This window comes from Lotus japonicus, chromosome 2, assembly GCF_012489685.1.
Source record: "Lotus japonicus ecotype B-129 chromosome 2, LjGifu_v1.2".
NCBI classification, from domain to species: Eukaryota; Viridiplantae; Streptophyta; class Magnoliopsida; order Fabales; family Fabaceae; genus Lotus; species Lotus japonicus.
This window is the reverse complement of record NC_080042.1, coordinates 1,306,932-1,379,020: the sequence shown is the minus strand read 5'-3', so window position 1 is coordinate 1,379,020 and position 72,089 is coordinate 1,306,932. Positions and strand designations below refer to the sequence as shown.

Genomic DNA, 72,089 nt, shown 5'->3' with positions numbered 1-72,089 from the left:
CATTTTTAAATTTTAGATTTGATTAGGATTTATGTTGTTTATTTCTTGATTTTATCTGTGGGGCTTTTATTTTATTTTAGATTTATTTTTAGAGTATTAATTAATTTTTATGATATTTTTATTGAATTTTCGGATTTTTATTTAATTCAGTATTTTATGAGTTTTTAGTGAGATTTGCTAGATTTTGGTAGTTTTTATCTATCTTTAATTAGTACCTTTTAAATTTTATATTTGATTAGATTTAGGTTGGTTATTTCTTGATTTTATCTTGGGTCTTTTTTATTTATTTATTTTGAGAGTATTAATTAATTTTTATGGTATTTTTATTGAATTTTCAGATTTTTATTTAATTCATGATTTTATGAGTTTTTATTGTGATTTGCTATAGTTTTATCTATCTTTAGATAGTACCTTTTAAATTTTAGATTTGATTAGGATTTAGGTTATCTATTTCTTAATTTTTTCTTAATTTTTCTTATTTTTATTTATTGTTAATTCCAGGAAAAGGGAGTTGATATGATGTTGAGGGTCCACAGAGCTACCATGGACACGCAGAGATTTGATGGTTGCTAGGTGAATTTGGCAGAGTTTCTCATTAGCTGCGGACAGTGGTTGTTTCTATATTTTTTCCATTTATCACCTAAGAGAAGTGTGTTTACTTAAATTTTTAAACTCATGATGTAACAGAAGGGGAAATTAATCAGGGACTGCAAGGTTAGTTACATGTTATTATAGTAGTTACTTAGTACTAGGACGAGATGAGCTATAAATATAGGGAAATCAAATTAGAGGGACGCATTATGTAGCATTATATATCTCTCATTAAGTATGTCCTTTAGTATTTGAAAATTTTGCTATAGTATGGTATTGATCATGTCTTAAGCACAAGAGAAAGTTCTTCGTGCAACGCACGGATAAAAAGTGATTGTTTGAACTCATAGGTCGAAATCTAATTCCTATGAGTTGTAAATAAAAAATCAATATAATGTCATTACTTTTTTCATAACTTTTTGAAAGTCTTAAAAGGAAATAAATATAAAGGCATGATAATTTGATGATTAAAATGTAGCGTGCGGAGATTAGAAAAAATTAATACATATATAGTGTATTTTGGTTTAAGTTAAACTATAGGGTTAAGAGTTCCCACGGGGATGGACATTTTACATGAAAATTCATGTAAAACTAACAGAAAAATAAATTTTAATAAGATGTCACTATTTTACAATGTAACTTCATATTAAACATGTTCTACATAATAATATAGTCTATTTTTATTTTATTTTGTTCAATTTATAGGGCAAAAAACTCCTACGGGAAAGAACATTTTTTGGAAATGCTTTAATGTCAAACATAATAAGAAAATAACATTTCATATATGATTTAAGTAAATTGTTCATAGTTTTTCTAAGGATTTTAGGAGTAAATATACATAAAAATTATGTGAGATTTCAAAAGGTATGTGGTATTTTCGTTTGTGTTGTGGAGTTGTTTTATTAAATGGTTATCTTTGTTAGTTTCTTAATTCCATCAGGTAAGAATCTCAACAAATAGTGTTTTTAGCATGTCAAATTTGTATAAACCAATGTATTGCTCCATGCCTCAAACACATGAGCAAATTTGACCGTAAAAACACTAGAAAGATAGTAAGAAAAGTACGAGGAATAAAAAATATTAATACATATGTACTATAAAATTATGACCTAAATTTATTAGTGCTAACAAATTAGAGTTACGAGATCTCACGGGAGGAACATTTGACATTAAAATTTGTACGAGTTAACAAAAATAATAATTCATTTTTCTATAACTTAAGTGTATTTTTAATAATTTAAGCAATAATTAAATATTTATGTATTGTTACATATCTAAAACACAAAAGCATTACCCTTTATGCAACATGAGTATACATCTTCACAAACAAAATTCACTTATGCCTCACATATGCAAAACTTAAAGCTTTTGGCTTATTAACTTCTGTCTTTTTCAAAATCTTTATATTAGTTAATTCAATGTATGCTTACAAAACACTAAAATTGAGTGTCTGAATTTGTGCTTTTTAAATATCTACATCTTTATTATGATTGTTCTTACATTCTTAGCATCTTAAATATTTTATAATTTAAAATATTAATCGGTGTATTAAATACAATAGATAAATTCTCCGTGCAACGCGCGGGTAAAAAACACTAGTTCTTTTCTAATATAAATTGATATATAGATGAGGAGATGGCTGATGTAGTATCTTAGATAATTAGGGAAAATCTTTTAAAATTTTAATGAATTATAATCTCAGCACTACATATTTTATTTTTATATTGTGAATTATGAGAAAGAATAAAAGGAGAAATCACGGGATTCATGTAAATATAGTAAATTAGGTTTGAGACTTTTCCTAATTTAAAAAGACAATGAAAACGGTTTCAAGATTTGTTTTGGAAATAAATTTAGTAAGGAGTAATCTAGGTAAATCTTAGATAATTATGGCAAATCTTTTAAACTTCGGTTTCTAGATAAAATAACACAACATAAGTGAAACTGTCTAATGGAATGACACGTAGAATTTCTTAAAATTTTTGGATGATTTGATTTTAAATCAAAATAGGTCAAGATTAATTTCATTTTGAAATAAAATATGTCAAGATTTTATTTAGTAATTAAGGTGTGACACGCAGAAGAGAAGCTCAAATAAGAATTAATTTGGGAGTGACACCTCATCAAATTGGCCTGAGAAATAATCTGGGAGTGACACCTCATCAAATTGGTCTGAAAATTAATCTGGGAGTAACACTTCATTAAATTGGCCGGATGAAATTAAGGGACCAAGATGAAGCTTTATCAAAGAGTTGTAAGAAGATAGTGTTTATCATTCCTGCAAATCCGTAAAGGTTGCTAGCTTGATTAGATATGTAAGAATATTCATTTGTTGAGGACATGAGTAGCTCAATGAATGCTTCGCAATGTGAGGGAGATGGAGCTTTGAAAATCTGAACAGAGAAATGGAATAAGGGACCAAGATGAAGCTTTGTCAAAGAGTTGTAAGAAGATAGTGTTTATCATTCCTGCAAATCCGTAAAGGTTGCTAGCTTGATTAGAAATGTAAGAATATTCATTTGTTGAGGACATGAGCTCACTGAATGCTTCGCAATGTGAGGGAGATGGAGCTTTGAAAATCTGAACAGAGAAATGGAATAAGGGACCAAGATGAAGCTTTGTCAAAGAGTTGTAAAGTCATAAAGTTATTCTTTATGGGTAAAGCTCTGAAAAGTGTGAGAAGAGACAGAAATTGGTAGAATATAATATTTATGAATGATAGGGAAAAATTTAAGAGGCATATATAAACGAATTTATATAAATCATCTATAACTTTCTCTTTCATTTCACTTCGACCAACTTTTTCTTCTCATCTTTCACTTTATTTTAGGCTTAAATACTCTTTTGGTCCTTGAAATTGTAAAGGGAATCAAATCTGATCCCTATAAAAATTTCGCATCAAATTGGGTCCCTAAAATTGTTTTTTTAATCTAATTAAGTATTTTTGCTCAATTTTGACTAGTCAACGTTCCAGTGCCAAGCCTAGTCAGCTAAGCATGGCCACATGGACTTTTTTCACATCAATTTTAGTCCCTTGAAAAATATTTTAATCAATTCTAGTCCTTGTTCTTTCACCTTCCTCTTCCACCTTCTTCCTCTTCCTCCATAACTCAAATCCTTAAATCCAGAAATTCAAAACCCTAAAAAAACTATATGTTCATCATATTCACCTTGTTCTTACTTTTGAATTTATGGGATTTGAGTTATGGAGGAAGAGGAAGAAGGTGGAAGAGGAAGAAGATGAAGGTGGAAGAATAAGGACTAAAATTGATTAAAATACTTTTCAAGGGACTAAAACTCATGTGAAAAAGTCCACGTGGTCGTCTTTAGCTGACTAGGCTTGCCACTGGACCGTTGACCGCTCAAAATTGAGCAAAAGGAGTTAATTAGATTAAAAAAACAATTTTAGGGACCCAATTTGATGCGAAAATTTTACAAGGACCAGATTTGATTCCCTTTACAGTTTGAAGGACCAAAAGGTTATTTAAGCCTTTATTTTATTAGCTCATTTCATTTCTCTCACACTTATATATTTTCTATTTTTACTACTCTTTCTATGCATTCTGAAAGGTCAACTTGTTCTTCAATTTGTGGTGTGGGAGGGTAATGGGACTTGAAAGAATTTTTTTCCTATGTGCAAAGATTCTGTGAGACATCGAGAGGACTCAAACTTTAGTCTAAAATTTAGGTAGCATAAGGAAATCTGATTTTGTAATTTATGTAACATGTCACAACTTGATTGGTTGAAAAGAGTTGAAGGCGTTACTTTTTTAGTCTTACTAAAGCATATACTCTGATAAATGCTTGTCATGGGATGATTTCAGAGTTTTGTGGAGTTTAAGGATCTATGATAAGCCTTAGAATGAACTAGACAAGGAAACCTCAAAGAGGGGTTTAATTTAGTTATCTTCTTTACTTTATAAACATCATGAATCTACATCATGTAGTTCTGTATTCTATTTTTGTGATGTAACCAATTACTGGTTGGGGAATATACGATGGAACTCGTTACTTTGTATAATTTGTCCACGTCTATGGTATGAGTATGGTCTTTATTTGATGGCTAATTGGCTTACAACTAAAGTAATTAATAATCGTGACATAGATCAGGACATAGAAAGTCTTTCTGCCAAACAAAAATAATCTGTTAACCAACATTGGGAATCAGTTACTTTAAGTGACACTGTGTGATTGATTACCCTTTCAATTGAACGTAAAATGAAGTTGTATATTCTTCTAAAATTGAATTAATGAAACAAGTTACTTTAAGTGACACTTGTTAAATGTCTGAAAAATCATTTTTCTCGTATCTTCTTGCTTCTCTCTTTAACGAAACAATATCATAAACTCATATTCCATTCTAATTTTCATCTATTTCTTTATTATTTCTTTAATTTCAAATTATTTCGAATTAAAACCAGTTGATTTTAATGACTCTTCCTAAGATGTTATTAGTGAGTTGATATCCTGATAGTGTGGTCTCCTTTAAATTGTAGATGGTCCAAGATTTGCTTTATCAATCAAAAAGTGACCACATTTCCTATGAACCAGAACGAAGCCAAATGAATAGATCACTCTAGTATAAATAGAATTGATAACAACACCAAATTGTATAGACGAGTGTCCATTATATCAACAAGTCATGCCAATGAGTAGTAGAGACCTTCTTGTCATTGGGCGTGTTATTGGAGATGTATTAGACCCTTTTGAAAGATCTATTGCCATGAGTGTCACGTTCAATAATAGAGAAGTTACCAATGGCTCTGAGTTCAGGCCTTCCCAAGTTGTCAATCAACCAAGAGTGAGCATTGGTGGAGATGACCTCAGGAACTTTTACACTCTGGTAATTATATCCCATAGCTCATTTTGTTAATTGTACACACCAAGTTATCAACCATGATAGGATAACTTAGCCTGAGAGAGGAGTTATAGAACTTGGGCCATGTATCCCGTACGTAGGAAACACATAACCGAGTTACGTGAACAGAAGTCCATAGGCCAAGAAATCTATAACCTCCCATATAAATTAGTTGTCTCTAACGTCCAAATAAGTTAATTAATCACTATGCCACTTAAGAGTGTAAATCATGTGAAACAACCAATAATTTAACAGATAGCCTTAAGTCTATTAGTGACTAAAAGAAGCATTAGCTAGATTTGACTCTAACAACCCGGCCAATATCTGATAACTAGGCTAGGACCGGCCAAGGCCTTTGTGGTTCAAGCAATGGCTTTAAAAAAATATTAAATAAAAAAGATTTCTCATTTTATGTGATAAGTTAAATACTCTTTTTGTAAATAAGGTCTCAAATAAAAATCAAGGTCTCATTTCAAAAAACCAAGCCCAATAGTTTTTATTAAAAGAAAAAAAAAATTAATCTCATGTTTAACTAGTCTGACAAACTTTTGGTTTCCTCAATTCTGTGATTAATTGAGCAAAACTATGAAATTCTGAACAAACGACAACAACAAAAAAAATCTCACTTTATAATTTATTTTAGACTTCATTTAGTGTTTGACCGGGCTTAAATTAGGCTTGGTGTCTTAATCGCTTGGTTTGAAAGAACAAATATATTTGTAGATGTTACAATATAGCTAATGGTTTCTAGTTGTATCCTTCTATTTTTTGAGTGTATATAAGATTTGAATTTATTATATTTCTTCATTACAGATCATGGTGGACCCAGATGCACCAAGCCCAAGTGATCCCAATTTGAGAGAATACCTCCATTGGTAAGTGATAAATTGTGGTTCAAGCATGCGCTTAATTACGAATTATATATATATATATATATATATATATATATATATATATATATATATATATATATATTAATTATGAAAATAATCATTTTTTATGAGAACATATGAATAAATAATTATAGCTAGATAGATATAATTTTAAATGGTTAAAATAAATAAATAAAATCATGTGATTTTTTTTTATATTTTTAAGTGATCGCGTAACTATTACATTATTATTCAATAGTTTTATCTTGATCATTCATGATTAATTGTAATGATCACTATTTATTCTTATGTTCTATATAAATTAATTATGATTCTCATATATATTTTGTTTATCGTGGGAAAAAATATAAAATTGGTTGATAAGTTAAATCACTCTGTAAATTAATTTTAGCACATAAAAACATATATATTATATATAACTGCCATGTATATATATGAACTAACCTTGCTTTATGAAAGTTTCTTAGCTTCCATTAATTTAGTCTCCAGTTTCTTAACATTATACACCTTCTCTCTCAGGTTGGTCACTGATATTCCAGCAACAACTGGGCCTGCATTCGGTATGTATGATGTCAATTTCGTTTTATTTAACATTAATTTTTAAACCAATTAACTTTCTGTGATTATTGCTAAAATAAAAAAGGAACTTGTTTTTGGTCAATAAGGATTTCAGTTTATACTTTATGTTCCCAACAAAAGTTGTTAGACTTGAAGCTTAAGCAGACTCCAGTATGGGGCTGATGAAGGTAAAAACAAGTGGTGTGTGATTAATTATGGTCCAATTCTTCATGGCAATTTGACTATCAAATTCTCACACTTATAAACTAGTGTGTTTCCAGCTTATACTCAAGCACAATCTTTGAAATCTTGTATTGTGGCATTGTATTCCTTTTGTGTGAAGTCGAGACCGTTGGGCTAAGTGGAGTCCAAATTAAAAGCCATAACACAATTAGACTTATTCTCAATTATATAAACTATTATTTTCATCTTCATGTCACTCTCATGTGAGCATATTGCTTAATTATGAATTGAAATCTACCGAAGTAATTCCAACTCGATCATTTTAGTGGCCGCCACACCATTTAAAAAACCAATATCATTTTGTAACTTTCTGTCATCTTGAAGCAGTCGTATCAATACAAAATTAAACTATTGTAGAAGATTTCATACTGCCCTATGTATGCAAGAAGTACAAAAGTATAGGAATCCTTGAATGGGGACCATAACTAACTCAAAGATATTACATCTGGTGTTTACACATAAACATACACAGATGACTTCAAATCATATTGTGATCAATCGTTTTAATTTACATTAGGATTACAATTACAATTTGTTATTCATTTTGGTTTTTGTCAGATGACGTCCCATCTTTTCGGAATTTGTTATTATTTCTTTTCAATAAATATTTTTAATTTACTTATCTCTAGACTAATAATACGTAGTTGGTATGACTTGTTATCCATTAAGCAACACATGCATGCTTCAAAATTTTGTTCTCATCCTACATAGATCATCCACCAACCATCACGCCTATCATTTAATTATATTTTTCTTTGGTTTATATATTCAATTTACAATTTTGAATATTTGAGAAGTATTCGAGCAAATTTAAGATTTTAATATATTAACTATTAAACTTTAGGTCATTTATGACTGAATTTCATCAACTCAAACCTTATTAACCAAATGTTTATGGCTAATGTAAAAAATATATTTTGTTGAACATAAAAAAAATAAAAAATAAAAATAATAAATTATGGCTAAAATAAAAAATTATAAAATTACCCTTTTTTAATCTACTTTTATATCTTACCAAATCTTTCAAAATACATAAAAAAAGAGCTTCTAAACCTTAAAAATAATTTCATATCACAAATTAATCATAAACCCTAGATGACATATATATATATATAATATAGTTTACAACATTAATCTTACTTGTTTTAAAAGATAATACTTAGTATGTATATGTTATTTACAGTATATTTAATTTGCTAAATAAATTTTCTTGATTTGCACAGGAAATGTGGTGGTACCATATGAAAATCCGATACCCATGATGGGGATTCATCGTATCATCTTTGTTTTATTTCGTCAACTTGGTAGAGAGACAGTATATGCTCCAGGATGGCGCCAGAATTTCAACACTAGAGGATTTGCTGAACTTTACAATCTTGGATTGCCTGTCACTGCTATACATTTCAACATTCAAAGGGAAAATGGTACCGGTGGTAGAAGGTTATATTAGAAAGTTTTATGAAGTATATAAGAAAAATTATATAATTGAAGAAATAAAGTCGTAAAATTAATTAACTAAGGGTTGTGGTCTTGTGGATTGGCAATATCTGCTCAATAGTAAACTAGAATATCACTCGTGATGCTCAATATTAGTATATTGTAATTGTGGTCATAATAAATGAGATGATCTATGATTTATAATTTTTAATAAAAATTTAAAGTTACTATACTTTTCATTTGTCTTTAAATCTAAAGTTACTATACTTTTCATATATGCATGTACGATAGTGATAGATGAAAATTCCTCTAACCCTCTTGACTTCTTCTAGCTAGTCCAAAGGGTCCTTGCATTGTGTCATCTACCTATATACACTTATGATCATTTTATGATCTCTTTGGAGTTGCTTCCCAACAGGCCTCACAGTTCTTGTTGCTTCTTAGGCTTGCCATGGACTAGGTTAATCTTATGACCAGGTCAATTTTTGCCTGTCAAAACTTGCTTACTGGTCCAAGAGGCATTGAGGATTAAGGAGTTGAAAGCTAGGCTGGATGATTTGTTGGTATGGGCACAGGGGTCGTACGTTGGTTTGATATGATTAAAGATGATACTGCTATTATCTTTGATAAGGATGAGAATATTGCTCGGGCTATGAGGAATAATTTTATTAATATTTGGGTTAATGGTTATATTAGTCTCTGTGATTTTACATCTTATATTGCATATCATCTAGGATATTATATTTTCTGAAAATTATTTTAAATTATGAATTAAATTTTTCTTGAGAAAAAAAACAACCTTTGAGAATCATTAACGATAAAGAACAATGTCTAAGTTTTTGAATATAAAAAAGCGTTGTGTTTTCTTTGGGAATATCTTCAAACTTCTACACATAGCTAGCTTTTAACGTATATTGAACATGGATCATGGGTTTCAAATTCTTTCTAGATTGGTGGAGATATATAGAAAATGATTATAAATTGACAGAGATACTATCAAACGTGGTCCAAATAAATGAACGAACTAACTATAACCTCAAAAGCATCTCTGTCAAAAAAAAAAAACCTCAAAAGCATCGAGTTTTGGGTACGAGAATAAAAATACTTTTCAGATACTGACTTAAATAGTTATTTCTTTTTTATTTTCTATTTCTTCTTTTAACTTTATTTTCAATCAAGTTTTAAGTCTTGTAATTAAACAGCATCGCTTATATTCCACCTCTAAATCAAATTATGCATTGTTAATGTAAATATACTAGTATGTTCACTCGTGCGTTGCACATCGAGTTTTTATTTCCGAATTTTACACATGGTGATTGATATAGAAGAATTAGTAGTTGCACGAAAAGGAAAATAAAACATTTGTGATTGTAATATAGCAATGACAAAAAAAATGTAAATTGAAGATTTCAATACAGATAAACAAACAACAATTAATAAATAATAAAGTATTAAAATCAGCTACCCTATATTAACTCCCTTTGTCCCTAATTATAAGCTAACATTGAGACCTATGTGGTGTCACTAAATATAAGCTAACTTTGTAAAAAATATTATTTTTTCCATATTTGTCCTTCCATTTATTGCTTTTTCAATTCCAAAATTTAGAAATTGAAACTCAATTTTACTCTCTTTCATCCTAGTACTACCCACTTAAATAGGGGTAAATATAGAAGATTGTATCATGTTTTTTGAAAATTAATGCATCAATTAAGGCTTTCTTAATAAGTACAATTTTTACAACTTTATCTTATAATATGGGACGGAGGGAGTATATGATTAGTCTTATGAGTAGATGAGTGCGTTTATAGAAACCTTCTATCATCTAGGGAATCCAAGTTTTGTGCTAAAGAAGCAGCAAATACATCGATTTGTATAGATTAGATTTGCTTTATATGATAATAAATAAAATGAGTTTTAATGGGCCATAAAATAAAATAATTTCATATAGTTATAACATTGGCTACTTTGCATACAAATTTTGTAGTTCACTTATATTGAATCTTGGTTCTACTATATAAAAGGATGAACGTGTAAAGATTAATTTTTCACCATTCTGTTACAAAATAACTACTAAATTTGAGATCAAATTCAGAATGAGATAAGGATTGACCTTGACTCTTATTTATAGTCATTGCAAAGCATAAAGTGATAGAAAATTGTGGTCTTGAGAATTTGAATGGTAATCCAGGGTCTGATGATATTAAGTTTATTCCAGGGATAAAAACCTTTTCTCCCATTTTTTTCATGTTAGAATTGATGTTGCAATGACATTTTTGGTCAAATATATTATTATCAAGTGAGTTATGTTGCATAAACCAACATATGTGTCTATATTCCGAAGAAGCATAATTGGAACGCTAACCTTCAAAATGATTTTGTGGTTTGTAATTCTGAACATTTGACATCGTTGAAGAACTCATATGTGAACCTTCTACCTCTGTGTCCTCATCAGACTTGCATGTAGTGTCAAAGCTCAAATATTCCTTCTCATCACCAGGAACCATGGATGACATGAAATTATTGACATGCTCAACTCTCTCAAGGGTTGGTGCCGATATTGCTCTTTCTTCAAAGAATGAATGATTTTTCATGTTTGCAATCATTTTAGGATAAGCAAAATTCACCAAGCTAAGTATATGATCGTGTAATTTTTCTATCAACAAATCTGAGGTATTTCTATCATGATTTGAGCGTCACCAATTGTGTTGAATGTACCATCTCCAGCCTGTAGAACCTATTTTGCAAACTCCCTAGTTTCTTCATTGGTTGATGATGATGAATAATTTTGTAATCTCATGTTATTGGACAATTTCAACACTTTGCTTGAGTTCCATAAGTATGAAGAATTAATTGAAGATTCAATGATATCTTCTCTGCTACATTTTCGAACAACATGAAGAATTTGCCTAAAATCCCCAGGACCACAACTTTACCACAAATGGTTTATCATAACCAAAATTCAAACGGGTTTTCATCATGTCATTCAAAGTTCTATCTAATGCTTCAAAATGATGTTTCTTCAACATTGGTGCTTCATCCTAAATGATCAAACTTGCCTTTTTAAGCAATTCAACCTTTTGAGGTCCTTGTTTGATATTACATGTTGATGCATCATTAATTGATATAGAAATAGAAAATCTTGAATGAGCAGTCCTCTCTTAAAGTAACAACAAAGAAGAAATACCACTTGATGCCACGTTCAAGAACAATGAGTCATTGTGATCTTAAATCTGAAGACAATGTATTCCGCATAAATGTTTTCGTCGAACCTTCAAATCCATATAGAAAATAAAACCGTCAATGATTGGACAAAACTGAACTCATTATTTGTTTATACACTTCGGATTACTCAGCAGTCAAAGACATTAATAGGGTTTCATGTGTATCACACATTTCTTGTTTACTGTAATTCAATTCATCGGCAAGGGAAAATAGGTTGTTGCTGTTTTGAGCCTTTTAGGAGTTTTGTTTAGGAGGGTATTTTGTTGTACAGGGAGCTTGGGCTTTTGATGCGGGTGGTGTATAGCGATTTTTTTATGAGGGCGAGCAATCATTCTCTTTCTTGAGATGGTTGCTCTTTTGTTGTTCCTTTCTATATTATCAATATATCTTTTGCTTTCGAAAAAAAAAACTTGTTTTTAAATTGTAGTAGAGAACTTTCTCAATTTCAATTAAGAAGAGGTTTATGAGAGCATCATCCTCTATTAGAAATCCCTGATATGCATGTTATTAGTAATGAAACATTTACTCTCTTATGAGATCGGTAAATGAAGGACTGTAAAAAGAGAATATCAAAAGCAACATAGAAAATACGTTAAAAAATTTAGAAAACAAAGTAAAATTGTGCAGTTATACAAAGTTGTAACTATTGAAAATGTGTGTTGTCGGAGAGTGCCGTGATTAAAAAAAATGAGGAATCATATTTGTTTTATTAAATAATATTAATTTTTTATTCAAAAAAGTTCAGATAGAATGAGGTTGTGGGATTAGTGGGGTGGTGGTTATTTGGTTGAAATGTGTTTTGTGGGTTTGTGAGGTTGGTTATTTTAACAAAATTAAGATATAATATTTATTTTTCTAAAAGAAATTCATTTTTATTAAAAAGAAGAAATCATATTGAATATTAAGTTGTGGGGTTAGTGGGGCGGTGGTTATTTGGTCGAAAATGTGTGTTGTGGGTTAGTGGATGGTTATTTTACTAAAATTAAGATATAATATTTATTTTGATAAAAAAAAATCATTTTTATTAAAAAATAAAATAGAATTCACATAGATATTAAGTTGTGGGGTTAGTGGGTGGTAGTTATTTGGTTTGAAATGTGTGTTGTGGGTTAGTGGGGTGGTTACTATTATCCAAATTAAGATATAATATTTATTTTGATAAAAAAGAATAATTATTTATTAAACATTAAAAATAATAGAATATTAAAATGTAGGGTTAGGGGGTGGTAGTTATTTGGTCGAAAGTGTGTAACCGTGCATTGCACGGAGGGTTCAAGTTGTGTTTTAGAAACGTATCAATAGTTTAATACATAGATTTATAAAAAAGTGAGATAATGATACTATGTTTTTGTGAAAGTTAAAAGTTTGATAGAAATAAAATGCTCATATTACAATATTTCACACAAATTTATATATACTTATTCATAAAATTTTAACAATGTACTTAAATTATACATAAAATTATTTTTCGATTAGGATTATCGTTACAGTATTTTCATACTAAAATATTTTTTCCTATTATTTTTTTTTACATTGTAATTTTTGAAAAAAAAAAAGTAAGACCATATTGTTATGTAACACACTTTTAACGTGAAATTATAGTGTAAAGTACTGAAATTTGATAAAAAATTATTTTATTAATTTTTTTATAAGATATTTTCGTGTGAAATATTTTCCCCCGTGGAAACTCTTTACCATCTAGTTTAAACATTAATAAATGTAAATCTTACACATATTATTCTATTATAATCTTCACACGTGATATTATATCATACTAGTACGATCATGTAATTTTATGTTGAAATTTTGTAATAAATAAATTGGTTTTCATATATATATAGTTTTTAAATTATAAATAAGTCGATCATGTATAAGTTAACTGTGTAAGAATATATGAAGAAAAAAATGGAATAAATAAATGAAATTGTGTTGTATACATCATACATTACAAAAAAAATTCTTAAACACTGGATTTACAGCACTGGTTTGTTGTTTGCCCGACTCATCCAGTATACAAAGTTTAAGATCTTTTTTTATTGTACTCTAGATAGAGATACATATAACTGACCATGAGTGAAGACGGATCTCAAAAAAAAGAGCTCAACCTGAAATAGTGTTTGTCCTCGAATTCAAATATAGTGATTTTGTCAATTGTTTATTGTCCAACTACATTTGTTTTTAATCAAAACCCACTTCTAAGTATTTTTTGGAAATTTTAGTGATGACGTTATATTAAAGTGCACATTGCAACTATATTGTTAAGATTTTGTTTTCTCTATCTCTTTTGTTAATATTTGTTTCATTTCTATTTAAGAAGTATATGATACTCAACAAAATACATAATGTATGTAGATAGTATTTATGTCACTATTCATTCATAGAAGAGAACACAATACAGATTCGCCCCCATTATTCTTTCAGTTATACATAAAACCTTATGACCTTATTATTAAAACATATATTAAAGATTAAAGCTTTTAAAAGAATAAAAAAGTTCACATAGGCTTCTGGCCCGGATTCAATCCCCTCTAAGGTGAAAAATAATATCTTTGTGGTCACGAACATCACTACAATATCCCGAGTCAGATTAGTCACGCAAGTACCCTTTCCCCCGTGGAGACTGGTGGCCAAAGGACAAAAAAAAAGAAAAAAAATTAATTAAAACTGCTAAAATATAATTTAAGAACTGAAAGAGATAAGTCAACTTACTGTATAAGATAATTTCAAGAAGCTCTTCTTATGAAAGAACATTTTTCCTTGTATAGCTTATGTACAAAAATTAACAAAGCTAATGGAAGAGGAAAGCAATGAGCCAAAAGTAAAAAAGAATTTTTTTTATCTTTCTTGCAAATGCACTATAGGGAATGAAGCATAGTTTAATAAAAAAAAACATAAATTGTTAGTTAATTAAACCTCATCTATCAATAATTCAACCTGGCTCAATTCGAACTGATATTGAAGTAAAACAAATCTCTATCAATAATTCAACTTGACTTTAATCGTTCTCCAATTTCATAGACTTTTTTAAGCACAAATATTGAATTGATAGACAAAGAAAGCTTGGGAACACACTTTCCCAAGTTCCAACAACAATGCTAAGTACATAAACCTCAATTACAATGTATGAAAAAAAGAAACAACCCCAATGTAGTACATCATCACGTGGCAGCCCCACCACCAATACAAAATAAATCCATCCCAGTTCTATCTCAGATCAAGGCACAAATGAAAAAATAAAGAGAAGGATAGAAAGGTGGAGGCTATCTGCGAGAGATAAGACCAAGAGGGAAGAGTACATGTCCCTTTATTACAGATCACTCAAAACTCTATTCAGAACCAACAAAAGTAGATACACTCCAGAATTTCTTTAGTCCATGCATAATCTTAAGAAGACACCACCCATCCAGCTCTATAAAGTAGAAGATAACACAAAGAAGAAAACTCATAATTATCAATGAGTATTAAAACAATGACCAAATTTGATTTTCCTTGTTGCACCCAGACTCTCAAATTTGACTGCCCTCCCATTTTCCTTTTCCCAGACTTTCAGTAACACTCAAATTTGATTTGTCAAAGGTCAGTCAAAGAAACCATTTTCCTTTGCCTTGCTCCAAGGATAACGTCAAGTAGATTCGAACATTCACTAATCAGAAGAAAAAAAAAAAAGAATCATAGCAACATTGTTAGGAACCTCAAAAACAGAGATTAAAATTGTCAAAACACTCATTAAACTCTCAAACAATAGACTCATAAAATTGTTCTACTTAGTACCTTCCAAGACAACATTTTTCACATTTCATTTTTCTTCAAACTTTTCCACTAATTAGTACCTTCCACTACTTGTCCCTTACTTGCTGCCAAAGTTGCAGGTAATTCTTCAGCCTCTCTAAACATCTATCAGCATACATCAACCCTTCCCAATTCGTTTTAGTCCTTCAAGATACACCTTATTAGCAATGGTTAGGCAGATTGAAACTGAGCTCATTCACTTTTGCTTATGCTTCAGAGCTGAACTGTCACCAGAAAAGCATAAATGAATAAATGCTATTATAGTGGGAGAAAACAAATGCCAGAGATAGACCGAATAAATTCACTATCACTAATTTGAAGCTTGATCGGCGGAGTAATTTACGGTCATCAAGGAAAATATACAATTGACATTTAACTTTCATATGCTTATTTCAATTATACCTATTTGAAGCACAAACCAGAGCTCCTTTTTTCTTTCATTCAGACAAAAATTGAAAATAGAATAAAGCTCAAAACTTTATTAGGCATGACTATCCTAAGTATCAGATGAAGGATAGTTCTGGCCAAGTCAAAGAATTTCATGCTTAGTTCACTATAAAAAGAAATAAATCATACTCCAAATAACGAAACAATACAGAAGAACTGGGTTTCAGAAGCACTTAAAAAATTACCAATAAAGTCAACTGTCAAAGATTGAGTTAAGTTTTGAGTTAGGAAAATGAATAGAGTTATCTCCTCATTCAATTTCGCACAATAAAAGTTCAAACACACATTAATAAAAAACATGTATGTTTCAAGGGATGTGCAGCTTAATTCTTAAACTGAATTGACCTTATATTGGTTTGAAAGAAAGCTCTTGTAAAAAAAATTAGAAGAAATCATTTCAATTGAAAGAAAGCCAAAAGCTTTACTTTAATTTTGAGAAAATGCTATGGAATAGAAACAACAAATAATATCATCAAGGAAAACACACATTTGACATTTAACTTTCATATGGTTATTTCAGTTCTACCTGTTTGAAGCACAAGGCAGATCACCCACTTTCTTCCATTTAGACAAAAATTGAAAACTGCCTAAAGCTCAACTTTATTATGCATGACAGACCTGAGTATCAGATGAAGGATAGTTCTGGTCAAGTCAAAGAGTATCATGCTTAGTTCACAATAAACAGAAATAAAGCATACTCCAAATGACGAAACAATATAGAAGAATTGGGTTCCAAGAAGAACTTAAAAAATTACCAATAAAGTCAACTGTCGAAGATTGACTTAAGTTATGTGTTAGGTAATTGTCAGAAATGTAATGTTATGAGTTAGGAAAATGAACAGATTTATCTCGTCATTCAATTTCGCACTATATAAGTTCAAACAAACACATTAACATCTCACATATTTGTATTCTAGAAAGAAAAATATTTAAGTATGAACAAATAAGCACCATTAGAACACTTACCAAAGCATTACCATAACAAACATGCAAACATTACCAATGTTTTTCCTATCACATTAAAAAGGTTTACCTTAGAATTTAGATCCTTCTTCTCTTACTTGGCTTCAATGCTCATAATTTCTTTCAGCTTTCTAACCTGAAGAGGCAGCCCGAACACCCTACACATGTGTAACAGAAAAAAATCCAACATTTCAATTCATCTAATAGACATGCATCAAGTGAACATATACGACCATTGCACTTGGTTTATATTTTCTTCGAATGTTAGAGTGAAAACCAGAGCCGAGAAAGGGAAAAAGTCAAACACTATACATTATTGATATGTGTTGTACATTGTATCAGTTCAAATAAATAAAAAGCATGTGAGTTTCAAGAGATGTGCATCTTAATTCTTCAGACAACTTCAAAGAGAGACGATGACAATCTGAAAAGAGAAAAGTACTATTATGACTTACTCTGAGCATGCTTAACCTGCAAATGAATCGAATAGAAAAGAGAGAAGGAGCATTCTTCAGAAACTTTGAGGAGAGACCATGACAATCTGGAGAGTGAGAAGTACTTATTAAAAAAAATTGAAAGTTAAAATTAATTATTATTAACTGATATCGATAATTAAGTTTCTTTAATTTATATTTCAATTTTCAATTTCCCACAAAGGAAACAAACTTATCAGTCAAGTAATTACCTTCTTATTTAAAATTTAAATTTGTATAGAGGGTAATGGATATGAGGTTGTTACTATATTGTTGGTTTCTAAATAATAAATTCACTAACCTTTTTTTTTTACAACAAAAGGTTACTTTATTAATGCAAAAGGAAAAGTACTGGGAACAGGCTCTCCCATTTGAGTCACATGATGAAATTACAAAAGAAGAAGAAGAAAATCTACAACACTACAGCAAACTGAAGAAAATAAAAAACACGCTAAGTGCTCGGGCCATTGTTAAAGAAGAACAACAGCAAAAGTGAGGGCAATATTGAAAAATAAATTTGTAGTACCAAGTAGCTCATTAGAATCCTGTGACAAAAGCTAAGCAACATAACAGTACACCTTAGAATCCCACATGAAGAGCCTTCAATATCATTTAGAGCTAATAAGACAAAAAAAAAATGATCTGAACCGAGGCCTCAAAAATCTGCAGCAAGAAATAGAATGATAAGCTCCTCAGGCACTCTAAAATTCCAGCACACCTCTACATAAAACTTATCAGATCAGGCCTAATTGAACCAGCAAAATCAATATGTCCGAGCAGTATATCAGACATTGAAAACAGCTTTATGCCGGAGTTTTAGCCAAAGGAGGACCATATGTTTGACTCCCTATGGCAACCAGACTTTGCCAAAAAAATCAGCGATGGAATTCAATTCACGGTATATGTGCTTAATGTCTATGAAATCAACCTCCACACTCAAAGCATCTATGAGATTCACCGTATATGTGCTTAATGCCTATGCAATCAACCTCCACACTCATAGCATCTATGAGATTCAAGTTCTGAATTAGTCTCCAAGGCCTGTTAGCTTGGTTTGATGTGGTACCCACAGCTAGTGTCGAATCACTTTCAATCAGAATGTGATTTAGTTGATGTTGCTGGCAGAAAATCAACCCTTGAAGGATAGCTTTAACCTCGGCTTCATAAGCACAAAGTTTCCCCAGAGCCTTTGAAAAAAATCCCCACCACTTGTCTCTTTGAATCTTTAAGAACTCCTCCAAAACCACTTTTGCAAGGCGCTCCCAAAGCCGAACCATCCACATTAAAATTTAGTACGCCAGCCGGAGGGACAACCCAATCATTCTTTTAGGATCTCTTTGTTTTCACATTTACTCTAATACCACTGAAGTTTAGCAAAAAGCTTACCTCCATAAGAAGAAATCTTTGATTTTTTATCACCCTATTGATCACAAAGCAGTCACGTTTCCAGAATATGGCAAGTCCCCTGATGAGCCTTCTGCTGGTACCGATATAAATTCCATATTCAGAGGTAAAGTTCAGTCATCAAAGAATTTCTCCTTGCTGTCATCGAGTTTAGTATTCTGGAACAAAATCAATCCAGGTTTCAGCTTCTTCAAAGACTGCATGACAACCTTCCTTTTCGATGATTGACATAAGCCCCTCACACTCCATGATACCCATACCCTCCTCATGTTCCCTCTAATTCTCTTCCAAATTAAGCTCTGCGGGATTGAATTTGAGCTGCAATGCTTAACAAAGCGTGCAATCATGAGACATGCCCATACGTTGACCCATCAAGAGTTCTCTTCACTAACCTGAGGCTTGATAGAGGGAGTAATTTAAGGTTAAGCACATATTCGAATTCAAAAATATTTGAAACTTGATGGGGGAGCAATTAAAGGTTAATAATTTCCCATTTCAAAAAAATAATAATTCCTTTTTCATTTTTTTTTTCAAATTTCATTAATAATTATCAAAATATCATACTGGATTGGCGGTCCAAAATTAAGGTTTTCAGAAGATCAGCCTATGACCATGGCAGAGATGCAGCAGGATTAAGAAACTAATCAAATAGTCAATTCAGCAGCTAACCAGGCAAGTAATCAATCACCTTAAAAATATGAAAAACAAAAAATTAAAATACTGTTTGAAGATACCTGGAATGGCGATGAGGGCAGCCAGGTGAAGATAAGGGGAGACCTAGTTGCTTGTGAAGATGAAAATTAGGGAACAAACGCTATGGAGATACTTGAGTCGTCACCGTCGAAGATATAAAAAAGGAAAAAAATTAAACATACTGCTTGAAGATATAAAAAAAATTAACATTTTTTAGAAAGATCAGAAACCCTAAATAAATTCATGAAGTTTTGGAAAAAAATGAATGAGAAATTTAAAAGATACCTGAGTCGTCACCGAGGAGAGGAGGAGAAGTTGCTATGACCGGAGTGATGATGGCTTAGGTGCCGGTTACTGGGATGAATCTCACTGAATACGGATGAGAGTGGGGGAAGAGGAAGAAGGAACGTGAGCAGTGATGATCTTTTTGAAAAACTTGAGAAGGTAGTGATTTGTGGATGTGATTTCTGATGATAGTTGAGAGTTAAAAAAAGAAAAAAAGAAATGCATCAGTTTTTTTTTTTAAATTGAAATGCATCAGTTAATGTCACGTGGAATTGTGGTGGAGTAAACACAATTCTTGGTATATTTCCAAATTCACATCATCTATTATAAACACAAAAAAATATTTCCAAATATGTTGTGCAGGTTGGCATATTCCACATTAAAAATTATTCAAAATTTGAATGTCATAAATGAACGATTAATGATTTAATAAATTTTTAATTTGTTGATTTATTTATTGATTTATTGGATCATTAATTTGGACCAATGAAAATTAATCAATGTGGACCAATTAAAATAAGTCATTTGGAAATTCAATAGCAACCACCAATAGAATGAAAATATGTGGATATTAAGTAACAATGTGGCCCACTTTGATGGATATTAAGTAACAATACTGGCCAATTAATGTCAACCAAATTTCAAATTGTTTGATTTATGTATTTACTTAATTATTTTTTAATGTTATAATTAATGTCGACCAATCAAAAATTAAGGATTTGGACCAATGAGAAATAGACATGTGGAAATTCAATGAAAACACCCAATAAAAACATGACATGTGGAAATTAGAAAGCATTATGGCTCATTTTGGTGGATGAGCTTTATATATTATTAAGATAAGAATCATAGAGAATCTATAATAAAATAACCTATTATTGGAATGAGAAGAAAATAATAGAATACTATAAAAATGCGTTCTTAATTTTTTTTACTGAGAATGAAAGAAAAAATGGAACGATTAGTAAAGAAGAAAGAACAATCAAAAAGAAGAAGAAAAGGAGGGATCAGAAAAGACATTTTTAGAGAGCAATCTTGACATGGTTCTTGTCCATGGAATGCCAGAAGATATACTACTTATTTGATAAAATAAATTCGTTTTTATTAAAAAAAAAATCCGATACAATATTAAGTTGTGGGGGTTAGTGGGGTGGTGGTTACTTGGTCGAAAAATGTGTGTTGTGGGTTAGTAATTTTAATAAAATTAAGATATCATATTTATTTTGATAAAAAATTATTTTTTATTAGTAAAATAAAATAGAATTCACATAGATATAAAGTTGTGAGGTAAGTGGGATGGTGGTTATTTGGTTTGAAATATGTGTTGTGGGTTAGTCGGGTAGTTATTCTAATCAAAATAAGATATAATATTTATTTTGATAAAAAAATAGTTAATTATTTAAAAAAAATCAGGTATAATATTAAGTTGTGGGGTGGTTATTTTGTTGAAAATGTGTGTTGGTTATTCAAGATAGTATATCGATAAAAACCAATCTATAATATGAAAATGTTTTCTCTTTAGACGTTTTTGCAGCTAGTAACAAAAGTTTAAGACAGAATAGTTACGATTGATTTTTATGAAGAAGAAATAGAAATGGCTGGTCAAATCGCGTGAAGATAAAGCAGAGAGTAGCTCTTAGACGTAACTTCCCAAAAATGCAGACTCAACCCTCACTCTGTTTTCAACAGACTTATGATTAAATTATAATTCACAATAATTGGAAAATGGATTCAAATTTCAATAGAGTTTGCGTTTTTGTTAAAAAATACTGATAATTACCCTTTTGTTCAATCACTATGGTAATCTTCTTTCGCACTTGATGATTTTTTTTCGAATTCTTGCACGCCGCTATGGTTGGTGAGGATTCCTATCATATCTGCAAGACAAACAAAATATGGTAGATCACAAATAATTTTACGGATGTATACAATTCTAGTTTGTAATCTCACCCACTAACAGGGTTTGATTTAGATCATTGAACATGATATCAGAAACAGAAACAAAAGTATAGGGACTCTTAGTGATGGGAACGTTGGTTAGGGTTTGGACGGTCGAATCAAACTCAAAGATTATACATGAGACGTACGAAAATCAAGAGCTCTATTGCCAACAGTGAAATATGATAGCATGTATACTCAACCCTCAACTAATAAAGGATTAAACTTATAAACATGAGTCCTTCATATTGTGCCATGGATCTTGTCACCCTGTAGATTGAGAACGGTAAGTGAATGGGAGAGACTTAAAAAATTTAAACCAACATCAAGTCAAATAGATATATCAATTTTAAAACAACACTGAAGTCAAACCTTTGCACCCATTAAAACCAACTCCACCTTCATGAGTTAGGAAGTTTTGAACAATCGAAATTTGGAGTCAACCACTTCCGCACCACCTTCACAATAACACTTCACCCATCATTTTCCTTTGAAATGGAAGAGACATCGTCAATAGTAAGACTAAGAGCCATGATAACTTGTAGATGGAATGATGATGGATGAATTATGAAGACACATGGGGAATTTATAGAAGAAGTGTTTTTGAAGGTAGTTATTTTTTTTAACGGCTGAAAAGAAGATTTTGGAACATGATGGGTGGGTGGTTTTCAAAGGAGAGAGACATAGTGGGAGTTACATTATGCTGTTTTTTTTAAATCATCAAGTTTGGGGAAAAAAACACGTGAATACCTGATTGTATGGAGGTAGAAATTAGGTATTTGAATTACCAATAAATTGCCATGGTTTGAAAAAAATAGATAAAATTTAAATAGAAAAGTTATTATGTTTGAAGAAAAAATCTAAGAGATAAAATATAAAAAAATGGAAAAAGTAATAAAGGAAAAAAACGAAAGTGTGTAAAAAATAAATTATTTGAAAGTGTGAAAACACAAAACAATAGGAAGACAAAAAAAAATTGTGAATATGTACAACATTGTGAGAGATGAAGATGTTTTTTCCATAATCAGTATTGCCAATACGTGGATGTTAGCGAGAGAGATGTGATCTTTGATGAGAGTGGGTGAGAAATTAGATGGGAGAAGTTATTTCTAGTGGGTGGGAAGTATCTGTCTAGTGGACAGGAATGATAACCGTTGCGTAAGAGAATGACACGTGGCACGAAAGCTCCTAAATTCACTCTCGTAACAGAATCACTATGGTATTGACACGTGGTAAACCACTACAAAAAAACAGAGGTCTAGCGGCGGCGGACTAGCGACGGTTGACCTCCACCGCCGCAAAATTGAATTTTGTCGTCGGTTGCACGGGCGACGATAAGTTTTGTGGCGGTTTATATATGACTGGCGTCGGTTATAACCGCTGCTAAATATATGACAGATCTAAAATTAAATTTATTTTACAACTGGCGTCGGTCAAAAGCGACGTTAAATTCATAATTTTTTTTTAAAATATTATCGTCAGTCGAAACCGACGTTAAATCTCGTATATATTACTCAATCGACTCTTTCTTCACCATTCTTCACTTCACTCGATTATTTCTCCTCCACCGCGCCACCCTCCTCCACCGCGCTGCTCTCCTTCACACACCGCTCCCCTCCACCGCAACCTCCTCTTCTAGATCTCACTTCTCCTTTCCTCCGTCGATTTCAGCTTGTGCGATTAGGGTTCTCCTCTCCTCCGTCAATTTCAGGTTTATGCTCTTAGGGTTCTTCCTCTTTCTCCTTAATTCTGAACTGATTCAGTTTGTGCTCTTACAGATTTCAGGTTTATGCTCTTAGATATTCCCTTGGTCTTGTTGAATAGTATTCAAAGATTGGAAGATTGGCTTTTTATTATATCAGCCTTGCTCTTTGCTTCTTTCTTGCTCTCTGTGTGAGGGTTAGGGTACCCCTTGTAAAACCCCGATTTCTCGAGTGTCACACAATAACCGTTTCACAATTTTCACAAAGAGTTTTCGCCGATTAATTAAAAATCTTAAGTTAATGACAAACCTCTTATTACGAGAAATCTTTAAACTTAGTTTTTACAGAAGTTCTCGCATGAATAAATATCGCGTTAACCATCGAGTAATAATTTATGAAGAAAACGTGTAACCATTTATTTAAACCAAAACATAGAGGTTACACCAAAATTCAACTTATTCAAAGTTGAAGATAAGTAGAATGATAGTTCAGTGCCCATCGAGTCTCTCCCCAGCAATTACAGATTAACACTCAACCCATTCCCCTAGTCTTCGTCTTTGGAAGCTGTCTCGACCTCCTGCTCCGGTTCCCTTGGAAACTTCTCTCTCATATGATCTAGCAGGCCCTAGTAGATGCCACCCGCATCCATCTCAAACTATTTCCATGCCATGTCAACAAAGCTCCTAGCTTCCCGTTCATCGTCAGATGGATCTTCCCAGTTCCAAGGCTCACCCTCAAATGGTGGTAGCACTTCATCCTCCTCCATAGGTTCCGGCATGAGCTTCGAGTCCACAGAATGCTCATTCTCATCATCTAGCACTAGCTTTGAAAGATCCGTCTCTAGTTCAGACTTCATGTTCAATGTAACTCAAAGCATCGTGGAGCATGTGGGAGACACACTGTTCCGTTCATCAGATGGGTCTCGCACCATCTTCCTTGCTGGTCAAAGCTCCTAACCGCGGCACTGCCGACGTAGATCCTCAAGACTTGGTGTTCATCGGTCACCCAAGCTCTGTCTCTGCTATCATCATGCAGAATGATCTCCCAGGAGTGACCCGTCCTCCTCATAATGGTCATCTTGCGTTAAGCCCCCCCCCCCAAGCAACACATAACACACAAGCAAGGGTCAACTTCCAACCAAACAATTTTCATGGCATACATGCATATTAAGCATAAGTACATAATTATCATATCACGTGTTCGTCGTAAGTTAGTTAGTTAACCTGAAGGCTCAGCTAGACTAATCGTTCCTCACATCACACAACCACCTTTCTCCTTGGATCAAATCTCTATCATCCGCAGATGAAAATCACATGGGGACCAACACAATCAACCCACAGTCACATGGAGACCAACACAATCAATTCACTATCCCATGACTCGTCATGGTTTGTTCACGTGGGACCAACACAGTCGACCACAATTCTCCCTCGCGTGCAAGTAAACCGTTTGTCTCTAACGGCACCATCGTTATCATGGTCCATAGCCTACTCATAGAACTATTACCATAAATCACATCACACTACTTGCAAGCGATCAAGTCACATCTCTACTCATGTTACTAAAAGTTAAGCAACAGTAATCAGATATCATAAATCTCAAACATGAAAGACAAAGAATACATCTTTCACGCATGTCTCTTAGAGAATTAGGGTTATACGCCCCTCATCATAGAATTAGATCACAAATTTTCTCATCATGCATGTCATGTTTCACGCATACACCCAAGCATCATGGTATTTAATCACATCATCACCCATAGCATGTTTTAAAGAAAAGGTCATACAAAAATGGCACATCATCTCTTTTAAAAGGAAACAGCATATCATCATTCAATCATGCATAGCATCGAAGGATTTTCCTCAAAGCATCAAGAGCTTTTCAAAACATCACCATTCACACAAGCATCACATAATCAATCATGAGAGCAAGGTAAACAAGAATTTCACATAGTCTCATGCATTAGAAAGCAATTAAACATCCTCTACCCAAACCGTAGTGCCCTCACCTTAGCAAATTTCAAGAAGGAAAGAAAACGGTTGATGGTGGTCCAAGCCTAGGTCACGAACTCTACTCCTTCAACCTTGAATCACGAATCCTCCTCTCTTTCGAGCCTTAGTCTCAAAAATCTGCTTATTTTGGTGAGTATGATAATGGTACTTAGGGTTTTTAGCCTCAACTCTTAATCCTAATAATAACAGAAGGTTCTATCTTTTCACACTTGATAAAGGAAAAAACGAAACACCCATAAACCTATCACCAAACTCGCGGCCCACACACTCTAGGGTAGAAGATTTGGTTTTCAAAATAAAACTCTATCTAGTTATATATTTATCATATCTCCTTCACCTTTTTAAAATAAAATCCCTTTTTAAATAAAACATACTCAATCTTTAATTTTGAAAACAAATCTTCCTCACAAGTTGTTGAAACAAATCAAAAACTGTTCCTTCATGAACATCGAGATGAGGTATAGTACCTAAGGTGCAAGGAACGTGATGTGAGATTCCTAGAGAGAATAAGAGCGTAACTTCTTAGAGAGAGAGTTTAACTGAATTTCAAGTTTGTTATTTCTCAAATGAGCTAAGAGTCTCTTACATTTGGTATCCCTCCCCTATTTATAGTTGGGGGAGTTGGGCTTAGCGCCTCTAAATCATTCTAATGGGCCATTTGGGCCTCCGGGATGAAGGCTCAGGTCCCTGGTCCGCTCCTCGCCTTAGGCCAGCGCTCCTGGGCGAGGGACCCTGGGGTCTCGCCCAGTCCACAAGACATCGAGCTCGAAGCATGAGAGCTAAGTGTGTCTTTAAACAAGAAGAAACAAGGCGATGGCCATAAGAAGCTAACTAGTGCTAAAAAATAAGGTACGGAAATAAAGAGCAATTGTCAACATGGCTTGGTAATTTAAAGCTTAAAAATTTAAAGTTTTGAACGCCTCGTCACGCTTCCCTGGCGGCTCGAGTCCACAAGCAAGCTTGTGGCGATGATACTGGATCTGCTCGCTCCGCCATAGTTACGCATGTGCCCTGAATCGTGACCCCTTAACATGTGTCGAGCCTTTGCCACGCGTTGCGCGCTGAAGCGACACAAAAGTCAGCAAATCCAAGGAATCTCAACCGCTATCTTTAAAACGTCCTTTTGAATCACAGTAGAGCCTAACAATTTGAATTCAAACTAATAAGCTTCAACCATTGTAACTTTTCATTTAATGCGCTGCTTTCATGTCCCGAAATCCGCGCCGCACTCCCTTGAGTGATCATTCCACCTTTGCCATGATGAGGCACGATTCCCCAACCGCTGCTTATCCCGACTTTTAAAATCTCCTTCCCTCACTCATTCACCACTTCTGTAATTCCTACAATCTGCTGAAATTGACAAACTAGCACCCTCTTCCTTCTAGCAAAATGACTCCCCAACGCCGAACCAAAGGATCCTCTCGATCCCGCAGCGCCGCTCCCGCATCTCCTTCTTCGGTTAACCCTCCCCCCTCCGGGGGATTTTCCCTTACTGAAGATGAAAAGAACGCTTTCTGGCACCAAATTTTCGCCACCTTACCCCAGTCCATAACTCAAGACCCCACTCAGGAGGCCATCTGCCAACCTTCTGAGCATTCCACTGACAAGTTTATTGCCGAGACAGTCCGCCAGGCCGACGGACTTTGCCACGAGAAGTCCCTCGAAGATGTCCTCATCACCGGTCAGGGCTTGGAAATCCGCCGCCCCTGGCAGCACCGCACAACCGAACAAGGCGTGAAGAAACCCCACTTCTTTTATGTTTACGAGTACCTCTTCCTCGACCTGGGGATCAAACTACCCTTCTCCCCTTTCCTCTGCCAGGTTATGAGGGAAATCAATGTAGCCCCAAGCCAACTTCATTTGAACGCTTGGGCCTTCATTCGGTGCTTTGAGATTCTCTACGACGCCGTTGGTCTTGAAGCAAAAACCTCCCATTTTTTCTACTTCTACGACGTGGAGCCAAAATCCTTGAAGACCCCGACTCCTGGGTGGGTGTCTCTGAAATCTCGTACGGGTCAGCAGCGCCTCTACCCTTACAAGAGCAACATCAAGAAGGGATCCGGGAGCCGGTACTTCCGCATCCTCGTACATCCTACCTACCCTGAAGCTTTCACTCGCCGGGACGGGACCGCTCTGTTCCCTTTCTACTGGACCGAGAGTCCTCACGATGTCCCGCAACCATCTGATACATCGCTGAGTGATGAAGATAAAGCCATCCTTGGCTTTTTCGCTGGGCTCCCCATCCTTGAGTGCTCACAGTTGCTTGAAGCCGCTCGCAAAAACACCCTCCGCTCATTTCTAGGAGGAATGAACTTCACCGATCGCGCTCAAGCGCGCCCTAGCTGTTGACTCACCTGAGTTTCCTCACATTTTTAATACTAACGGGGTTAAGAGGAAACTTGCTGTCGCGGATGCTAATGCCGAGGTCGCCGCTTCCCCTCAAAAGAAACGGGCCAGAAGATCCGGTGCTGCCCCTTCTGAAACGACCGTGGCAGCCTCAAGCGTCGTTGCTCCGGGGTCTATAGATTCAATACCAGACCCTATCCCTCCACTGGAGATTGACGAGCCGGCTCCGATGTCTACCGGCGATGCTGTCCAACCTTCTCCAACTAGAAATCTCGAAAATCCAAAAGGGTCGCCCCCGGCACAAATGAAGAATTGAGGGTCGTGACCCCCTCGCCTCAAAAGTCAAAAAAGAAGAAGAAGAAAACCAAGAGACCCAGGGCTGGCGAAACATCTGCCCCTCGCCAAGACCTGGTGGGCGGGGAAAAGCCAGACCCCATGGGCGATGCGGGGTCCTCGCCCTTTCCTGAGAAAGTCACCGCTGATCAACACACTTCTAAAGATGCTCCTTCTGGTGCTCCCCAAATGACCCTCTCTCCTGACCGTTCATGTCATCAAGCTGAGGAAAGTCCACCTAGGGTCTCCCCCGTTCCCACCATGAGTGACGACCATAAAGATCAAACTCCTACTGCCTCGCTTCTACTTCGCCATTCTTCCCTCGCCGCTAGTCATTCGATTGTTGATGAGCAGACATGCTTTGTTTCAAATCAGCAGCCCTCCCCTGTTGACTTTATGCTAACTGACCCCTTTCTTGGCAGCATGAGAGGAACTGAGACTCCTGACCTTGATGATGTGGCGCGAGAAGCCGTCTCGTGCCTTTTGCGTGCAGGGTCTCTTTGCCAGGTTGTCGCAGGATTCAGCCACAGCCGCTGAAGCTGAAGAGCTCCGCCAGAGGGCTGAGGGTTACCGCCACGCCACACTCGAAGCGCATGGCGAACGTGACAAGTTGCTGACCCAGGTAGCGACCCAAATGACTAAGCTGAACAATTTACGTATCGAGATGAGCTGTCACGAGGAGGACTTGTCCGCTTGTGAAGAGAGAACAGAGGAGCTGGAGGGCGAGAGGGACGATTTGCAGTAGGAATTAAAGGCCAAGGTTGAGGCGATTTCCGCGGGCAGGGCTGCCTGCCTCGTCAAAGACAAAGAGATCGCGTTCCTTCAAAGTGAGTTGGGGTCGACGAACGAATCTCTTACCGAGGTGAGATTTGAATTAGAAACAAAGGCCAAAGTTGTTGCGGACGCGGAATACCGTGCGGATTCTGAGGTCAGAACTCTCCGGGCAAGGCTGGCGGCCAGGGCTGCTGCTGAGGCCGTGGAAGAACGTGGTCGCGGTTTCTTCCTCACCAAAGCTCAAGTTCAATATCTTTATGAGGGAATTGACCTCAGCGGGACGAGAGCTTTCAAAATGCTGCATATTTTGCGGCTGCTGAAAACGCAGGAGAAGCAGAAGACGTTAATGTAGTGTGAATATTTTGTATTGATTTTTCTTACCTTTTTTTGTAATTAATATCACCCCACGTTATTTAATGAAAATTTGCTGCGATTTCGTTTGTCCATTTTTCTCCTCGTTCGCGCCCTTGTGCCCTTCGGGCTTTGCATTTTGTGCTCGTGTAGCGATTTTGAATGTGTGCTAGCGAAACTAGGACTTTAGCTCAGTCTTGGACTGAGGCTTTCTCCTTCACACCAATATTTCCCGTAAGAGCAGGTGTGGCCTCGCCGGTTTTATCCCGGCGAGGGCTTACGGTTCTAGGGACTCAATGGCCATATAGGTTTACCCAGACTTATGCCTAGTTTTTTTTCTCGCCCATATTTCGGGGAGGTCTCGTTTGCCCATATTTCGGGGAGACTTTTTGGGATAAACTGCTTGCCCTTGGACAAGGAGCTTTCCCGCACACATCGCCAACGAGAGGTCAGCGATTCGCGCCGGACTTTCCGGAGCAATCCCCAGACATCAAGGTCGTGTTAGGATTACCACCTTCAGGGAATTTTTCCCACCGGGCGAACGTGACATGTTAGTTGAGTTGCTATCTGGGTAGCAGCGGTTCACGTCGGACTTTCCCGGAGCGATCCCCAGACATCAAGGTCGTGTTGGGATTGCCACCTTCGGGGAATTTTTCCCACCGAGCGACCGTCGTATTGTAGTCCAGCTAGGAGTATTACTTGAGAATATCCTTTTGTATTTGATTTGTAAAAATTTTACATTGGAGGGATGCCTCATTAAAAAAACTCCCGTGGCGGAGAAAAAGAGTGCATCTTTATTTTTGGTCCTAATTTTGGTTTTGTTGTTGTGTCCTCGGCCCTGCTTTCCACACGCTTCCGCTTCCAGCCCCTCGGGTCAAAGTATCATCCTCATCACCACATCTTTCGAGCCCAACGTGCTCGATATCCACTCATCGTTATTTTTAGGCTGGCTTCCTTCCATGCCCGCCTCGTGACAATGAGGAACTTCTCCTATCTTGCCCTTCTGCTTGTCACACTTGGACGTCCCTGGCTTGAAAACTACCGAACCCACATGCTTCCAATATTTTGACTTTCTTTTTGCTTTACCCAGGCGAAGACTCACTGGGCTCCTTTTCCTCACCTTCCTCTTGTCCTTAGACCGCTCGCGCGCCTTGTTATCTCTTGTCTCGTCGCTGCCCTGCTGAACGATTCTCTGACCCATTCCTTGAATCGTGATTCCTTTTCCCTTTTGCTCATCTCGCCCTGAATTCGAGAGATTCGGTTTCCTGAACATTGGCAGTTCCCAGAGTTCTGGGTCCTTTGAGCTCCAGCTGAAGAGGTCAAAGTTGTCCTCTACCAGCTTCTCCAAGCGTCTCTCTTGACTAACTGTGAGCATGGGCTCGATCGCCAACACCCCCCTGCTGAATTTATACGCCTCTAAGTCTGCGATCACACTCGCCCAACGCTCCTCTGCGTGAGCATCCGTGAACTATCCGTCCCTTCCCGTCCTGCCATCTATCCTGACCTGTCCTTGGTTGCTCCCTGATCTTGCTATCTTCTTGTCAACCCCCTGCTTCGATCCCCCTTGCCTGCCCTGATTACCTTGGATGACCTCAACCTCATGACACCTGTATCCCTCGCCAGCTCCTTTCTTTCCATACAGGCTGAGACAGTTGTTGTAACATTCTCTCGCCCTCCTTTGATCAACTACAATCTTTCCCAGTTTTCCACTCATCAACGGATATTTCACCGCCAGGTGTGCCGTCGAAATTACTACTTAGAGGCGATTGAGTGTGTTCCGTCCAATGATGACGTTGTAGGATGCCACAACCTGCAACACAAGATACCTTACGCGGAGTAGCTTGGCGTTATCGTCGATACCAAAGACTGTGTCCAGATCTACATATCTGCGTACCCAGACTTGCTCGCCCGAGAAGCCTACCAACGTTCCTGTATAGGGCATCAAATCTTTGTCCGTCAATCCTAATTGATCAAAAGCATCGCCGTAGATGATATTAGCGGAGCTTCCTTGGTCCAAAAGAACCCGCCACACATTGAAACTGTTAACCCTTATCATCACAACCACGAGATCGTCTTTGTGTGTCTTGATCCCTTCGAAATCTGCCGACGATATCACAATGTCTGGATGGTGGAAACTGAATGGAGTTTCATACTGTTGCACTGATGTCACTGCTTTCACGTGCCTTCGCCTTGCCGACGCTGTGTCTCCGCCCCCGCCGAAGCCACCCGTGATTGTGTTTATTATCCCAACTGGCGGCTCAAGGTCTTTATTAAAGGTTTCTTCCGCCCCCTTTTTCCTTGTTGCCAGTGTTTCCTTTTTGTCAGCGGTTGGCGTAAATCGGCGTTCGCCTCTCCTGTGGTCATCCTGCTGACGGTCCCCTTTGTACCGGTCCCCTTGCTGTCGTTCTCCATTCCACCGAACGCCACGGTCGTTCATCTGCGATCGTCCCGCTCGAATGAGCCTCTCAATCTCGTTCTTCAGGGTAAAGCAATCTCCCGTGTCATGGCCCGCCGAGCGGTGATACTCGCACCACTTCGTTTTATCCAACGCCGTTCGGGGCGGGTCAGCCTCTTTCTCGCCTTCCTCAACCGCGTGGGTTGCCTTGACCTCTCGAAGCAACTCCGTCAAATGTGCATTTAGACTCCTCCTTGACTCTTCTCGCCGGCGAGGGTCAGCTTGATGCCACGGTCTGCGGCGCTCAAAATTTTCACTCTTGGGGTACAACGGCTCCTTCGCGGCCTTCTCTCCTGTCCTCACCTTCCTGTCTCGCTTTTTTCTGCCCTCTTTTCTCTCCTTACTCCGTTTCTCTTCTGGCGAAGCGTCCTCCTGTTCGTCGTCTTTCTCCTTTTTTGCGCGCCTTCGCTTGAAAGCATCATCCTCCTCGTCCAGAATGTAGGTGTTTGCTCGCGTCCGGATCTCCGCCATGGACAGAGTCGGCTTGCGGCTCAACTTGCTATTCAGCTTCCCCGACTGTAACCCGTTCTTGAAGGCACTCGCACTGGCGTGCGACTCTGACTCCTCAATTTTTACTGATGTCGTGCTGAATCGTTTTACGTACTGCTTCAGAGTCTCGCCCTCAGATTGGCGGACGTTGTAGAGATCTTCGACTGTCACTTGCTTGGTTTTACTGGCGGAAAACTGAACAAGGAATTTTGATGAGAAGTCACGGAAATTAGTAATGGATCCTCGAGGTAGCGTGGTAAACCACGCCATGGCTGTGCCTTTGAACGTAGCTGGAAACATCCTGCACTTCACAGCGTCGGAAGCGGCACTGATCACCATCTTTGTATTGAAATATAACAGGTGCTCCTTGGGATCAGCTTTCCCTCTATAGGTTTCAAGGACAATATTCTTCATGTTATCTGGTATGGCAACCTCCTTCACTGCCGCTGAGAACGACTCGAATTCAGCTACAGCCTCCGCTTTGCGCTCCCCTTCATCCTGCTGCTCGGAACGATAATATTCTAGTTGTTCTTGTAAATAATCGTTTCGCTGCCGTATATCGTCAACGCTATGGATCAAGCGCCTCCAATCTGGGTCGGAGATCGGTGCCTGCGGTGCCGGAGTCTCCTCCCCTGAAGCTCCGAGTGAGTGCGCTGGTGATCTCTGCTGCTCTGGTGAAGTTGGCGGAGAAGGTAACGAAGGCGTTGGAGAAAGAGGTGGAGGTGGTGGTGGAGGAGGAGTTAACTGATCGGTTTCTTCACGACGAACTTGCTCGCGTCGCGGCCTGCCTCTCACGCGACGTGGAGGCGAACCGCGCCGCCGCTTCTGATCCTCATCGCGTCTTCGACGACGTGTCTCCATCAATCTTGGTTAGTGAACCGGAGAATTTCAAGCGGAAAACTAAAACTGAAGAAAATTCACACAGAGAATCGAACTTCTCTAAATCCAATCGCGATCCACGTAGTCCGGGAATCAATAGAGAATGTAACTTTCACACTTCATATATGGAGATAAATAGAGAAAAAGATTTATGATGTGTAATCTATATATATTATAAAGCAAAATCACTACAAGAACCTTTTTGCCACGTGTCAACACCACAACGATTATGCTACGAGAGTGAATTTAGGAGATTTCAAACCACGTGTCATTCTCTTACGAAACAGTTATCATTCCTATCCACTAAGTTCCCACCTACTACAAAGATAACTTCTGACTCACTAAAAAATAACTTCTACCATCTAACTTCTCACCCACTCTCATCAAAGATCACATTTATCTTGCTTTGGTTTATAGATGTGATAAATATTGAGCGATCAAACCACTACACCAGAAAAGGGCTTTTACAGCGGTTTAGGTGGCAGACTCTGTAAAAACATAAACACGGAGCGGATGATGGGCTATTACAGCGTTTTATTAAACTAACAGCTGTAAAAGCATTACCTTTTAACAGCGGTTCTCTTAGAAGGCGCTGTAAACACAAAAACACGGAGCGGTAATAGGCTTTTATAGCGGTTTATATACTGAACCGCTGTAAAAAATAGGTTCCACTATTTACAGCGTTTATTAAACTAACCGCTGTAAAATTAACGTAAATAATAAAAATCCAAAATTCAGGTTTCGTGTGGGATCGAACCTAGGTTCCCTTAAGAAAAACACAATAGTCATTCAACTAGGCTAGATTCACTTTATGATAGATTTGTACAATTTATAGTATTAATATAAGATTTAGTTGATTTCTTTAATAAATGGTTCAAATAATGTTCTGTATGGGATTCGAACCCGGGGCACCATAGAAAATATAATGAGTCCTTTCCACTGGGTTGTTACACGGTTTTTGTCAGTGTATTTGTTTTTTAAATATAAGTATTATTTCTTTTATTGATTTTGTAAAATTACATCTGTAACTGCAAACCCTTATTTTTTACCAGTTACATCTTTCACCACTCTGCTACCTCACGACATAATCTCGACCTGCTACTTCTCTCAAAGCCCTCGCCACCTCCTGCCTCCGTCGTCCTTGCCGCCTCTGCCTCTATCCCTTCCGCTGCCGCCGCCGCCTCTGCCTCTCTTTTTTGGGTCACTTCCTGCACGGTTGTTGCCCTGCTCTCATTATCAACCTTCCATTGTTCCTCAATCCTCTCCACAAGCAATTTTCCTCTTCCTCATAAGGTAATACTTTGATCTGATGCTATGATGTTCTTCATTTTTGTAACTGCAGCCTAGGGTCTGAGTTGGTTTTGCTGCTGTTGAAATTTCCTGAAATTTTCTCCATACTCTATGCTATTAATCTTTTGTTTGTTCTATTCACACTGTGTTTGGTTATGAATATCAATTAGGTAGCTTCAATTTTGGCTTTACAGCTAAGAGTATCAGTTCAAATATCAATTAGGTAGCTTCAAATCATTCACTGAAATCTTCTATGTAGGGGGCATGGGGGAAAGTTGCACTAGCATAGGGGTAAATAGCAAAACCACAGACCGGATGGAGGAGGGAGTAGTTTATGCTGTAAGAGATATTGGTTATGAATCATGATGATGAGAAAGGGGACACACACACACACTCAGAAGAGTGAGATAAAGTGTGAGGTTTGAAAGGTGAATAAAGCAATGGATGATAAATATTGAAAGGCTTGGAACCAAGCCTCACTAGCTGCAGAAACAGGGTAGGTTCGGGAAATAAGTGTCGGCAACTTGTTTAACATGTTCTAAGAATATACAAATAAAATAGCAACTGTTTAACTTAAGTGTGTTATGTTGTGTTGTCTTTTCTTGTTCTCTTTGTGGTTGTGGGGTACCAGCACTAGATGATAAAATAATACTAGAGCCTTCAATTATAGGAATTGACAAATTACCTAATTAGATTCCAAGTTCTCCATTATTTTTCTTCACTGCTTTGTGATTTTAGGTGAGTTTTATGGTTATTCATCCTCAAGATTTTGAGTTGTGATTAGGATCATTATTACTGTTAAGTGACTACTTTTTATGTCATAATGAAAAATGAAAAACCTTAAAAACCATCATATTTTGATAGTAATATATAGAATATATTACTTAATAGATCTGCAAATGGTCGTCTTACCCTGAGGGAGCTGAAGCGTGGAAATATAATTGATGCAATGCTGCATGCTGATGATGAAGAAGACATCAACAAGGTTTTGAGGTAGATATATTGTGAAAATGTCATTACCATTAACTTCAAAAAATGATTTTGGTTTCTTATTCAAATGAATTAAATATATTTATATCAAAATGCAGTGATCTTTTATACCTTCCCTTAAATATTGTTTGCAGGAACTTCTCTTACGAGCACTTCTATGTTATATACTGCAAGTTTTGGGAGCTGGATACAGATCACGATTTCTTGATAGACAAAGAGAATCTTATCAGATATGGTAACCATGCGCTCACCTATCGAATTGTCGATAGAATATTTTCTCAGGTTTGTGTGGATATAATATTATGTACTGCTTGTCTTGATATTTGATAAATAGCGGTATTCAGCCACGGACAATCCAAGCCTCCAACCCTGCCCCTTCTAATAGACATACAATGTCTGTACACTTTTTTTTCATGACATATCAGATTATTTGTTGAAGATACTGATTTTGACTCAGTTAAATATAATCACAGGTTGCAAGAAGGTTTACTAGTAAGGTTGAGGGAAAGATGGGTTATGAAGATTTTGTTTATTTCATACTGTCAGAAGAGGATAAATCATCTGAGCCGAGTCTTGAGTATTGGTAACTTTTTCTCATTCATTTTTCCGTTTCATTTGTTATCCTCTCGCCCTTCTTGATAAGATGTCACCGGATTAGTTGATGTCTAAGATGCAAATATAATGATGATTCATTATGTTAACCACGTAGATATCATGTTTTCTTTTGTTAGAATTTAGAAATATAATATAAAACCATTCATATGTTCTTCACTCAACAACCGTAGCTTTTGGGATAGTTTGTTCATGACATGATTTCAGAGCCTCTTTGATAAGTAGTCTAGAGTTTGATCCTTGTTGCCTCCATTATTCTAATAAAAAGTTGAATTTCAGCCCATGGCAGGCAGCCCGCCGCATTCTCCACGCTTCAAGCCTAATGGGCTCTTGTGTGAGGGGGCGTGTTAGAAATATAATATAAAACCATTACCCAATAGCTTAAGCTTTTGGGATAATTGGTTCATGACATATTTGATTTGGATTTTGGACTTCACATATGCATACTCAAGTCTCAAAGGCATGGTGCTGAAACTTCACCTATTCAAAACAGACCAGAGTTTCAATTTTTAGAAATAACAATTTTCTTGTATGATGTACTAAAATTGTTGTTTTTATAACAGTTGTTGAAAGAGACAAAAGTAGGTAACAACAATTTGCATATTATTTTCAGTTTTACCATTGATGAGAAAGTTTTTCATGAATTATTTCCCCTGTTTCCTGTGACTTCAAAGTACAAAATCAAGAAAACATCAAAATAGAAAAACTGTTTTTATATTAGCACGGTATAAACAATCCAACGGAAGAGTTTTATTTTTTCAAATAACTGTTTTTCAAATAGTTCCAAACACATCCAAAGTCTTTCCTTTCAAGGACGGTGATATTGCAAGCTTTGTGTCGTAGGGTATTATACTCAATAGCAGTGTCAAGAAAAGGCACAACTGAGAAATAGGACAGGAATGATGGATTGAATTTTAACTTTGGGCTGGTTGGTACCTGGAATGATTGTAGGGAAATTGCACAATATATTTTTTTGTTTTTGATTTTTTTAAAAAGCTTTCTACCTTTTTTCACTGCCCTTTATTTTTCACCTTGCCCACAAAGCTCACCCTTAGGTCAGCATTTATAAATTGACCTTTGTGGTTGACTCTTATTAGCTATGTCTGACTTTGACTCACTTTAACTTGTCATGGTCAGGTTCAAGTGCATTGATTTGGATGGAAATGGAGTTTTGACACGAAATGAACTGCAATTTTTTTATGAGGAGCAATTGCATCGAATGGAGTGCATGGCTCAAGAACCTGTGCTTTTTGAGGATATATTGTGCCAGATTATTGACATGATTGGACCTGAGGTTTGTCTTTCAATCTTTCTTCAATTGATTGTTTAATCATATTTCATTGTGTTGTCAGGGAGTCACAATAGCTGAAAATTGATGCAATCTAGTGAGCAGTTTATAAAATTGTGTTTTGTCCTGGAGAAATGACAATCCAAGTTGGTGATGTGTATTGATTTTGCAGTCAGCTTTAATTTCATATATAGCTTTTGAAATGTGTACCTTTTCGGTTAAATTATGATCAATATATCTTCTTTTCAGAAGAAAAAAAAAGAAATGTTGATCTTTTGGTTGAAACAGGTGTGGTAATTAATTCAACCAAAAAAAAAACAAATTACAGCGGTTACGTGGAGGAACCGCTTTAATATATATCATCAATTACAGCGGTTACCGGCTGAAACCGCTGTAAAAGAAGACTCAAGTACAGCGGTTCTCTAGAATAACCGCTGTTGTAGGTCTGTATTTACAGCGGTTTTATTAAATCAACCGCTGTAAATAAGCGTCTTTTACAGTGGTTAGAACCGCTGTTAAGGCTTTTACAGCGGTGAGATCTACAGCGGTTTTGGACCACAGAAAACCGCTGTAAAAGGCAATTTTGAACCTCTGTTAAAGACCAATTTTGGTGTAGTGAACTATCCCTTCCTACACCCCACTAACTTCTATGCTTTGTTTTCCACAACACACATTTCTATAAATTTCAACATTTTTACCACTTAATTTCATGTAAGTTCGCATCTCTCATGAACATAATTTAAAATTATAAAAGTTAATAGGAAAATATCCCCTAACTTTAACAAATATTGAAAAACAGTATATTGATATTACAGATTTTAATAGCTAGAAGTGTTGTTATCAAAGACTAAACTTCCCACTCATGTAACTCCCACCATGTCTTTCTTCTTTGAAAACCGCCCACCATGTATAAGCTCCCCATCATGTTCCAAAAACTTATTTTCAACCGTAAAAAAATAATTACTTTCAAAACCATTTCTTCTATAAATTCCTCATGTGTCTTCACAATTCATTCATCACAATTCCATCTAAAAATTATCATGGCTCTTAGTCTTATTGTTGACGATGTCTCTTCCATATCAAAGTAAAAGGATGTGTGGAGGGTTATTGTGAAGGTGGTGCGGAAGAGGTTGACTCAAAGTTTCGATCGTTCAAATCTTCCTAATTCGATGGAGTTGGTTTTAATGGATGCAAATGTCCGATTTCCGTGTTGTTTTAAAATTAATATATCTATACCACTCGACGTTGGTTAAATTTTTTTAAGTCTATTACGTTCACTTACCTGTTTTCAGTCTACAGGGTGACAAGATCCATGGCACAGTGCGAATGACTCATGTTTATAAGTTTAATCCTTTGTTGGTTGAGGGTCGAGTATACATGCTATCATATTTCACTATTGGTGATAACGCTCTTGATATTCGGACATCGTCTCATCCTCACAAGATAGTCTTTGAGCTTGATTCAGTTGTCCTAACCCTAACTGTGTTCCCATCACTAAGAGTCCCTATTAATTTGTTTTTGTTTTTGATATCATGTTCAATGATCCATATCAAACATTGTTAGTCGGTGAGATTTCTAACTAAAATTTTATACATCCGTAAAATTATTTGTGATCTCCCATATTTTGTTTGTCTTGCAGATGTGATAGGGATTCTCACCGGCCATAGCGGCGAGCAGAAATTCGAAAAAAATATCAAGTACAAAAGAGGATTACCTTAGAGATTGGACAAGAAGGGTAATAAGTAGTATTTTTAACAAAAACGCAAAATCTATTGAAATTTAGAATCCATGTCCCAATTATTGTGATAATAATTTTAATCATAAATCTGATGAAAACAGAGTTAGGGTTGAGTCTGCATTTTTTGGACACTACGCCCAGGAGCTACTCTCTACTTTATCTTCACGTGATCTGACCAACACTTTTTATTCCTTCTTCATAAATCAATCATAAGTATTCTGTCTTAAACTTTTGTTACTAGCTGCAAAAACGTCTAAAGAGAAAACTTTTTCATATTATAGATTGTTTTTTATCGCTACACTATCTTGAATAACAACATACATTTTCAACAAAATAACCACCCCACTAACCCCACAACTTAATATTATATATGAAATTTGATTAATAAATAATTAATTTTTATCAAAATAAATATTATATTTTAATTTTTATAATAATAACCACCTCACTAACCCACAGGCCACAACACATATTTCAAACAAAATAACCATCACCCCGCTAAACCTACAACTTTATATCTATATGAATTATATTTAATTTTTTAATAAAAAATAATTATTGTATCAAAATAAATATTAAATCTTAATTTTATTAAAATTACTACCCCACTAATCCATAACGCACATTTTTCGACCAAATAACAACCACCCCACAACCTAATATTCTATCCGATTTTTTTTAATAAAAAATAATTTCTTTTATCAAAATAAATATTATATCTTCTGGAATTTCAGAGACAAGATCCATGTCAAGATCGCTCTCTAAAAGTATCTTTTCCCTTTTTTTTCTTCTACTTTTTTATTGATCTTTCTTCCTTACTAACCGTTTAATTTTCCCTTTCATTCTCGGTAAAAATAAATTAAGATCACATTTTTACAGTGTTCTATTATTTGTTTCTCATTCCAACAAGATGATATTTTATTCTCGATTCTCTATGATTCTTAAATGATCTTTTGATTTGTCTTTCGTACATGTCATTTCAATCGTTTCCACCTGACGAGAGTAAACACTAAGCTACCGGGAGAACTACCAAAGTAAAGGGTATCGGTAGAACGGGGATTTCAAAGATGATGTTTCTGATAGGTTTCAAAATTTATGCGGGTCCTTCTTCTTTGAAATAGTTGATCCAGTCAAAGAAGTTGACGTTTCCATATGAGAATGAAAAAGAAAGATCACAATACTTTTAAGAGCTCTAACAGTGGATTCAAATTCCGTCATCCCAAGTGTAAGAAAAAAGGGTCTAATGTTTATATTGTTGAAGAGATTGGTAGGCTCGGATTTGATCTCAAATTTAGTTATTATTTTGTAACAAAATGGTGAAAAATCAATCATTACACGTTCATCCTTTTACATAGTGGAACCAAGATCCAATATAAATGAACTACAATTTTTTTATTCAAAGTAGCCAATGTTATAAATATAGGAAATTATTTTATTTCAATGCCCATTGAAACTCAATTTTGTTTATTATCATATAAATCTAATATGTACAAATCGATGTACTTGCAGCTTCCTGAGCACAAAACTTGGATTCCCTAGATGGTCAATATTGAAGATTTTTATCAACATATTCATCTACTCATCAGACTTATAATCATATATTATATAGGGTAGCTGCCTGAATTTAATATTATATCATTTATTAATTGTTGTTGTTTGTTTGTTTATCTGTGTTGAAATCTTCAATTTATAATATTTTGTCATTGATATATTACAATCATGAAAGTCTTAACTTTATTTTCGTGCAACCACTTTTTCTTTAATATCAATAATCATGGGCAAAATCCGAAAATATAAACCTACCGTGCAATGCACGGGGAAACACACTAGTATGATTAAAAAATAAGAGACTTGTAAAAAAAAAAAAATAAGAGACTTAAAAAAAAGAGGAAAACAAAAAATGAAAGAAAATGAGATTATTTAGGTGAAAGTGGACTATTATTTATCGTGTGCCTTTTCTCTTGAGTTTAATTTTGATGCACCGACGGTGTATTTTTTACACCGTCTACTAATCAGATTTCAAGGATGTGACATGTCAATTAAAAAAATTAAATGAAAAGAGAGATTTTCTCACATTCTTGAAATCTGATTGGTTGACGGTGTAAAAAAACTTTACAGCATCGGTGCATCAAACTTTTTTTTCTTTTCTCTTTTCCCTCTCTTCATTTGCACGAAATATTTCAAAAGCCAAAATCCCTTTTCCCCGAAATCCAGAAATGCCCTCTCTCCCTTTTCCCCGAAGTTCTGTCTCTGCTATTGATCAACGGCCATTTCACTCCGGCCCCGTTGTAACTGTTGATATTCGTGTTGAAGAGTTTTAACGACGATGACAACATGTTTCTCTCGCTCTAAAGGCATCTTCTAAGCCCTATTTATTCTTGTGTTAGTTAGTTACCTGCAATTTGTTTGTCATAATAATTTATTGGTACTTTTTTATAGGTTCAAAGAAAATGTTTGGTCTATCTTGAATTTGTAGATTGATTCTTTAGGTTTTGATAGCGGTGATTATTAGAACTAGACCTGTAATATTGGGCTTACAGTGATATAATGAATTTTTAGCTTTTAATTTGAAGTGTATGTGTTGTGAATTTATGGTTTCATTTCAAATGTTGGAAATCTTTAAAAAGTACCGCATTACATTTTACTTTTAATATTGGGCTTGTTGCATATTTCATTAGCATAATGATTATGACTTTGGGATGGCTGGAAATGTATGCTTTTGGGACTAAAAATTGGCATAATGCGTCCCAATACTGATGATGCTTATTTTTTTTTAGATAACAATTATTATGCGTTATTATCTTGCAGCCTCAAGGACTGGTTCTTAGCAGTTGTCTATTACAGGATTCATTGGCCCTGGTATGGATGTTTTAATTTGTACTTTTCATACTGTTTATAAGAAGCTAGTTAGAAAAAATGATACACAAACTAGTTCTAGAGAGCCTGCGTCTGATATGTAATTTGTGTGTAAGCTTCGGAGAGCCTGTATGTATCTGTTTTAAAGTTGATTGTTGCTGAATTGAAATGTGTACCATGCATCTTTTCTATGTATTGTTTGGACGCTTTTTATCTGTTCTGACAACATTTTGAAATTGAATAAAAACACTTGAATGAATATTGTTGTTGGAAAACAATGAACTAATTTAAGAACAGAAATTGAATACATCTCTTTATTACTAACAGTCTTGTTACAAACACAACAGGGTACAAACATGAAAATCCCCCAATAAATAGAAAACAATCATACAGGATTGTATATAATATTATATGCACAAATAAATTAGAAAGATCAACATTTCAAATCTCGCTTCCCAGTGTTGATTGGACCATCCCTTGAAAACCTTAAGATTAGGAAGTGCAAGATGGCCATCAATGAAATAAAATCAACCTCGTCTGACTCAGAAATGGTGTAGCTCATAGATGAAACATTTTTATTAAATGAATATAGAAAGGAAGCTAGATGGTCCACTTCGCTCCAAATAGAACTTGGCTTTATTCCGGGATGAAAACTGGAATCTGGAAAGAAATAGAAACATCCATTAATGATTTTTATACATACAGTGAAGTTATGTGTTGTGTGGGTGAGAATGTATAGACAATAATTACATACCTGATTTATCACAAATGGGGCATCCGCATTTTAGGCTTAATTGTACACGGGTGGTGGTGGTGAAGCATAGATGTAAACTGGTGGTGGAGGAGACTTTGTTGGTGGGGGAGGTGATTTGTAAATGTATGGTGGAGGGGGAGATGGTGAAGGTGGGGGTGGACTTATGTAGTGGTAAGGAGGTGGAGGAGATGGCGATGGTGGTGGAGGGGACTTGTAGTAGTAGGGAGGATGAGAAACGGGAGATGGTGGAGGAGGACTCTTGTAATAGTACGGAGGTGGAGGTGATGGGGAAGGTGGTGGTGGTGATTTGTAGTAGTATGGAGGTGGTGGAGATGGTGATGGTGGAGGTGGAGATTTATAGTAGTAGGGGGGAGGAGGAGAGGGAGATGGTGGAGGGGGACTCTTGTAATAGTATGGAGGTGGAGGTGATGGGGATGGTGGTGGGGGAGATTTATAATAGTATGGAGGGGGAGGAGATGGTGATGGTGGTGGTGGTGACTTATAGTAGTATGGAGGGTGTGATATTTCTTTGGGTGGAGGAGGAGACTTATAATAGTAAGGCGGAGGTGGGGATAGTGATGGTGGAGGTGGTGACTTATAATAATATGGTGGAGGCGGGGATGGTGATGGTGGGGGTGGTGACTTATAGTAGTATGGAGGGTGTGATATTTCTTTAGGTGGAGGAGGAGATTTGTAATAGTAAGGTGGAGGTGGTGATGAAGATGGGGGAGGCGGTGATTTGTAGTAGTATGGTGGAGGAGGGGAAGGTGATGGTGGGGGAGGTGACTTGTAGTAGTATGGAGGGTGTGATATTTCTTTAGGTGGAGGAGGAGATTTGTAATAGTAGGGTGGAGGTGGTGATGGTGATGGTGGAGGTGGTGACTTATAGTAGTATGGAGGGTGTGATATTTCTTTAGGTGGAGGGGGAGATTTGTAATAGTAAGGTGGAGGAGGGGATGGTGATGGCGGGGGTGGTGACTTATAGTTGTATGGAGGGTGTGATATTTCTTTAGGTGGAGGAGGAGATTTGTAATAATAAGGTGGAGGTGGTGATGGTGATGGTGGAGGTGGTGACTTATAGTAATATGGTGGTTTAGATACTGGTGATGGTGGAGGTGGTGACTTGTAATAATAAGGAGGTGATGATGATTTGATTGGAGGAGGAGGTGACTTATAGTAATATGGAGGAGAGTAATAATGGACTGGTGGTGGTGGTGACTTATAGTAGTAAGGAGTTGGAGAAGGCTTGGTCTTTTCACATTCTTTAAAATGCTTCTTTGATGCATAAGCAAATGGCTTTGCCTTGAGCACAACTTCATACTTGTCCTTGGATTTCACGTGCAAGTCGGTTCCCACATTCAGTTTAGTAGGTATGTCAAAGGGTGAGTGTTTAGGTGGAGCATAAAGCACAACCTTGCATACTGTGGGGCCATATTTGACATAGTCAAAGTCCTTAACTGTGATGCTGTACTTGCCATTGCTTTTCGTTTTACCATAGGCTTTGATGATATTCTTCCCAGCTTTGCATTTCACCTCAACAGTGGCACCTGCCCCATAAAAAAATTAATTGCAATTTTAAGCAGAAATAAAGTGGAAGAAACATATTATACAAGACAACATTGGTACTTAAGATCACCTACTTTACCTTTCCTTGTCATTCAACATATTGATATTAGGCAGGGTTATTAAAACTTAACGGGTTTGTTTCAAGATTTGAGTTTTCTACAGTGAGAATCATAAATTACATAAAATAAAATATAGTTTATGGTTATTGTTTGGTCAAATTAAAGATTTAGAGTTCGATAAAATGTGTATATAATATATATATATGTGTGTGTGTGTGTGTGTGTGTGTGTGTGTGTGTGTGTGTGTGTGTAAAAGATAATATATTGTAGTCCTAAGCACATGTAATTGAATGCAACATACCTTTGAGGTGTTTCTTCACATGAGACTTTTCAGGATACTCCCAGTCATAACACCTGTAGCTGTACACTTTACCAACAACCTTCACAATCAATGTGTGGTGGTAGGGATGTGGGTGAGGATACACAACAGGTGGAGGAGGGGAATTGTAATAATATGGTGGTGAATGATACTTGGGTGGTGGTGGAGACTTGTAGTAGTATGGTGAATGGGGTACAGGTGATGGAGGAGGAGGAGACTTGTAGTCGTAGGGTGTTGGAGAAGATGGTGAAGGTGGTGGTGGAGACTTGTAGTAGTATGGAGGGTGTGATATCTCTTTAGGTGGAGGGGGAGATTTATAGTAGTAAGGTGGAGGTGGTGATGGTGATGGTGGGGGTGGGGATTTATAGTAGTATGGAGGGTGTGATATTTCTTTAGGTGGAGGAGGAGATTTGTAATAGTATGGTGGAGGAGGGGATGGTGATGGTGGTGGTGGTGACTTATAGTAGTATGGAGGGTGAGATATTTGTTTAGGTGGTGGTGGAGACTTGTAATAGTATGGTGGAGGTGGTGATGGTGAGGGAGGTGGGGGAGATTTGTAGTAGTATGGAGGGTGTGATATTTCTTTAGGTGGAGGGGGAGACTTGTAATAGTAAGGTGGAGGTGGTGATGGTGAGGGAGGTGGAGGAGATTTGTAGTAGTATGGAGGATGTGATATTTCTTTAGGTGGTGGGGGAGATTTATAATAGTAAGGTGGTGGAGGGGATGGTGATGGTGGAGGTGGTGATTTATAGTAGTATGGAGGGTTTGATATTTCTTTTGGTGGTGGTGGAGACTTGTAGAAGTAAGGTGGGGGAGGGGAGGGTGAGGGAGGTGGGGGAGATTTGTAGTAGTATGGAGGTGGAGGTGAGGGAGAGGGTGGTGGAGGAGATTTGTAGTTGTAAGGAGGTGGAGGTGAGGGAGAGGGTGGTGGAGGAGACTTGTAATAGTATGGAGGAGCCGTGTGTTCATATGGAGGTGGAGGTGGTGGTGACTTGTACAAGTAAGGAGGTGGGGGTGATGGTGAAGGAGGTGGTGGTGACTTGTACTTGTAAGTCGGAGCCTTATGCTCATATGGTGGAGGTGGTGGAGACTTGTAAATGTATGGGGGTGGAGGTGATGGTGAAGGAGGGGGTGGAGACTTGTAAATGTAGGGGGGTGGAGGTGATGGTGAAGGAGGTGGTGGTGACTTGTACTCATAAGTTGGAGCCTTGTGCTCAATTGGTGGTGGTGGTGGAGACTTGTAAATGTATGGGGGTGGAGGTGATGGTGAAGGAGGGGGTGGAGACTTGTAAATGTAAGGGGGTGGAGGTGATGGTGAAGGAGGTGGTGGTGACTTGTAAATGTAAGGGGGTGGAGGTGATGGTGAAGGAGGTGGTGGTGACTTGTACTCATAAGTTGGAGCCTTGTGTTCAATTGGTGGTGGTGGTGGTGGTGACTTGTAGATGTATGGAGGTGGTGGTGAAGGAGACGGTGGCGGAGGTGACTTGTACTCATATGGTGGTGGTGGAGAGGAGTAAATATAACTATCAGCAGCTACAGAAATCACAGTTGTAGAAATGAAAATAATAGCCAATGCCATGGCCATTTGAGGCCGGAGGCGACCCCTTAAGGGGTTTCTGGCCCTACCAGTCATGGGTGGAAGGAGAAAACTGGCTACCTCTGCCAATGCTTCTGATACTTAGATCCCCACTTGGTATTCTTAGAAGAGGGAGGATTCAGAGAAGGTGATGAAAAGAGAGGGTGAAGGGGTTTGGTGATGACTGACAAAAGCTGCATGTACTACTTATAGTGAGAGTGAGTTGTTAAGGAGGAGCTGTCATGAGAGACCAATTTAAAATTCTCAGTGTCAATTTGATTTAAATGGTTTAGAATAAGTTTCCCCAGCCGGTCAGTTCTTTCCCATTTAATTTCTTTTTCTCCAAACGGCCACAACTGGTCTTATTTTAATTTCCAACCACTGATTAAAATATATATATATATATATATATATATATATATCAGCATCTTGTTGTGAATGATTATAGGAGTATTGAAGAGAAGACATGGTAATTAATGTCCTATTCTTTTTTAACTCCAAAATGCTGTACTCATGTTCTTTCCTATTGTTTTAGAGGGAAGGGAAACATGAATAGTGTATTTTGCTTCACTGATCCTTGAGTAGTCATTATTCTTGTTCTAGTCCTCGATGGCTGCTATTGCAAGCTTTAGATCAAATCCTTTTTTGTTTAGGCGTGAAAATATTTGACCTTTTCATTATTTCTTTCTATGCTTTTTGAACATGAGCGTTTGGCTGGTTTTCATAAAGAATAATCATTGCTACTGCTCTACGTGTCTGTGGGGTTTAGATCAAATAAAATTACCCTAAAGGTATCCATGATAGCATACTCTTAAGCAGCCTAAATACGGACAATAAGATTAGGTAGGCAAGATTATTATTATTTTTTTTTGTGTGTATATCACACAAGGTCGGTCCGCGGCCCCTGTATGTCGAAGGTGTCCTTGGGATAATCTTGTAGTTCCTACGGGGTGGAGACGATGAGATCGGTTCATAGGTTTTCGTTCCTTTTGCCTTATTTTGCTCAAAGGTTGAAGGGAGATAGTGCATCAAGTTGTTCACAAAGGCCAGCTTGATCTTCTTCCCCTGGATCCGGGATGAGGAAACTCTAGGAGAGCCATCGACTCCAACTATCGTTCATCCATGTGCGATCATGTTCGAGTCAGTAACATCCACATTATAGTTGTGCTAGATTTGGGATTATTTTCATTCATAAGACTTAAACTTAAGAAAAATTAGATGTGTGCTACTTGAACCAATCATCTGTTGGTCCAAGATATTATTATAGTCTTAAGCAGCCTATATACGTACTATATGTGGGGAAGGAGATAGAATGAGAAGTTTCTATGCGAAGAGTAGAAGTTTATCTCCACTTTTGTTCACCTACCAGTACTTTTTTCTTCTCATTTCTTTCAGTTAAGAATTTTCCTTGTCATGTGAATTCTCAATAATGACCCATATGATGTTCTCAACACCCGGATGAAGTGCACATTGCAACCTTAATTTGAGGAACACAATTTAGTAATTTAGAAATTAATTTCCTTTCATGCAAGAAACAATAATTGGAGTTATTGGATCCTAAATTTTAGTGTTTTCTTATGTATATAGAATACTACATTACTTAAGAAATTCATAGGCCATTAAGCTTTTCAAAATGATTCTATGTTCGTGGGTATGGAAATGTACATGGATTCAGCTTCATTTTTGTTGGAAGCTAGTTCCTGAATTCACTACTGTCAAGGTTATCTAGTTGGCTGATCAACATCAGATAGTTCAAATTTCAAGAGTTCGATTGCACATTTAAAATGAATTTTAAAATCTGCCATGAATTTTTAGTTGGGCAACTAAGGAGCCCTAATTGCAATGAATTTGGGAAATTTCAACTTCAGGAAAATCAATTATTGAACACTTCAGAGAATTGAAATCCCAAAATATTTATTTGGTCAAGGCATAGAGCTCCAAGCAGTTCTTTAAGTAACACATGAACCAATTATTCCAAAAAAAAATTAAAACATGCACACATATGGTAGATTTATTCCAATGTCAAATGTTTGAGTAATTACAGTAACATGTATAGAAGAATATTCCATATATGAAATAAGCAGGCAGAGTCAATACATTTGATATGTGACATATTGTCTAGAGTTAAACTGGGATTTCATTTAATATGTCTCTTAATATGTTCCTTTTCTTGATGAACTTCAGGGGAGCTTAAATTTAATTGTCTTTGCTCGTTGTTCAGTTCTTTTTTAATTTGTCAAACTGTCATCTTCTAACATAAAATTATGTCATCATTGTACTCTTTCTTATTTTTTGTTGGTCAACATCATTGTACTCTTTGAAAATTATGTTTGTTGCAGTTCAATAATGTAATATAATTGGACAACTAAGATTTTTGCCAATAAAATAGTCCAGAGTCCAGGTGGAGAACATTTCTCTCATGTTCTGGAAAAATTTAATTGTTGAAAAGTCAATTTCCCTGATTAAAATTGCCAGTGTCAATTGCCTGTTTCTTTTCATTTTTAATAGAATACTGATATAAGTTAACTCTGTTATAACATTATTTTCTCTTAGTAATTTTTGTTAAGGTATTTTTTCAATTAACTGAGAAAAAAGAGACATAGAAAAGAACAGAATTTGTTTGCTAACATTTCTTTGTAATCATTTCATTTCTTGAAGAAAAAATGGCACCATCATCAGATTTGATGTAAATTTGGTTCAACATTTCTTTTTATGAACTATTTTGAAGCCTAAGCTGGCAGTTAATTCCATTCTAAATATACATTCCCCATTGGTCAAAATTGCCATATAATGTGTGTATTAATTTTGCCCCCATGTGAACCTACCATTACTTATGTTTCTTAGAGCCATCGTGCAACCCTCTGATTAATTTTTAATGTTTGTCAATGCCGTGTGATACATAACATGTCTGAATTGAGGTGCAAGTAGAACATCAAAATCGTGATAGTTGTTCAGTTTAAAGAAAAATAATTCATCTTCATTTGATTGGATAATTTCAAACTCACTTTTTTAAAAGATAGTAGCTTTTAAACATTTGGATATAGTTTCCATCATGAAATGTAGCAGCCATGAAGGTGGGGGACAGTAAATTTGGAAAGAGAATCATATGATAGAGGAAACTTGAGTACCTTTGGATTCTTATAATGTAGGAAAGTTAAGAGTAAATCACGACGAAAAATCAAAATCAAATAAAGACTTTTCCTTTCCAGCAGGTAATTATGTTAAAGTCATTTAGTGGACCACTCTAATAGCCACTTTTGTCCTCCAATTTCTTGGGTTTAGGTGTAGTGGTCAGGTTGTTAAATTCTGCAGATTGAAGTTATCCTCATTTAATTCTAAGTACAATTATTCCCCTACATATTATGTTATTCTCCTAGTGTATGAGGTAAGTTATAGACTTCTCTAGTAACATTCAGACAATTCTGACTTTTGTGCTTTTGATGCCAAAATAATTTATTGAATGGCAATTTGATTCATGTAACGAATGATCCTCATAGATTTGCGTAATTATTCTTGCACATACTTCTAACTCTTATCGTGAAGAATTATAAAATTTAGGTAACATGGGGAGGGTGAAATGAAATTGAAAGATCAAATCAACATATATGATATCATCATTATATTTATCATGCATTACTTTTGTTAATCGTGTCTATTGCAAGAGATCAATTGACTAAGTGTTGAGTTTATGAGTTTTATCTCCGATATAATCTTCAATTAGTTCATTCTCAGATAGTGTGAATTTTCACAATTAATTTCTCAACAATTCACATTAACTTTCTCTTTTATCTCATTCTCATCTACTTCTTCTCTTCCTATATATTTATTCTTTTTCTATGCATCACTAATTATATCTACATTTCTCTCTTATCTCCATCTCGTGTGCGGCCTTGTTTGTGGGTGGAATTGGGGTTTTTCTGTATAAAAACTTTCAAATACAGCTCAATCATTACATTTGACTTTCTTTGATCTTTAAATTATTAAACTTGGAATTAATCTAGGCTTGTAAACGAAGCATGTGCATATCCAAATTTCAAGGCTTGTTAATTAGCTGTAGCTGATTTCGCCAGAAAAATTAAACTTTAATCCAAAAATAAAAAATCAAACTTGGCAAGCGATGACAATATTGTTCATCTATCATGAAGGGACATGGAAATGTACTTTATGGATTCCAGCGAAATGAAAAAGAAGGTGCATGTTGATAAGAAATGGATATTGACTCAAATAGAAAAAGAATCAAATGTGTAAAAGAAAAAAAGCAATGCTATTAAAGGCCATGTGATCAAATTTACCACATAATTGAGATGGGGTGAATAAAAATATACCTATAGAGATACTCGATTTGAGAAAATTTTCAAAATTGTTCTTTTTGGTATTTCTAATCTAATATCCAAAGACTCGAAATGACAAAAATGAGATAGTAATTGGAAATTTGTTTCTCAAATTGAAAATGTAATTCATGCATGTGGTGATGGCCGGCGGCATTCCTTTACAGATCTACCGGACAATGTGTACAAATTTGTTGATTCTTTGTCGAATATGTACAGATTTTAGTGCTTTGTACGCATCTAGGAAATGGTTCAATGTGATTACTTTTTATATTCCTCTTTATAGTTCTTGATCTACACTATCACATGATCTAAAGTCGAGTGTGTGATAATTCTTTTAATATTTTACATCCCTTCATACAAACTTATATGAAAATTAAGAAGTATCTCTCTTCAGAAAAGAAGAGAGAGCGGGGCCTAGCCCCTCCTTATAAAAGAAAAAAAAAAGAGAGAGAACAGAGTGGAGAAGAGACTAAATCTTTGATTATATATTGCATGAAGTAGGATGTTAAAATTACCCACATTCATAAATACTCGCAGGTAAAAACCTGTTATGGTAAAAAGATAAAAAATTGAAACATGCTATGAGTAAAATTATCCGCACTTACGGGTACCAACATATTTATTTAATGGATATTTTCACTATCTATTTATTAATGAGCACGGGTACATATATTGATGTATCTACGCTCATAGATACTCACTTGATATATATAATATTATGAGAATTGTTATTCAGACCCCCCACCCCTATTTAGACCGAAGGAAATTTTTGAAACCCGAAAGTACCCATTTCGAACGCACCCTTGTAGTGCGTTTCCCTCGCACCTGCCCACTGAGCGACGTAGACGCTCTTTCAATATGTGTTGCAGGCGCATGTTGAAGGTGCGATTAATTAGGGTCAGAGTTGATGTCCCAGTGTCTGACTATACATAGGAGAGGCACATATGCGCCCTTAGTGAAGTGCGTTAGTCGCGCAGTTACAAAGAGCGCGATATGAGTCGCTGTTTTCAAATGCGTTACCATCGCACCCTGAGCGTGCATGGTGGACGCAGTTCCGTAGTGCGAGTTTTTGCAGAAATTTGATAGAGACAGGAACTCCAACAGAAACATAAACTACTTTAACACAACAGAAACATAAACTAAGATTATATTACATCTGTCATTGATACATTAAAAAACTTCAAGTTAATTCTTACAGTATAATCTGTCATTGATACATTACAACTAATATGAAAATTTGGAAACTAATCTTCAGCGAGATTTATGATTCCTCCATCGACCTTATGCATGTTGCCTCTCGGGAGAGTTTGTTGAATAGGATCATGCGATCCAGGTATGGTAGCTGCCAACCACGAGCTTCAACAGTACAATGATAAATCCATTGTGGATTAACCGTTGGCAAAGGAAAGTCAGTTGAAATAAGCACCTACATAATGATCAATTATATTGTTAAGTATCTCATAAAGTTCATGTAATGTAAGGTAAATTCATACTAAATGTAATATTGATCAGTACCTTCACCCAGTGGTTGTTGTTGACAAAGAGTAAACATATAATCTGGTGCTCTGATGGATGTAGCACTGGACCGGTGAGAGGGAAGTAGGTGGCGCCCCCCCGATTCGACAAGGTCACGAACACAACCTGGTACATCGTAGCAACAATGTGGCCCATATCCGGCACGGATAACCACTTCTCCTCCGTTGCAAACTCATTTGGAGCAAGATGCAAGGCTTGTAGTACTTTTTCGTAATGTTTGTCGGTGCCATACATACCATGATAAATACATTGCCGTAATGTAAGCTCCTTTATCATGTCTTCTCGGACCTGCTTCCAATTTTGTTCTCCCTTACCCATCAAGGAAAAAATGCATCTATATCCACAATTGTCATCATCTTCAACATTGTGAATATCAATGACTCTGGGAGACTCATCCTGAAATGCAAAAGAAAATATGCAAATTGTTTACTGTTTCTGTAACAGGCCAGAAATGTTTTAATCGCAAGTTGCAAGCGCGTCACACACGCATCTTATAAGTGCGACAGAGATGCGGTTAAACAATGCGTCTGGATAAATATAATAGATAAACGCACTATCAGTGTGCGTCTCTGTCGCACTCACAGGGTGCGAAACGGACGCAAACATAGAGTACGGTGCTCATGCTTAATGAGAGTGCGATAGATCTAGATCGGGATTAGAGTGCAGTACCTTCACAGATGACGACGGCAACGAGGTAGGAGAAGTCGGCTGACAACGACGACGGCGGTGGCGACGTTGGTGATGGTGTTGGGTGAGGACGACGGCGACGGTGGCGTGGGTGGTGGAGGCGGTGGCCGGCAACAATGTGGGAAGTAGAGAGTGGGTTTGGAAGAAGAAAGAGTATGTGGTGAGAGGGGGTGAGGGGGGGGTTCAACAAAGCATTAGGAAGAAGGTGAGGATGGAGGGAGGGGTATTTTTCAAATTTTATTTTTCATTTAGGGTATTTTAGACATTTTCCATATTTTTGGGGGTCTAAATAGGGTGGGGGTCTGAATAACAATTCCCTAATATTATATATATATTAACTCTAATCTCTAATGACTTTGGGTTGGGGATATAGTTCTCTTTCAAGTAAATTTGTAAATGATAATGGTAAAAAAAAGCATTTAGACCCAAAAAATTAAGAAGGAAGAAAAGAAGTATTCACCTTCACGCTTGGACTGTAAAGTTTTAATCTTGAATTTAATTTTTAATATTTTTCACTTAAACAAATATATGTTAATCCATATATGTTCATGGACCCATGAATATCCGTGGATAATTTAAATCTGTTTAAAACCAACTTTATAGATATCCATATAGGTATGGAGTGGGTATAGATATGAATTTATACCTACAAAGTGGATGGTAGATATATATTACCCATGTTCACTTGTACCCAATGACATCCCTATTGAAGCAATATACATATAAGATCTTAATCAGTTAAGCTTAACAAACAAGCTTACTGAAGTTAACTGAATGCAGTTTTAAATTTACAAACTAACATGTTTTTAAGAATTCTTACTTTCACACTACAATAAGTTTTCTCATTACAAATTGCTTAAAGCCTTTGGTAACAGACAAAAGTCGTTCGTATTGGACATTACGAACAGATGTGACACTACCATAATTAATTTCATCGATAATTATTATAGACTAAGATGATCAGAAGTAGCACAAGAGGGGGTTTGAATTTTGCCACCCAAAACTTAGTTTTCCAAATGATTGAAAGTTTTATCGCCTTCTTTAGGATCGTTTGGTGCAGCGGAAACATGAGTGGACAGAAAGAATCAAAAGACACCACATTTTATCCAGGTTCACTGTAACACCCCGATTTCGGTGGCGTCACTTTAGTAACCAAAGATAAAATAAAGCGGAAAAGCAGGTATTTTTTTTTGTTTTCTTTTTAAATAAAAAGACTTGTCGAAATAAAGACTCAACCCAATACAATACAAGCACAGCCCTCGCTGCAACTAAAAACATCGTCACGAGTGTCCTCAAGTGACGGAAAGTAACATCAAGTAACTAAAGGTATTGCCCAACGGCAAACAAGTGCGACCCATAGATAGAGTCATGAGTTTTATAAATACAGTCTTCCAAGAAAGTAAGTCAGCCCAAAACGGCCTCCAAAAAGACTTCCTACGTCCGACTACTCCATGCGATTCCCATCTACGGAGAACCACACCGAAAAGCAATCTGTCGGAAACTACCCTGTCCCAAAAGTACAAATGACGAATCAGAGCTATGACACTAACACCCAACCTTAGTAGGCTCTAAACACCCATACCCTATACTTCCATCATCGACCCTCATCTGGTCATACATTCAGTCCGGATCTCGTCGAAAGCTTCAGTAATAGTCATTACGCTCCTGGTCCTCCTCGAGTGACGACTCATCACGAATCGACTGATGGACGCCTGGCAGCAGGCCGACCGCCCAAACACAAACATACAAACAAAGCCAAGGCGTTAGGGTCAACTCACGGAATACAATAGATATACAAACAACATGTGATAAAGGGGGTATATACTTATATTCTCAGTTGCCTATCTTAAGGTATATACTTAGCATGTTATCAAGGCTCTAATAAACAATTCGATATCTGCTATCTCAACAGTTCAATAAACAATTAATCAACGATTCAATAAGGGTGCATGTATGCATGCAATGTCAACTCAAAAGATGATCCCAACAAATAGGCATGTCAAGTCGATCCAACCCATCGGGTTGAACATACGGACTCGCACACGCAACAAATGACAACGCCAAGTCGGTTCACTCAAAAGAGTCAAACATACGGACGTTGCGCGTGTCCAATGACTATCGCCGAATCGATCCAATCCATCGATTGAACATACGGATCCGCGCGTGTCGAAAGGTTATCGCTGGATCGATCCAATCCATCGGATTGAACATGCGGATTCACGCGAGTTAAAATGGCGATCGCTGAATCGATCCAATCCATCGGATTGAATGTACGGACTCACGCATGCCTAAGTGACTACCGCCGAATCGATTCAATCCATCGGATTGAATATACGGACTCGCGCGTGTCCAACAATTATTGCCGAATCGGTCCAACCCGTCGGGTTTGGACATATGGATTCGCGCGTACGTGTTTAACTACAAATCTCAATTAAAAGGTACCCGAAGGTCAAAGTCGTCTTTGCGACTAGGCTGTGAAAAGCCGGAGTACGTATTGCACTCAGTGACATTTCCCTAGTCACTATGGTTCATCCCCGTGACGACCATCAAATCATCTCAAGTTCAAGGCTTTTCGACTATTTCCCGTTTTTCACAATCATTTCCAAGTCTTAAATTTTCCTAAAGGTCTCGTTAATTAATTAAAGCATTTCAAGTTGAGTTAATCAAGTTATGAGGTTTATTATCGAAATCCAAGTTCTATAAGTTCTCAAGTTCCAAATTCCAACTATTCAAAGTTTCCCAAATTCCCCAAATATAATCCCCGGGAAAAGTCTAAGTATTTCAAAGAGGACTAGATCTCAGACCTCAGGTCAGGACCTGCCTAGGGTTTCCTCTCAACCAGAAAGATCAACAAAATCAACTCAAATGTCCTATGCTCCGCAATCGCGTCAACACGCACAATTCGATATCAATTCAACAATATTCAGCTCTAAAGAGCGATGCAATAATAATATGGTGCGGGAATCATAAGACAGAAACCAATAAACGGCCGAAGCCTCTCAGAAAACGGAGACACACGTCTCATATAAGTTCACTCGGCCGAAGCCTCCAGAAAACATTTTCCAATTCAAAGCGATAAACAATATCCAAGCAATATTCAATATCAAGCAATATTCAAGTCGAAGTTATCGACGCCTACAATACAAATAGCTAGTAAGTAAGTTGCTCTAACCTCGAGTTGTTCTAGTCTCGCGGTGCAGGTCTCGCTCACAAGCTTGTTCAGTCAATCCCAAAGTTTCCACAATTGAACCTTTGAGCAAACAAAGCAATAATGAATCAAAACAACTCGATATAGTCGAAACAATCCTAACTAATGTTCGACAAAGCTCAAGAAGCTTCATAGTACAACATTTAGGCACGAATGGAAGGGCTTTCCCCGAATGGATGAGTTTTGACTCGATTCAAGTTTTGTACAAAAACACTTTATTCGCTAAAACGTGCATAACTCGAGTTACAGAACTCGGAATGACACGAAACCAAAGCCAAAATTTCGACAACGGAGAGAGCTACGCTATAACTCAGGTCATACAGACCAAAAAATTATTTTTGGACACGGTACCATGGCATATAAGTTTCGGCCACTATCAAAATAGGGCTTCCCGAACTTTTTCTTCGATCTAATTTAATTCCTAGGTATTCTTAGGCGATATCTAGGCCAGGGAAACTCTCAGAAAAATTATCAGGTCGAAAACTAACACAGGGGTATTTTGGTCAGTGTTTTTAGCTCGAAAACTCAGAGTCAGAATTTTGAGAAATAAATTTAATGAGCGTGTTCCTAACGACATTTATAACAACTAATCCTACTGACAATAAGCTCAGTCGAGAGTTTTTAATCCAAAGAACAAAGCTTTGGCCAAAAATGGGTATTTTAAGCAGAATTGAAACTCGGCGGCAATTCGGCGAGATTCAGCAGAAAACAACCGGATATTCATGCTCTTGGGCATGTAGGCAATAAGTTTAGACACTGAAATCAAGTTATTTGAATAGTTTTACAAAAAGCTCAAAACTTTGAGCACAGAAAGACATAGAGAAAAACGACGGAATTGACGATCAGAAGTAAGGAATAGCATCTATACCTCGAGGTCTACGCGTAGCAACGAACGGTGCAACGATCAGGCAAGAAACGACGAAAATCACTTCTCCTCCTTCCTCCTCCAAGCTCGCGGCCTCCCACGGGTTTTTGGGTGGATTTTTTTTTATTTTTTTCATTTTTCCACCTATTTATAGGAAAGGGAAAATGCTGGAAAATGATTATTTCGCGATTCCGATTTTTCCTGCGCATTCCTCTGTGAATTCTAAGATAGGTTCTGGCGACAGAATTCCAGAACTCGAAACAGGTTTCTTGGAATTAAAGCATACGATCCAAAGTCGGTGTAAATCGATTTTACCCGAAAAACTACTTTTTGCAGTTAATGTCGGATGAGAAAACTTCTCTCTGAAGAAAGATGAGAAACATCGAAAGAAATGGGTGTATGCGTGTGGAATCTTCGTTTAAAGCTCCAAATAGAAAAAGTCTTCATCGTCGGTTGATTTTAGAGTTCTTGAACTATCAGGGATTTAGTTTCGGCAAACCTCCGAGAATTGGAATCGGACGTTCGTACATCTCAGGGTTTCGTATCGAAACGCTTGTCATGGAAAGGATTAAGAGAAATTCTAACATTCCTCTGAAGATTTTTGGAGTTAGTTCCTATAGTGCTTTAAGGGTAAATTAATCGTTTACTAACGCTCTTGCCCTAGGCGTAAGCGAATAAGACTCACGTTATAACTTATATCGACTTTAATACTATTTTCAGCCTTTTCCTGAACCTTCTCCTTCATAAATTTATTCCATTTGATAAACACTTGTTCAGGTTTCCTTCATGATACATCGAAACCTAATCGTGAGTATGAATTTAATTAATTTATTCTAAGCTTAAAACTTGGGTCTCACATTCACCCTGAGAACGATAAGGTTATATCTAGTCCTTAGCTATACCAAGATTTTACTAACAAAGTATCAAGGACTTCTCCTTACAAGTAATATTGTTCATGCCTCTTCAGGCATTGTTGAGTATTCTTTTACCTCTGTCTCTCCAGGAAAAACAAGTATTCTTTTTCCACTGCCTCTTCAGGAACTAACAAGTATTCTTAGGACTTCTCTTTACAAGTATTCACAGGAATTCTCCTTACAAAGTGTTATGCAGGACTTCTCCTTAAACAATATTTTACAAGATCACTTACTTCTACAAAGTTCTCTTCTTCTAAGAGTGATAGTAGAAAATATTTCAGTCCAAGAATCATAAAGTATTTGGGGATAAGACTCTACTCTAACAATATACTTTATGTTCTATTACATGAGAGATTAAGTAAAAGATTTGACTCTTAGGAAAATCTTATCTCCATGTGGACGTAGAAGGTGATGATGATCTTTCTCTGAATTGTGAGCCGAAATCTTCCTTGCAATATCTTCACATTTGCTTCAAAAATCCATCTGAAGGATTCATTCACACTTAGGATCTCGATCAAAACCTGACATACTGCAAGTCTTACCCAAAGAATTCATAAGTTTAGAATCTAAGCCTTTATCAAGTTTGGACCTGTACTGTCATTTAACTCTTCAACACTTCTTAAGCGAAAATCCATCTCTTAGCACTACAACTTCTCCACATAGAAATCATGTCCTTAACATAAATTCATCTCTTAAACTCAACTTACAACCTTTAAGGCAAAGTCAAATCTTCTCAACTTATTATCACTAAACATATAACCTGAGATTAAATCCAACCTATTCAATCTCTAACAATTCCACATCAAAAGTTACACATCGTCAACATCTTACTTCTGGAGCTCATAAGACACTCCACTAGAATTCATTCCTTAACTTCCATTTTTCCTTACTAACACATTTGTATAAAACAAGCTTCTAGGCTTATCAACTTTCCTAAACAATGTATAACTGCTATAATCAAAACACGAACAATAGTCAAGGGAATATGTTTCCATAGGAAAAAAATTCACACATTTGAAGCAATCTCGCTTCACACAAAACAATCATTTCAAACAGTTTATAAAGTAACACTCAGTCAATCGATCAACACCCAATCAATCGATTATAGAGTTCACACAACCTAGCACAGAAGACCTATTGCCAACAAGTCATGGTAATCTCAACCAAAACTCTGATACCACAATGTAACGCCCCGATTTCTCGGGGGTCACTTTAGTAACCTTTCTCAAAAGTGGGTCAATTTTGTTGAATTAAAAAAAAAACTGACAAATTGAAGGAGTAAATTGACTGGATAATTCCATTTTATTAATAAAATCTTGATTACAAATGATTCCTTCAATTTGAAAGATATAAGGGTAAACTAATGCTCTACCACTCCTGAGCCAATACAAAAAGAAAGTCTATAGGTTAGGTTCGAACCCTACAAGAAAACTCGGCTCACCCCCCAAATACTAACCCAAAACCATGATACCACTAAGACACATACATAGTTCTACGTTTGACATCCGCCTGTCCCTTGAACACTTCCTCAATCATATAGTACTTTCTCGGCGCGGTCTATCATTCTCTGGCGTTAAGCGCCCATGCAGCACACAGTCAAATAAGCAAGGGTCAACTCCCAAACAATACATATAACATGTAACAGGATTGACATAACATCACAGTAATAAGGTCATCAATTCTAATACATCATTAGCAATCTCATATTCATGTTATATAGGTAAACAACTAGCATATAGAGTAATAAACCCAAAATCATAGACAAGTCCACCTAGAGTCCAGTTAGACTACATGCTCATGCATATGCTAATTTTAATGTCAGCAACGACTTAAAAGAAGGCGAGAGAAAATACGACTCCACAATTGGGGTTAGTCTACACTAACGCACCGTCGTTGAATCCCTTGCACGACTCCACAATTAGGGTTAATCTTAATAACCCACTGTTGCTTTCATTTTGCCACTTCTTCAGATATGTCGTGATGCCCTGACAGAATTTCATATCGTGATTTAACCTAACCGGTTCCGAACCACAACAAAACATGCAGAATGCCATGAGATTAGTCAACACAACATTGGAATCGTCGTCCTCACAATCCGAACTTATCAAAAATAACTCCTTAATGAGTATCTGATTGCCCACTGGCAAAGGCATCTCTTGCCAACGCTCTAATCTCAAATTTATCATAAATCACAATATTCAATTTATATGCCAAAGCATAATAACATGATTTCAAGTTTAATACATCATATAGCAATACTTGCATCATCAAGTTTAAACCAACAAAAAATCAAATAAACAAGAATCATATAGCACAATCACATGCAGGCAATTCTAGACCGAGTGCCCTTACCTTAGAAAATTAATTGCTTCCGAAAATGCTAAGCTTCAAGATCCTATCTTCCGCTCCAAAACTCAAGAATCTCATCACACTCAAAATAAACACTCAAGATCTTTTACCAAAAATTAACTCATCACAAGAAATCAAAGTTTTTCAAAGCTTTGTTTTTTTCTTTTCTTCTGCCCGCCACTTCAATACATGCTTCTTCCCTTTTATAGTGATCCTCTTGCCCCTGGATTGATAGCACGTCTAGCTCCTAGACTTCATAGAGTTGCCAGCAGAAATCTCTCCTTGCTTACACGTTTTATTTTCCAATCCTTGTCATTCTATCTTATGTTTCAGACCGCCACCTCCTGCTTATAGACTAGTAGCTTGGCCGGACCTTCTTCTATTAACACGTAAATTTAGTTCATGCTTCAATTCATTTTCTTAATCTTTCCTTGTTTCGTTTCTGTTCCTAGCATGTTTTAGTCTCTTGAAACTAAATGTATGTATATATATAAAAAGGGTTAGGTATAGATAGTGTAGGATTTAACTCAAAGAGTTAAGAGAAAAATATTAGGAAGATGAATCAATATCCTAAAAATTATTAGGGATCTATGATATAATTTAAGATCACTTTGAGCAAAATTAAGTGAAAGTGTAGTAGTATTAACACAGTGATTTATATAACATGCCTAATTTTGTTTCACTTTCTTCTCCTTAATAATAAGTCACTCACGTGACTTTTTGTTTCCCTTTCGAACTAAAATTTTTAAATTGTTTTCTTCTTTCTCTTTTTTTAAAGAAGAGAATAATAACTTTAATAATACACTTATTTATATAACACACAAAAACACAAAGTACAGAGAACACATCAACTTAAGCTTAATAGCGCTTTTCGCTCTTAAGCCGATAAGTAATTTATTTAATTAAACGCTTAATCTATCTGGGTCTTACAATCGGTAGGATGTAAAGGTCGTCGGTAACAACTACCAACCGTTGTGGTCGTTGGTAACCTACACATAGCTACAACCAACATCCAATCTTGGAAACATAGATAAATAGAAATTGAAGAAAACAATGAAATTAAATGATGTAAATCAAATAGGCTAGGATTTTGTAGAAATTCTTAGGACATCTTAGATTTATTCCGGAATTAGTTGTCCAAATTCTTAAGAATATTTAAGAGTAATTTGGGGAATCTCTTAGTTATATTACATTGCCTTCCTCATCATTCAAACCTAATAAAAAGGTTGGATATATCCCTAGCCTAAGAATCAGATGAATGATCATAAACAGCACAAACAAACAGAGAAAATAGTTTACCTCAAGATCGAAGCACATAATATAGATCAACTTAAGCAAAATCAAACTCATGATTAAAATGACAAGTTTCAGGACGCATCCAACCCAAAAGGGTTCTTGAATGTTTTGATGTTTTCTCTTGTTTCTCTTTTTCTACGAAGATCCTAAAACTCCCTATGCAGCCCTGCAAGTCTTTGACCGTACCCACTCATGGTGACTTATTTACTTCCAATATTGTGAATGAAATACAAAACTTAAATATAGCTCTTAATTGAATGTGAGGTTTCTTACAAGACATCAAAGCCTATTTATAATTGGAAAGAGAATGTTTGCAAAGATTTGATTGGTTAAGAACTTGTGACACGGATCAAGAAAAGGAGGGGTATAGATTTGACAGAAAAATGTGCAATGAAGGATCATGATTTAGACAAAGGATTTCCAAAAAAATATTGAATTTTGAATTTTTCCCCTATTGAGTTACTTGCATTATCTTCTTCTCCTCTAATGCGATTCAAACTTTTCACTTTACATGTTTAGAATTTGGATGTAATATCTTGGTCGCCCCAAACGTCATAAATAGCTTTAGATCGCTTGAAAAATAGTCTAAAGAAAACTCTAATCGCATATCAGTCTGACGTTGGAATCCACTATTGTTTAGAAGTCACTGTAAAAAAGAATTGAAAAGGTATTTATAACTATAAGATCAGAATTTTTTAAAAGAAAACAAAAATAAAAGGAAACAATATGAAAAGAAAAATATCTCAACCAGTCTAAAGTACATATCTATATAATTATTAAAAGAAAATCTTTATCCAGAAAAAATTAACACATGACACTTTCAGAATGATTTTCCTCCCACCCCTCTCTCTGGCTGACAAGTGTCACAGCCGCCAGAGAGACTTGAATAAATTAATTACACAAACTGATTACCCCATAATTTTGATTTTTTGTCCCCTCTTAAATGACCTCTCTAAAGTAGAATTCATGCACAGCCCAATATAAAGGAGCTATGGATCAACCAAAAGCCCACAACAATGAACTTTGCTATTCTTTGGCTAAATCAACTTTAATTCAGGGGAAATACTTTGGGCATTAATGTTTGATTGATTCCAACCCATAATAAAATAATTGGTAAATAAATGTGAGATTTTCTCTAATTAACCAGTATTTCCTTAATTAAACACCAATTTCAAATTAGTTATATTTTATATAAAAACTGGATTAAAGTTTGTTTTTTAAAAAAACTAATCTCTGCTTGATTTATTTAAAAAAAACAGAGAATTGAAGGAAATAGAGCAAACTGAATTCATTCGTCCATATTTTCCCAAAATCCGAATATGAACAGCTAAATTGACGGAGATTTTAAATAAGGAATGATTTAAACCAAATTGCAAATCGTTATTTCCATCAAGTTTTCAAAAAAGGAATGATGGTAATATTTTCCAAAACATATTTTAATAAAATCAAATAATTAATAGTATCAAATTTTTTTTCAAGCAAAACTGAATAAAATCTTAAGTTTTAATTAAGTTTTGTCTCGAGTTTTAACGGATGATTAATAGTTATGGAAAAAAATTATAATGAATTAGTTATCAAATAAAATAAATTGACCTGATTAAAAATTGACACTTAAATTAGAGAGAATTAGTTTTTTTATTATGTGTTAATAATTGACAACCAGATTAGTTGATACTTAATAATTGAAAAAAATAAATTTGACAACCAGATTAAAAATTGACACTTAAATATGTAAAAAAAATTATTTTATTTTATTATCTATAGATGAGAAAATTAGTTGTCAAATAAAATATAATCAATTATGATAATATGATGTAATTAAGAAAATAATATGGAATATAAAAAATTGTTTTCTTTCCATCATTACCTAATTTAAGTGCAAAAATTTTCCCTTATATACGGTATTGGTTGCTTTTCCCCTAACATATTTCTAACCTTCTCTGGTCTGCTAAAAAATTCATTCACCATGAAAAATATTGAAGACTATCCATGGCTGCACTACAACCTGGAGGGCTTCCCCTAGGTGACGAGGACATTGAAGCCTTTTGGCTCCGGGTGTTTGCCACTACTCTAGAGCCCACAGACCAGACCCCCATCCAGGAGGCGATTTGTCAGCCTTCCGAGCAGACCTCCGACAACTCAGTCATTGAAACGGCTCGCCAAGCCGGCGGACTCTGGTACGAGAAACTCCTTGAGGACGTCTTTGTCACCGGGAAGTTCCCAGGCGACCGCCGGCCTTGGCAGCACCGCACGGTTGATCATGAGGTGAAGAGACCCCATTTCTTCTATGTTTACGAATATTTGTTCCTCGACCTGGGAATCAAGCTGCCCTTTTCTCCTTTTCTTCGACAAGTTATGGGGGAGATCAACGTGGCTTCGTGCCAACTTCACCAAAACGCATGGGCCTTCGCCCGGTGTTTCGAGATCCTGTGTTGCGCTGTCGGTGTCGAGCCAAAGGTTGCACACACTACTACAGAAATGACATTTTGTCACGCCTCTATTGTCACGGTTATAGGCGGAACCGCGATAATAGAGCAATTACCACGGTTATAAAAGGAACCGTGGTAATAGGTAACAATATTTTATTAATTTTTTTATGGACAGTGACAATAGAGAACTTTACTCTTCAAATTTTTTCAGAATTTTTCCTAAACCCTCTCTCTCACTCGATCTCCCACTCTCCATCGACCCGTTCCCTATCTACCACCGTCGCTGCTCTGTTCTTCTCCCACCGCCGCCGCCGCTGCTCTGTCCTTCTCCCACCGCCGCCGCCGCTCTGTTCATGATTTAGGTTTGAAGCAGGGTTTACATATTTGTGAGTTTGAGCTTGCTCACTCTTGGTTTCGTTCTTTCTTCAAACCCGCTCCCGCCAACATTTTTCGTTGTTTTGCGTTCTCTATTTGAGAGGAGCTCTCTTCTCTCTTCTCTCTCACTCGCTCCCTCAGAAGAAGAAGAAGCATGAGTGCGGTGAACATCACGAACGTCACCGTCCTCGATAACCCCGCTTCCTTCCTCACCCCCTTTCAGTTCGAGATTTCCTACGAGTGCTTGACTTCTCTCAAAGATGGTTCGTTCCTTTATCTTCTTTCCTTTCTTTTATCTATCTGCAAAATTAGGGTTTCATTTTTCTCCATTGCTTTCTCAATGTTTATTCTAGATAGGTTAGGGTTTCTTGTTTTCAATTCATGCCTACAGATCTTCATTGTATTAATTGTGTGTGTGTGTTTCTGGAAACAAACCGTGATCTGAATTTTCATGTCAAGTTTAGGGTTTATAAGTTATTTTTCTATAAGCTTCACTGTGATTAATTAAATTCCTTGATTCATATTGCTGGTCTACTTTATCTTGTTTGAAGGATTAGAATTGCAATCAGTGTATCCTGCTTGGGAATCAGAAAATTGCAGAGGAGCAAGTGCCACGGGTGGAGCTCGTAGTCATAGGCAAAGTTACTTGGTTGATTTGTTGTATCAATTTGGCAAAAAGGTATTTTGTTTTACATCTTTGCTTTGTTTTTCCTTGCCTTACCTTCATTTCAACTTGATTTTTTTTCCTTGCTTTGTATCAATTAAGTGAGTTTTGACATATGGTTCAGAATTTAAGCTGCATATGTATACATAAAAGCTAAGTTCCTGTGAGCAAAAGAGATAACTGTGTACAGTACATGTTGACAAATAGAAATAGAGAACTAATTGAGGCCAGGTCAACAGAGGCTTATCATGTGTAGTTTACTTCTATGTCTATTGTTTAATTTGTGTCACCTTGTGTTTGGTTATCTCATTTATATGAGCTCATGGCAACATATGTACCCATAAAAGCTAAGCTCCGGTGAGCAAAAGAGATAACAGCTCATGTTTACGGGCATCTTGTTCTGCGTAGGACTTTTGTTCTCTTTCTCTAATTTTTTTTTTAAATGAGTCTCAACGCTGTATGAATTTGAAATATGTGCTATTTAATATGTGGTTGCGGAGTCACTTTTCAGGGTTGGTAGGCCTTATTAGTTATAATCCTGAACCTCTTAGACATTGTTATTTGAAATGATTGAATGAGCTGTTATTTAACATGATATTAATTCAAGTTGTCGAGCAGAATCTTCTTGTTGCCAATAAAATGCATACTGGAGATCTGATCTGAATAATTACAACTTGTGAAAGGTTAATAGGGAGTCTAATAAACTTTTCTATTTTTGACCAACATGATTCTTGAGCACCCACAATCTAAAAAATCAATTTAGTGTACTGTACCACCCATTCTGTCGTTTCTGCTTTTAATTGCTTGCTAGAAATACAAATTCATTTCCTTAAGAAAATCAGTTCTGATCATCGATCTGAGCTTATATTTGTTTAAAATTTTAGTAAAATAGAACTCAAAATATGACATGAAAATAGCAATATTGGGTGTTGGAATGCAGTAATATTGGGTGTTGGTTGTGATTAATGCCACTACTTGATTTATTAATATTATAATTTAACATGTCTTGCTTGTAGGACACATTGGCTGTTGGTTGTGATTAATGCCACTATAGGGACCTTATTTTACTTGGATCCTATACATGGTAGTTTGAATCAACGCAAAGTCATGAAAGAGATGTTTGATAAGTAAGCTTATATAGATCTACTTGCTATGTTAGTCATGCTATTCAAATATTTAATCATGAGTTTTTCATTCAATTTGTTAGTGCAATGATGATCTACCGTGTTAATTGCAATGACAAGAGGATTACATGGTCCAAAGCCAAATGAAATACTCTAAAGGTATACATATTTACATAACTGAAAACAATTAGATCTACCAAATCACTGATATATATTATATTTGTTTTTTGTAGTGCCCTGCTCAAACAAATGATATAGATTACGGGTACTATGTACTAAGCTTTCTAAAGGAGATAATTGCGCACAAAAAATCTACAATTCCACAAGCGGTATGGAACTTTGACTAAATTCTTAATTTTCCCTATTTTTAAGTGTGACTCTAAATTTTGTTACTTTTACCAACATTTTGCAGTACTTCTCCGATTTTCAATTTGGCTTCTATGATGAGGATCAACTAAATGAAATTAAAGAAGAGTGGGCTACTTATGTGTTAAAGAATTTTGCCTAGTGTGGGCTATTTGGTTTAATTCCTTGTGAGAGTATGGACTACTTATGGTTAGGAACTGTACTGCATGTTTTTTGAGAGTATTTGGTTCAAACAGTGTACTGTACTGGCTAGTGTGGGCTATTTGGTTTAATTCCTTGTGAGAGTATGTTCTCAATAACAACTAGTATTGTTTTCTTATTCAAGGTTGGAATATTTGAGTAATTTGGCTAGAATATCTGAATGTTGGTGATTTTATGCAATTTATTTTTCAATATAAACGTACTAAAATTTATGCACAGACCAGGAAAAAAAAATCAAAAAATATGTAGCTATTTTGCAGAACAGATCTGTATGACCTATTGTCACGGTTAAAACCGTGGCAATAGAGGCCACCTATTGTCACGGTTACGTACTTAACCGTGACAATAGGTGGAATCTATTGTCACGGTTACGATTTACTAACCGCGATAACAGGTGAGTCAATTGTCACGGTTCCGCCTATAACCGTGACAATTGAGCAATTGTCACGCCTTCTATTGTCACGGTTAAACCGTGACGAATGAGCGGTTTTAACCGTGACGAAATGCCTTTTCTGTAGTAGTGACACTTCTTCTACCTCTACGTCGTGGAGCCGAAGTCCTTGAAAACCCCAGGGTGGGTTTCGCTGAAATCCCGCACGGCCCGACAACGCCTTCATCCTTACAAGAGCAACGCCAAGATGGGGCCCGGGCACCGGTACTTCCGCATTGTAGTGCACCCCACGTATCCTGAAGCCTTTACCCTTCGGGACGGGACCGCCCAATTCCCTTTCTACTGGACCAAAACCCCCCGCGTCGTTCCGCCGCCGCCGGATGCGTCACTGAGTGATGAAGATAAAGCCATCCTTAGCTTTCTTGCCAGCCTTCCTGTCCTCGAATCGTCTCAACTGCTTGAAGCTACCCGCAAGAACACCCTCGATTCATTCCTAGGTTAGATTGCCCTCTTTTGCTGCAACATTATACACTCCCCGTGGGGTGTATCACTTGCTCATATGTTTTTCTTGTTTCTTTCAGGGGCAATAAAGTGTACCAAGGCTGAATTGGAGCGCGCTCTTACTGCCAAGGTGATCAAATTTCCCCCCACTTTCAACACTAGTGGGGGTAAGAGAAGAAGTGCTACCGGGGACGCCGGCGCTGAGGCATCCGCTCCTCTTCCCAGGAAGCGGATCAAAACGTCCCTTAGGCCAGCGTCTGGAGCCACAAGCGGCATTCCCCTCCTTGAGGGTGGCGAGGCAATACCAAGCACTGTCGCTCCTGAATTCGGCGAGTCGGCACCGGGTGCCGCTGTCCTCCCTGAGTCTGGTGGGGCAGCGTTGGGGGTTATTGATGATGCTGCTCACCCTTCTTCTTCAAAGAAATCCCCTAAATCCAAAAAGGCTGAGATCAACGAGGACGGGACCGGGGGGGGGGGGGGGGAGTCGCACTCCCTTCGTTAGAGAACAAGAAGAGAAAGAAGATCAAGAAAAATAAAACCGATGAGACAGCCATTCCTCGCCGGAGGCCGGTTGGTGAGGACATGCTAAACCCTGAAGGCGGGGTAGGAACTCCGATCCCCCCTAAGGAAGCTTTCGAAAGTCAGGGTGCAGCCGAGGAGTCCGTTCCTGTCGCCCTCCAACCAGACCATCCAACTCAACAAGCTGAAATGGATTCACCCCGGGCTTCTCCCGTTCATCAGATGAGTCGCGGCGAGGCGGATCAGGCTCCTGTCTCCCTGCCATCCCCTCACCACTCTTCTCCTGCTCCTAACCGCCCGGCCACCGAGGAAAAAGAAAGCTCACACTTGGACCAGCGACCCTCCCCCATCAAATTCATGCTGTCCGATCCTTTCTTTGGTGGCTTGAAAGATGTTGAAAATCCCGATCTCGATGGTATGGCACAAGAAGCCATCTCGAGCCTCCTCCGCGCGAGATGCCTCTCCGCCAAGCTATCGCAAGATTCGGCCTCTGCCACTGAAGTGGAGAAGCTCCGACAGAAAGCGGAGAGTTATCGTCTGGCCACGCTTGAGGTGTATGGCGAGCGTGACAGGCTGCTAACCCAGGTGACGGCCCAGGTAATCAAACTGAACAACCTGGGTATCGAGATGAACCACCGCGAGGAGGACTTACTCGCCTACGAGGGGAAAATGGATGAATTAGAGGAAGAGCTGGACGACATGCGGAAGGAAGTAGAGGCGAGGGCTGAGGCGATTGCTGCGAGCAAGGCAGCTTGTGACGCCAAAGATAAGGAACTTGCGTCTTTGCATAGTGACTTGGCGGCATCGGACGAAGCCCTCGCCACGGCAAGAACCCAGCTCGAAGCGAAAGACAGGGCTATCGCGGAGGCGGAAACTCGGGCGTCATCTGAGGCCAGGGCTCTTAAAACGAGGTTGGAGATTGAAGCTGCTGCTGAGGCCGTGGAAGAGCATGGTCGTGGTTTCTTTTCGCGAAAGCCCAGGTCCAACACCTTTACGAAGGAATGGATCTCAGCGGGATGGGAGCTTTCAAGAGAGTTACCCCCGAGGGCTTGGTCGGTCCTGACGATCCTCCAGGCTGAGTATTTTCTAGCTGCTGAAAATGCAAGGAGAGAAGAGGAAAATATTAATGCAGTTTGAATATTTGTAATTATCTTTCCCTTACTATTTTTGTAACTAACAGTTTACTGCGGGCTAGCTATTAATGAGAGTTTGTCGTGGTGTTACTCTGCCTTCTTCTATTTGTCGCCCTGCCATGCTTTATTTTTCGCAATTGCTTACGATTTGAGTTTGAGTTTCGTGTAGCGATTTTAAATGTGTGCCAAAGAAAACTAGGACTTTCTCTAAGCTTTGAACTGAGGCTTCGTTCACACCATTTTTCCCGTAAGATCAGGTGTGGCCTTGCCAGTTTTGTCCCAGCGAGGACTTACAGTGGCTGGGGTCTCAATGGCCATGTGGGTTGCCCAAGACTTAGCCTAGTTTTGGATGCTCGCCCATATTTCGGGGAGGCTTTCGCTCGCCCATATTTCAGGGAGGCTTTTGGGATAAGAAGCTTATCCGCACATGTCGCCAACGAGTGATCATCGGTTCGCGCCGGACTTTCCGGAGCGATCCCCAGACACCAAGGTCGTGTTGGGATCGCCACCTTCAGGGAATTTTTCCCACCGGGCGACCGTGACAATTCAGTTTAAAAATTTAGGAGTATTGCCGAGAATATCCTTTTGTATTTGATTTGTAAAAAGTTTTACATTTTGAGGGATGCCTAATTAAAAAACTCCCGTGGTGGAGAAAAAGAGTGCATCTTTATTTTTGTCCTAATTCTTGCTTTTCCTTGCCGCGGCCCTGCTCCATCTTCTGCCCATCCCGATCAGAGCACCACGCCGAACACCCCATCCTTCAATCCTAATGTGCTTGCTTCCTCCTCCTGGCTCTTGTGAGGCCAGTCCCATCGCTAGACCGCCCTACGGTAAAGAGGACCCTCTTCTAACTTACCTCTTTGCTTGTCGCGCTTAGCTGGCCTTGATGGTTTAAAAACCGGTGATCCCACTGGCCTCCAGTATCCAGCCTTTCCCTTTCTCTTGCTCTCGCGGCGGCGCGCTCGGTTCCGCTTTCGCCCCTTCTCCGGTTTTCCCTAGGGTTGCTCAAATTCCCTCCATCCGTTTTGCTCGACGCCTCTCTGTTTTAGGTTCATTCGAGCCATATCTTGCGTCGCCACCCCCTTTTCCCTGCTTTCCTCCTTGCTCGTGCTTAAAAGAGCTGGCTTCCTAAACCTAGGCAATCCCCAGAGCGTTGCATCTTTCTGAATCCAATTAAAGAGGTCAAAATTGTCCTCCACCAGTTTCTCCAGACGCTTCTCTTGGCTAGCCGTGAGCCTGGGCTCAATCGCCAGCACTCCTCTGCTAAATTTGTACATTTCTAGATCCCCGATTATGTTTGCCCAGCGTTCCTCAGCATGGGCATCAGTGAACTGCCCATCTCTTCTCGTCCTACCGTCTAACCTTCTCTGAACTTGGTTTCTCCTTAGTCTCTTGCTCTTTCGAGCAACCATCAGCTCCAATCTCCCTACACCGTTTCGTCCTTGGCCTTAAAAACCCTGCCGGCTTTGACCCTCTTTCAGGATCTCAATCTCGTGGCATTTGTGTCCATTACTAACTCCCTTCTTTCCATACATAATAAGGCAATTATTATAGCATTCTCTTGCTCTTCGCTGATCCACCACGATCTTTCCCTTCCACATATTAGTGGGTATTTCACCGCTAGGTGAGCTCTCTAAATTACTGCGCAGAGGCAGTTAAGAGTGTTCCGCCCGATGATGACATTATATGACGCCACAACCTGCAATACCAAATACCTTAAACGCAAAAGCTTGGCGTTCTCTTCTACTCCAAAGATCGTGCCTAAATCCAGGTAGCCACACACCCATACTTGCTCTCCCGAGAAACCTACCAGAGTCCCAGTGTATGACATCAGGTCTTTATCTGTTAGTCCCAATTGCTCGAACGCATCGCCGTAAATAATGTCTGCTGAACTTCCCTGGTCCAAAAGTACTCTTCGCACATTAAAGTTATTGATCCTTACCATTACCACCACGGGATCATCCTTGTGTGTTTTGATTCCTTCGAAATCTGCCGATGATATCACTATGTCCGGGTGATGAAAACCGAATGGAGTTGCATTCTCTTGCACCGACGTTACCGCCCTGATATGCCTGCGCCTTGCCGAAGGTGTGTCACTTCCTCCACCGAAACCTCCGGCGATTGTATTTATCATTCCTACCGGCGGTTCGAGATCATTGTTGAAGGTTTCTTCAGCTCCCTTCTTTCTTGTTGCCAACGTCTCCTTCTTGTCGGCTGTTGGCGTTTGACGACGATCGTCTCGTCTGCGATTATCCTACTGACGACTCCCTTTATAGCGATTTCCCTGCTGTCGTTCGCCTTGCCAGCGATCACCTCGATCATTCAACTGTGAGCGTCCCACCCTAATTAATCTCTCAATCTCATTCTTTAACGTGAAGCAATCTTCGGTGTCATGACCCGCCGATCGATGGTATTCGCACCACTTGGTTTTATCCACGGGCACCCGAGGTGGGTTAGCTTCCCTCTCACCCTCTTCGACTGCGTGTGTCGCTTTGACTTCTCGGAGCAATTCTGTCAGATGTGCGCTCAGACTTTTGCCTGATTCCTCCCGCTGGCGAGAATCGGCTTGACGCCACGGGCGTTAACGCTCAAAACTTTCTTTCTGTGGGTAGAGTTGTTCCTTTGCAAATTTTTCAACTGACTTGCCCCTCTTGTCCTTCCGCTTACTGCTTTCTCCTTTTTCCCACCTCTGTTTACCCGTCGGCGAGACATCCCTCTGGTCGCCGTCCTTCTCCTTCTTTGCGCGCTTCCTTTTGAAAGCGTCATCCTCCTCATCCAAGATGTAGGTGTTCGCCCGAGCACGTACTTCTGCCTTTGACCGAGTGGGCTTACGACTCAACTTACTGTTCAGCTTCCCCGGTTGCAATCCATTCTTAAAAGCTCGCGCACAGGCATGCGGTTCCGACTCCTCAATCTTAAGAGTTGCTGCACTGAACCGCCTCACATATTGTTTCAAAGTTTCACCCTTTGACTGGCAGACGTTATACAGATCGACGATCGTTACCTGCTTGAT

The 72,089-nt window shown here is 37.3% G+C and overlaps 4 protein-coding genes and 1 long non-coding RNA gene across 12 annotated transcripts; 2 read left to right on the top strand and 3 right to left on the bottom strand.

Annotated features, from left to right (window-relative positions):
• Positions 1-5,219: 5,219 nt before the first annotated feature.
• On the top strand, positions 5,220-8,783 carry LOC130735166 (protein FLOWERING LOCUS T-like). The gene is made up of 4 exons (XM_057587261.1): positions 5,220-5,434; positions 6,263-6,324; positions 6,862-6,902; positions 8,367-8,783. The coding sequence occupies exons 1-4, from the start codon at positions 5,234-5,236 to the stop codon at positions 8,591-8,593; spliced, it is 531 nt and encodes a 176-aa protein (XP_057443244.1). The 5' UTR covers positions 5,220-5,233; the 3' UTR covers positions 8,594-8,783.
• Positions 8,784-14,794: 6,011 nt separating this feature from the next.
• Positions 14,795-20,054, bottom strand: LOC130737372 (uncharacterized). 8 transcript variants are annotated; one of them, XR_009018645.1, is made up of 9 exons: positions 19,860-20,054; positions 19,616-19,706; positions 18,436-19,273; positions 18,004-18,140; positions 17,460-17,545; positions 17,075-17,162; positions 16,568-16,659; positions 15,577-15,818; positions 14,795-15,448 (listed from the first exon to the last, which is right to left on the bottom strand). It is a non-coding gene; the product is annotated as an uncharacterized LOC130737372 (long non-coding RNA). The 8 variants fall into 8 exon arrangements; XR_009018640.1 differs by having other exon boundaries at positions 18,004-19,279; positions 19,860-20,053; XR_009018641.1 differs by having other exon boundaries at positions 16,568-16,683; positions 18,004-19,273; positions 19,860-20,053.
• Positions 20,055-34,157: 14,103 nt separating this feature from the next.
• LOC130735140 (serine/threonine protein phosphatase 2A regulatory subunit B''beta-like) lies at positions 34,158-39,312 on the top strand (the record flags this gene model as incomplete). Its single annotated transcript, XM_057587240.1, has 6 exons — positions 34,158-34,432; positions 35,321-35,422; positions 35,554-35,701; positions 35,893-36,002; positions 37,169-37,325; positions 38,959-39,312. Coding segments are annotated over 6 exons (798 nt in total), but the record flags the coding sequence as incomplete, so codon positions are not given.
• Positions 39,313-42,199: 2,887 nt separating this feature from the next.
• Positions 42,200-46,427, bottom strand: LOC130737371 (extensin-2-like). Its single transcript, XM_057589115.1, has 3 exons — positions 44,594-46,427; positions 42,668-44,214; positions 42,200-42,573 (listed from the first exon to the last, which is right to left on the bottom strand). The coding sequence occupies exons 1-2, from the start codon at positions 46,242-46,244 to the stop codon at positions 42,704-42,706; spliced, it is 3,162 nt and encodes a 1,053-aa protein (XP_057445098.1). The 5' UTR covers positions 46,245-46,427; the 3' UTR covers positions 42,200-42,573; positions 42,668-42,703.
• Positions 46,428-51,039: 4,612 nt separating this feature from the next.
• Positions 51,040-52,660, bottom strand: LOC130735139 (uncharacterized). Its single transcript, XM_057587239.1, has 5 exons — positions 52,637-52,660; positions 52,034-52,450; positions 51,813-51,944; positions 51,539-51,631; positions 51,040-51,063 (listed from the first exon to the last, which is right to left on the bottom strand). The coding sequence occupies exons 1-5, from the start codon at positions 52,658-52,660 to the stop codon at positions 51,040-51,042; spliced, it is 690 nt and encodes a 229-aa protein (XP_057443222.1).
• Between the last annotated feature and the right edge of the window lie 19,429 nt (positions 52,661-72,089).

What these genes read in the sequence shown, in the direction of transcription:
- LOC130735166 (XM_057587261.1), top strand. Translation starts at nt 5,234, where the DNA reads ATGCCAATGAGTAGTAGAGACCTTCTTGTCATTGGGCGTGTTATTGGA. An exon ending in TCAGGAACTTTTACACTCTG is followed by an intron (nt 5,435 to 6,262) that starts GTAATTATATCC and finishes TCTTCATTACAG; the next exon opens with ATCATGGTGGACCCAGATGC. An exon ending in TTGAGAGAATACCTCCATTG is followed by an intron (nt 6,325 to 6,861) that starts GTAAGTGATAAA and finishes CTTCTCTCTCAG; the next exon opens with GTTGGTCACTGATATTCCAG.
- LOC130737371 (XM_057589115.1), bottom strand. Translation starts at nt 46,244, where the DNA reads ATGACTGGTAGGGCCAGAAACCCCTTAAGGGGTCGCCTCCGGCCTCAA. An exon ending in TGTGAAGAAACACCTCAAAG is followed by an intron (nt 44,215 to 44,593) that starts GTATGTTGCATT and finishes TTTATGGGGCAG; the next exon opens with GTGCCACTGTTGAGGTGAAA.
- LOC130735139 (XM_057587239.1), bottom strand. Translation starts at nt 52,660, where the DNA reads ATGTTTGCGTCCGTTTCGCACCCT. An exon ending in TTGCGTCCGTTTCGCACCCT is followed by an intron (nt 52,451 to 52,636) that starts GTGAGTGCGACA and finishes TTTGCATTTCAG; the next exon opens with GATGAGTCTCCCAGAGTCAT. An exon ending in ACAACAACCACTGGGTGAAG is followed by an intron (nt 51,945 to 52,033) that starts GTACTGATCAAT and finishes ATCATTATGTAG; the next exon opens with GTGCTTATTTCAACTGACTT.